The sequence below is a fragment of the Ursus americanus genome, chromosome 15 (genome assembly GCF_024610735.1).
Source record: "Ursus americanus isolate L20-20 chromosome 15, mUrsAme1.1.p, whole genome shotgun sequence".
NCBI classification, from domain to species: domain Eukaryota; kingdom Metazoa; phylum Chordata; class Mammalia; order Carnivora; family Ursidae; genus Ursus; species Ursus americanus.
The window spans coordinates 43,016,978-43,089,066 of NC_142141.1; the positions used below are offsets into that span (position 1 = coordinate 43,016,978).

Sequence of the window (72,089 nt, forward strand, 5' to 3'; positions counted from 1 at the left end):
CTATGAATCAGCATTGCATAGGAATTGGATATATAGAAATAAGCAAACATTACCCCCTTTAACAGATCTTTCAGTCTGGTGGAGAACTTGTTATGTTGGGAAAAGATTATAAACCAATATAGATAAGAGAAATGTCTGGGTGTGAAGAAGAAGTCAAGAATGATATGTGCAATGGTTTCTCGGTGAAGCCAACTAGTTCTGTAACAGTGTCATTAACCTAGATAAAAAGAATGTCACCAGAGAAGCAGTTATTGGTGGGGCATGATGGAAGAATAGCAGTGATGAATGTTGCTTTTAAGATATAGGATTTGCCATACGATGGAACGGCTAGGAGATGATGTCAGTGGGAACCAAAATCTTAGAGAAAATGATGCATAGTCAATATTCTAAGTCAGGTACACAGGACTATTGAAGGTTAAAGGGAAGATCGTGTTAGGTTGAGAAACCAGAGAAATCTTCCTGCAGTATATTCCAACTGATATATAACTTTGAGAATGGGTGCAATTTGGGCCGAAGTAAAGCATGTTAGGGAGAGAAAGTTCTTCAAATAGAGGTGAAAAGCATAGACACAATCAAGGAAATTTAAAGAGTGGAAGAGGGACTGTTTTAGAAACAAATGGTATACTTTTGCTTGTGCATAGATAATTACCATTATCTTACAAGTTTATTCATTCAACTAGGGGAATGTTTCTCATTCGTTCAATCAATAATTTTATATATTCATCTCGTCTGTATGGTGTCAGTGATAATGCAAGGGTAGATTGAGTTGGGGAGAAGCATGAGAGGAGTGAAAATCCTATTTCTAAGACTGAGGGCATGGAGATTGTGCTCATGTGTAAGATGAAGATTTGGTTGAAACATTATAGTCTGTCCGAGTAATCAAACATCCAGCTAAATAATTCTCTGACACAATGTACCCCATGGTTTTCCAGGATGCATCTGAACCCAACAGTTTTGCAGTAGCTCAGAAAGAGTAAGGATGCCAATAAAAAAACACACATTGACCCAAGAGTTGCGATGCCACCCAAGGGCCCAGCTAGACTGCAGTGCTGACATAACAATGTAGCTTCATAAACGACTAATGCATATCAATCTGTTTGGTCAAGGTTGAAGGAGTAGGCTTTCTAATTAGCCATTATTTTCTATGGTTAGTGTGGTGGATATCTTCTTAAACTGACAGACTGGGAGAGGGGTAGTGACCACCAGAAGAAAAGAAATATGCCCACAGAATACAAGGAACAATATGAGTCAATAACTGTGTAGTAGTTTATTGCTGGGTACAAGTAGGGGTGTGGTAATGTCACTAATCTGGATAAAGATTTTGGGAACAGAGGTTTTAGGAGGGCAAGGTGAGAAGAAGAAAGATCAATAATAAGGAACTTCTTATCCACACAGACTTTCCCATACCTAGGAGAGTGCTTATGAAACGTAAGTGAGACATTATAACTCAGAAAAATGGTCATATGGTAAACACTGACATTGATGTGTCTAGAAAACATTAATTTCATTTCTATCCTCGGAGGCAAAGAGCAGAAAATGCCTTTGAATTTACACTTCTCTCTGGCTGACCGCTGTGTCACAGTCAACATTTATATATAGCTTCATCCTCATTTAATTCTTATCTCTATTTATATGTCACTTCCACAAAGAGGTCTTCACCCACAAACCTATCTGAAATAATCACCAGTCATGACTTTTGCCCTGCCCTAATTTTCTTCATAATACACTTATCACTTCCTGGCATTATATTGTGATTTTTATTTGCCTGAGGCCGTTAATCTGAAATAATTTAGTAATAATTTTGGAAGCAGGGCAGATGGATTAGCTAACAGTTATGATCTCATCCTTGCCAGTGCTACAATTACAAAAATTGATTGTGATTAATTTTACACTATCTGGTTATTGTTAAGGATCAAACTATTTTTTTGCCTGCTTCGATAATCAGAAGGACAAAAATTCCTTAGTTCAATTGTAAATAATAAGATAATAATGTGAAATAATAATAGTAATAATTTTGGTGACTGTCAATGCAGTGGCTTACTCAATCTTTCCTTTTACTCTCTGATAGCAAATAATTAGAGTCTAGAAAATATCCGAAGACTGTAGGATGTGTAGGTATTGATCAGAGAAGCACAGATTTTCAGGCCAGGTGGCACTCTGTGTGGTTCATTCGATGTGACACCTTGGGTTAGATAAACCCAACCTTTTGACATTAAGCCATGACTGAGGGAAAAGGAGAGTATTGTTCTGATCTGAACTTCTGTTGGTCCAAAAAAATGTCTAATGCTTGTTTTTCTTTCTCTGCAAACCTACATTTGCCGCTGGATGTTACTTACATTTAGTAATTAGAGATATTTATAAGAAACCACATTTTATTTTTCAGGTTATTCTTGTCTTACTCAGAGCTTTCAATGAGCCCTGACATTGGGTTAACAAGCTTTTATAGTGAAAAGCTTTACAGGAGAAATTTAACTAGTGTCTCAGGTTTCCAGGGATAACACCCAGTAGCTAAACCGTTAAGGTAATCACAAGGAAACAGGAGTGAACTGAGGCAGTTTGTCAGAGCGAGATCGCAGATCTAACTTAATTGAATTCTCTGAATAATATTAAAAAAATGCATCACTTTAAACACAGAAAGGAATTCTAGGCTAAGTCCTGAGCCACTGGCAATATCTCATTATAATAGAAGTCACTAAGTAGAATGATTTAAATGTGCTGAATATAAAACATCTAGCATACATAAATAGTATGAGTTTTTAAAAGTCTTTATCATAATCTTGGAATATTTAAATACAAATAGAGATATTAGGCTTTGCTCTACTTATGCCAAATTTTAAAAGCTTAATTAAAGCAGATTTATTTTCCACCAATAAATGGGGTGATAGAGATGGGTGATTTAATCTGTTTTAAGTATATTGACTCAGGAAAATGATCCATGATAATTTAAAGGAGAATTTACTTTAATATTTGATACATACTAGGAAGAGAGAACAAATAGTTTCTCTATTTCATAGCAGTTTGAAGCTTATACCTAAGTAATTGTTTCATATTCCACTCACTGTAGCTCAAATGTACCCTGCTGTAAAATTTCTAAAACAAAATGTATTTTAATGATATTTTAGACACATAATAGCTTAGACATATTGTCTACAAAAATTGCCTGTCTCAATTTTCAAATGATCTTGGATATTTTTCAACCATTCATGTAGAAAATTTGCTGTTAAGTCATGAAATTTCTTGAACAAATCATCCCTCTCAACAGATTTGGAAATCAGAGATAATTAAAAGCTTTCAATTATTTGAATTTACTTGGTTTTGTATATTTCTAGTAATTGAAGGAATGCAGAAATACAATTTTAGTGTTTGTTTTATGTAGTATGTACTGTAGATTATTTCATTTTTATAAATAAATAATAGGAGAAGCGCAACACATAGGCTTCTTACCACAACATTAATTCATTCTATTAAATTTGCATCTGGTATCTTTGACCGCCAAGGCATTGATTGTTAGATTTATTGCAATGTTCAAGAAACTGTCAGCCAAATTGAAAGAATCTGACGGACCCCTTACTACAGAAAGGAGTGATTACTGGAAATGTAATCTCTAATGTTTCAAAGTGTATTGATTTGAATTTGCTTTCAGTAATTATTATTTTTCCTAAAACAGAATGCATGGACTTACTAAAATGAGTAATCAGGAAGATAATTTGAAGGCCTTCTACCAGATATAGGCAACATGTTCCGCTGGGAACACTGTCATTCATCCAACTTACCTTCAGGTAAAATTACCTAATGAATTCTTTAAATCTCAGAACAGAAAAGCCCCAGGGAATGAGAAAAGATCACTCAGCCTGTAGAAAAATCCTATTTTATCCTACCTTGCATGCAATGGGTGATTGAAAATAACAAAATTATTTTCATTAAGCTCTCACATAAATAGTTTGCCTCTTTCCTGTACCACCTCAATTCGCAGCTAGTTGCAGATTCTGCAGGTACAATCGCTGTATTTTTACAATAAAAAAATCTGTTCTGCCAAAATCAGATTAGAATTCTGGGGGATTTCAGATATTACTTTCCTGGATTTACACATATGAAATTATCTGGGTGTGCCTACAAAGCCAAAAAACAGGGTTTATGGCATAGGAAAGTTCCAGAGCTCACTTGAACCTGGCAATTCGACCTCATTTCAGTGATGAAAAATATAATATACTACTGGGTATATCAACTAGGCATGAAACAACAAATATAATATGATATAATCCCTTCTTGCATGATAGCTAATCAGTTTATATGGCATTGTCATCAAAATAATAATTAACTTACTTATATTGGTTAATCAAAAGGTAATGGTCTTGTACTTTATTTTATAGGTATTGCTTAAATGAGAAGTGAAAATGGACAGTTTAAAGAGTTATGGATCTTCCGGTTCAAGATGTTAAACCCAGCATACCAATGAGACTCATCTTACCAGCAAGATCTCATTTAAATTATATTAAATATTGGTGGATAATTTGTAAAATGGAAATAAAAATAGCAACATGGAATGAATGCAGAGAGAGCTTCAAGAGTAATAGGAGCCTATATATCAGCACCATTATGTATAGACTACAGACTTGCTACAACAAATAACTAGCTTAAGCAGTGGGCAAAAACTCAAGAATCAACTTAAGGTTTGTATATGAACAAGTGAATACCATTTACTCTTCTGTCCATTCCCCAATATGCATAAGGAGAAACAGAAAGGCATGTCCCAAGTTAAGAAAAAAATCATTTGGACCTTTCCTACATTATTTGATTGAGTATCTTAAGAACAATAAAGCACTTAATGTGGATGATGTTAGTCATTTGTAAAGACTAATATCACTTTTGCAAGTAGAATGACTCACGCAGGTTCACAGAGAGCCCAGTCAGATTTCCCAGTCTCACCTTTTAAAATCTTTGGAATGAAATATTTTGGCAAATAAGCCAACATAAACAAAGAGAAAACATAACTAGAGTTAAAATTGTGTCTCTTCAAAGTTCGTATGTTGAAACCTATCCAACAGCGTGATGGTATTTAGAATGGGTTTTAGGAGGTGATTAGATCACGAGGGTAGAGCCTTCATGAATAAGACTCTTGGGCTTATAAAAGAGGAGCCCAGAAAGCTCCCTCGCTTCTCCCACCACCTGAGTATGTAAAGAGAAGACAGTAGTCTACAAACCAGAAAGCACGTCCTCACCAGACAATCTACTGGCATCTTGATCTTGGATTTCCCAACTTCTAGAACTGTGAGAAATGTTTATAAGCCACTCAGTCTATGGTATTTTTGCTATAGCAGTCTGAAAGGACTAAGACGAGCAAAAAATTAAGATAAACAAAGAGAAAACATGACTGGAGTTGAAAGAACTAAGGCAGAGAAGATACCAAAACTACAAAAATAAGCATTCTCTCATTTTCTTTTCTTAAAGAGAATTTAGAAGGTCCTGAATCTAAAAACAGGACAAGATCCCATGAAACAAACAAACAAAAATTGTGAATAAGAATTTCTAGGAAATCAAGAGTATTACTCAAAGTATCAATAGAATGTGTCAAAGATAATGCAAAGCAAATTGACAAGGAAATTGATGATATGAGAGCAATAAGAGTAAAGATAAGAAGTGCTGTCCCTTGTGATGAGCACTGGGTGTTATATGCAACTAAAGAATTGTTGACACTATATCAAAAATTAATGATGTACTACTATATGTTGGCTAACTTAAATAAATAAATAAATAATAAATAAATAAATTGTTGCCCCCAAACTAACTCCAAAAAATAGTAATAACAAAGAGAATTAAGAGTTTTAAATTGCAATGAAATCAATAGATTATTTTCTAAGCTTTAAAGAGACATTAGGTCTTCAGAAAAAGGGCCAGCCAATATAAGATTGAGCTGTATACAACTGCTGCATAATAAATCACTCCTGAAACTTAATGGCAAACAATTTTTATATTTTGCTAATGGTCTCTGATAGTCAGTTGGTGCACAGGGTTTGATAATCTAGTCTGGGCCTTAGCTGGGAAACCTAAAGGGTGGGAATAACTCAAAGCCATGGGAGGGCAGAGTTTACAGAAGTCATCTATGCTCAGTGCCTAAGAATTGATACTAGGTAGGTAGGGACTAGAACTTTGGCCAGGCTATTGGCGGAATAACTGAATGTGGTCATTCCATGTGATATCTTTGATGGATTAGTTCTGACTTCCTCATAGCACAGTAGCTGGGTTTTAGGAGTAAGTGTCCCAAGAATATAAGTTTAAGTGTGTGAAATTACATTCATCTAGTCTTGGAATTCACATAACATACTATCTGCTGTCACTAGTGATCACACCAGCCACAAATTTTTGTAGCCATCTTAGAAAATACAGTCTGCCACAGCCATGTTGAGGGGAAAAAATCATTAAGAAATTACAGAGAAATAGAAAAAAAAATATATTGAAAGTATCATCTGCAAGGGACAAAAAGCATGCTAACATTTAACAGTGCTTTTAACTTTTGGGGAAAAAAAAGTGATTTCTAACTTAACCCATCTACTATTCTATGTGCCATGTACATGAAGAAAAAATGTAGCCATTTATTTTTGAGAATGCCTATGTGGACCAATAAATGGGTCTCCCCATTCAGTCTTCCTCAGGAAGCTACTTGAAAATATAGTCCAACAACAAAAGGACGACAATGAACAAAGAAACAGTTATAGAATTTAAGAAACAGTGAAGAACTAAAAGAGAGGTCTTATCTTACAAAATCATGTCAGTGGTCTCCATTAAGAACATCTATGTGGAATAAAATACGAACAATGAAAGAATTAATAATAAGCTGGCTGATATCAGTAACATTTTGGAGGAGGTGTATGCTTATTTTCCTAAGTAGAAATTAAAAGAAATATAAATGCTAAGAAACAAATCAAAACTATCATACAAAAATGGTAAGACCCAATGTGAAGCGAATGGAAGTGTGATATATTTAAAGAAATGGCTGTGTATAAGCAAGGTGACTCAATTTGACCTTCTTTTAAGGTATGTTATTCTATAAATTTTATAAGAGCTGGGACATTGGATAGAAGTGAGTCAATAATAACAGGTAATTTGGCTCTATAATAAATTATACTTACATAACTACAAAACATAAACACGCTATTGGATCTCTAAATATAAATTGACATGTGAAAAAAAAGGTGCATAGAATCACAAAGTAGAACCATGATTTTGTCAATGTGATGGGATGGCAGATGGGACCACATGGGGAATGGAAGAGGAAGCACGGAGGTAAAGAGAAGCACTTCTGTGACATAGGATGCAATGATCCTTGCTGTACCAGGGGAGAAACAAGAGATGGTGTCAAGATTAACTGATCCCAAAATGAATTTTAAATAAAGTAGTTACATACCCAAAGGTAATCAATAAGAGAAACAGCACTTAAAAAAGAAGGAAGAAAAGGAAAAAGAAAGGAAATAGAGCAAAGAGAAGAGACATGGCATAAGCTAAACTAAATCTTTGTGGAATTGCAAGGTTAAGAAATGAAGCAATAGAGGTATAAAATATTATCTAGAAATACAGCAATAATCACTAGAGGACTAAGCGAAAGAAATAATTGAAAGGAGTTGATTTGGGAAGTGGTAGGTGTGGGGCAGGGGGAGGGAGGAAACTATTCCTTCTCATTATAATTCCAACTGTGTAATTTCATTTTTTAACACGATGGATATATGCTACATTCATAAAGTTAACAATAATACAATTTCTGCTCACATTTATGGCCATTATATGAACCTAGTCATTACTAGCATCATTGGGTCAGTTAAATCCCATGGGGAAAATGAATGATGAATGATATTGAAAAATAGGTAAAAGTTAAAGGGGGCATAAAAATACTTTTAAGATGTTGTGACTCACAGGGATATTTCTTAATTGTTCGGGTCAGGAGACAACGACTTATGTTTGAAGTGTATTTCTCCATTTAAATGAGAACCATGAGGTATTACATAAGTGACCTACATGGGAAACAGAATGACTTGTGAAATAAGTTCGTTCTACACTCAAACATAAAAACAAAGCCTTAGTGAATAGATACCATATGGTTGATATACTTTTCAATAGATATTAACACACTTATAATCACATTGTGTACAGAGACAGATCGGTGAACAATTAAGTTTTCTGAGTGGGAATGAAAACTCAACAAATACAAAAATACTACATAAAAATAATTTTATTGGCAATACCTGCTGGGCAATTATAGGTGTGTTTCTGCAGCCCGGCAAAAAAATAAGTTTCAATACCAATTCAATTCTTGAAATAATCATTGCGGAAAAAATATAATCAAAACACTGCTTTCTTGGCTCACATCATTTTGGAGTGAGAACCTCAAAGCTGTCATCTGTGAATATAAAAGACAGTCATACTCATGAATATGAAACAAAGATTAATGTTACTCCTGATTGGAATGGAACGCATAACGTTTGCATTAGAAGGTGCAAGGTGTAGGAGCAGAAGGGGATAGTAGCATTCCGTGAGTAGGATAATAAAGAATGTCTGTTGCTCTAATGTTATAGATGATGGCTGACTTGCGCTGTTCTGGGCTGACTATCTGCCACCAGCTACAGCTGTATGAATCACCGCTGCCCGATCAGCACTTCCTGCGAGCAGCAGTACAATCAATATATCTGAATCTAATTCCAGGAAGTCTTTGTTTTTAAAGATTCTAAGAAACTATACCACACTTAGGATTATGTGCCAATCATACTGCTTTAGTGACTCGATTAAGGAAAGTAGAAATTTAAATGTCATGTGGTTTATTTTCGGTTTATTTGAAATAAATACAATAACCTTTCTCAAGAAGCTATAAACTAAAACTTAATCTAATCAATTGCTCTGATTACAACTTTAATGGACCTGCAATGCCAAAAGAAATGAAACGAAATGAAATGATTCAAACAGTGGTCACATATTCTGGAAGTTTTTATTTTACAGTTTGAACAAGCCATGACCGATTAATTCATGGTTTCAATACGTATTTCATTTCATTTTTTTTCTTTTTGACTAGAAGAATCTTATTTATTTAATTAAAGTTGTACAGCAGTTCTGTATTCAGATCTACTTAGATTTAAGAAGCATTCATATAGAACTTCCAGCTGTTCTGAATCCTCAAACATCTGGAAAGACCAAATAGCCTGCAGGTCCTATAACCAAATTAAGAAAAAGAAAAGTAGTAAAACATAATCAGTTTATTTGTGGACTCTCAGTTCTCTTCCTTGAGTACTCAAGCTTTGTGGTAAGTTTTGAATTTGAGAAGTATGAGTCTTCCGAATTTGTTCTTATTTTTAAAGAGTGATTTGGCCTAATTTTATCACATATGCTAACTGATTAGAATTTAAATAAAAACCATAAAAATAAGTAAATAAAATAAAGAGTGGTTTGGCTACACTTAGTCTTTCTATTTACACCTGAATTTTAGGATAAACTTGCCAGTTTCTGCAAACAAGGCACCTAATACTTTTTTTTTTCCTAAGATTTTATTTATTTATTTGACAGAGAGAGAGAGAGAGAACAAGCAGGGGGAGTGGCAGACAGAGGGAGAAGCAGGTTCCCTGCTAAACAGGGAGCCTGATGCAGAACTCGATCCCAGGACCCCAGGATCATGACCTGAAATGAAGGCAGACACTTAACCGACTGAGCCACCCAGTCGTCCTGCACCTAATACTTTCATAAAGATTGTATAGAATCTGTAGAACAATTTTTGGGAACATCTGATGTTGATTCATGTTGAAGAACATATCACAATCTCCACAAGACATCAGCAAACATTCCCGGTAAGGAGTAAGAACTCTTTCTAAAATGGCATGTGAGTAAAATGAGCAAATAAATTAGCCCCGCTGTTGTAAAGGTGTGACATAACTTCGGTTCCCAAACGGTAGATACACAAACAGGCAATGTCAGTTCCCAAACAGCAGATATGTAAGCGAGCATTTCCTGAGCACTAGGGGATTTTTTTTTTAACTTGTTCCTGTCTACCTACTGGCAGTTAGACGACAGTACATTTTATGTTGGTAAATAACAAAGGTCAAAAGTACTATGACTGCTTTCACTGTGATCCATATGTTACTCAGAAAAATCTGGCTTCCTGGACTCTTTCTCAGGAAATACAAGTCTTTCAACAATACATTTTTGGAGTCACTTTATGTGTTTTATGCTGAGCCCTAGTATAACCCTTGGAAATAATCCCACTGTTTTCCCCGTTACGTTGCTACATAGTGTTTAGTGCCACCGCGCTCAGTATTTTTTATTATTATTATTATTATAGCATTTTTTTCCTCCTAAAATACTGTCATGGCATTCGGACATCTTTACTCTCCACTTTTTGAAGATGGGAATTTTTTTTTTTTTTTTTGGACTCATTGTTCTGCGTTGCCCCCTTAAGCACCCAATTGACAATGGTCTCCTGCTAAGAAAATTTTCAGCCTGAGGTTGAAATTAAAACCTTTCTCATCACATGTTAAAATGTATGAGTCATTATAGTTTTAAAAACTATAATTTGGAGGGGAGCCTGGATGGCTCAGTCGGTTAAGAAACCGATTCTTGATTTTGGCTCAGGTCATGATCTCGGGGTTTTGAGATCAAGTCCCATGTTGGGCTCCAGGCTGGGTGTGGTGAACCTGGTTAAGATTCTCTCTCTCTCTCTCTCCCCCTCCGCCCTACCTCCCCCTCTCGCTTCCCAAAAACAAACAAAAAAACTATAATTTGGATAACCATCATTAAAATTGTTATTCTGATACATATTAAGCAAGTTGTAAAAAAAATCACATATTAAATAATATTTTTAAAACAGATACTTTTTATTGTGTATGTCTTGTGATTATATTCTATGGATCTACTGTTATATATCCACATGTGTACATGGACACACACATTTTCCCTTCCATAACTATTAGCCAGGACACATAGTATAGGAGCATTAGACTTTCTTTCCCCATAGAGAGTTGTTCGGCAAGAAAATCATGATAGAATAAATAAATAAATAAATAAATAAATAAATAAATATTTACTTACTTGCTTCTTTATTTATTTACTTACTAATTTTTGCTCCTGTCCTTGGGAAGAAATGAATGTCTTTTTCCTTTGTAGGGTGGTAATGATGTACTAGGTTAAAGGGTACTACTTATGTGTTTTCTATTTAACAGAATGGATAAAATAGATTCACTATGTCAATAGCTGCTTACAGGAGCCAGGGATGTATTGATTTCACCATTAAGGAGGCCACAGCTGCAAATGGAATCTTAACTTCATTAAGCTTAAGTAAACACATTTCCATTACCCCAGATCCATCTGTCTTTTTCCATTGGCTGACCAAGAGTATCAAATGGGGTGTAATAGAAATCACAGCACTTGTAGTACAGTATGAGAGCAAAGGTATCAGAGTCCAAGCGCCCAGGTACAAATTTAGTTTTCCGTGGCCTAGCCATGGAACTCAGTAGATTATTTAATGTCTCTGGGCTTTAGCCCAGAAAGTAATTGGGTCTGCTTCTTAGAGTTGTGATTTGAATGCAATGACTAATTATATGTAATATTATCTGGCATCAAATAAATATTAACATAATAGTTATAATTATTTTTGTTATTCATAATGGGTAGTTACATACATTTGGGTATATTTAAGAAGGGGAAATTAGAATGTTTGGCTTAGAATATCTTTGACATCATTACATTTTAAGTAGTGGATGTTTATTGTACATAAGGATACAAGTATGGCCATTTTCATGAAGGAAGCAGTCTGTAAATGTTATGGTATTAGGATTCTATGCCAAAGTACACAGAAGAGGTAACATACTAAAAGGGAGCAAGAAGGATGATAATTTATTTCAGATTTGAGCTACAGCTTAGACTGATAAATATAATCAAATTACCCTAATAATGGGTAGACATGGGTAGGATTCATTTGAAAATGAATTAATGTTTAGATAGACATTAGTTCATGGACTTATATTACTCAAAGGAGTCTATAAGAAAGATCTTAGATGAGGCTATTAGACAAACTACTGATTTTATCCGAAAGCAAACGGAATGTAAAAGGAGAAAAGGAAGGTCTTGGATCCATCAGAGAGTGCACACAGAATGAAATATACAAATAACTTAAGCTAACGTGTATTACCAGATACTACTTAGATCTCTTTGAAAGAAAAGGAGAAACAAATTATATATATAGATGATAGATAGATAGATAGATATAGATATAGATATAGATATATAATTATATACTATATATGTGTGTGTATTATATATACATATATATATATAGAAAGAAACAAATCTATAGACACATATATAGAGAGAGACAGAACAATATCCCAAAATAGAAGATAAAGCAGAAGGACTGTTAATGCTACCATTGAAATTGAATGAATTAACACAGAAAGAATTAAAAAATAATAAAAAATTAAGGTAGATAATATTTTCATGAAATCCAAATGTTTCTACTTAGTCCTCAAGGAGTAGTAGTTATGGGTAGGTAAATGACAATCTCAGTCCAAATATCTGCTGAGAGCAACTCCACAGCTGAAGTAAAGGTAGACATGATAGAACAACCTCTCTCAAGGAACAGACTCTCTTAAGGAGAAGGTTCTTAGTCAGCTTCTTGTACCCCAGAATAAGACACAACAGAAAACAACAAATACATACATTTGAAGAAGGAGAAAGAGGAGGTGGAAGAAAAACCTTATTATCTTAATGGGTATAAAAGAAATAAAAAAGAAGTGTTAAGAATGACTATGGAGGGGGTGCCTGAGTGGCTTAGTTGATTGAGACTCTAATGTCTATGGTTCATTCTGAAAGCCGATGAAATTTAAAGTATAAAAATTTAGAATAAAACCTTTATAGGCTCTACTAGACTCTCAATGATTCAGTGGCAGTCAAACCAACCTTGTCATTGAATTTTGGCTTGTTAAACAGGTGTATATGAGTAATAACCATCCCTGGGCTTAAAGAGATGTTTAGTTAGTTGTGAAATGTCATAAAAGTGAAATGAGTCTTCAGCAAGTCATACCAGAGGAATTGAAGGAAAAAATAGAGGCTGGGCATTTAAACAAGTTATATAAAATGGGCACTTTAAAACATATTTCTTATTTCTAACTAAATTATATAGGAAAGAGATTTCTGCTTCCAGATTATATATACTAGATTCTGGGAAGTCCAAACTTCTTCTGCACTAGCTAGACCTAGCCAATAAATTAATTTTTTATTAATATATGTATATATGTATAAATTTATTATTTAAATAATTCTATCAAATATTTTATTTGATATATGTATAAATTTATTAAATTTATTAATTAAAAATTATTAATTAATTATTAATTAAAAGTAATTATTAATTAAAATAAATTTATATATGTATAAATTTATTATTTAAATAATTCTATCAAATATTTTATTTGATCAAATAATTTAAATAAATAATTTAATTATTTTAATTAATATATTAACTAAATTAAATTAAATATATATATATATATATATATATATATATAGCAACAAAGCTGTGAAACAGTAAGAATATGATAAACTAAAACTTTAAGAAGAATGTGACTGTTGGGGCACCTGAGTTGCTCAGTCAGTTAAGCATTTGCCTTAGGCTCAGGTCATGATCACAGGGTTCTGGGATCGAGCCCTGCATGGGGCACACTGCTCAGTGGGGAGTCTGTTTCTCCCTCTCCACCTGCCCCTCTCCCTGCCCTGCTCATGCTCTCTCTCTCCTCTCAATAAAATAAATAAAATTTTTAAAAAAGGAATGTGACTGTCCATGGTGAGTTGAGGATCACTAGATGTTTTGTTTTGCAAGGTGTTATTGTCAATTCTGAAGATCCATAAGGAGCTGAATCGGAAATGAGCAAAACATGGGGACTTTTAGAAATGAAAGGAGCCCACCATTGCACAGTTAATTTTCCCTTTGGGATTTTGTGGGGCATACTGGAGGTTGTGGGTTTTATAACACATGCTTTTAAATGGTTATGTGAGTATGTCTTCAGTCTCAAAGTTAAGAATACATAAAGTCCTGCTGCAGGGAGCGAATTTGTAACTCAATAACTTTGCAGTGTTTGAAGCTCTTTCTACTGAGAGGCCTATGATTAAAGCTCACAATCTTTCACTACGGAACTAAATCCCCTGCTATCTTTCCTGTGTGAAGAAATGAAGTTCTACCAGTTGTTGATCAGAAGCTTGGGAAGAATATACCATTTAATAATGGACTCGAGAGAGAGTGAGTCTTATCCTTCATATTGAGAATAACTCATTTCTTTTTTTCCTTTTTAATGGAATAAAAGTGAACCTGACTATTTTGAAGAGGTCATCCAGATCCTCTATGATTCTTCTATACAAAATTCCCAGCACACAAAGTATGGAAAAAGTTACAAAAGTGTGACTAATAATGAAACAAAACAAAAATATAGATTAGATTCATAGATGAGGTGGATACTGGGATTTGGATAAAGTGCTTTAAAATAGCTACAAGAAAATAAAGAAAAACGTGAAGAAAATGGAAAATTTCAAAAAAAATTGCTTTATAGCAATCTATCAGAAAGATTCAATTATGTATTCAATAACTGAATATAAATATCCCAGAGTTGTGTTTTATAGTATATTGTACAAAATGGGAAAGAGAATGACTAAACTCAATGAAAGATCAATAGAACATATCCAAACTGAAGTATAAGACAAAAAGAAAACGAGCGGTGTAAGATCCATGTAGATTAGAGTCAACATGCCTAACATGTATGTAATTAGAGTCACAAAAGGAAAAGAGAAAGAGAATAGCAAAAGCAGCGTTTGACAAAATAGTCATTAAGAATTTCCCTAGGGATGCCTGGGTGGCTCAGTTGGTTAAGATTTTCCCTAAAGTGATGAAAAGCACTAAATCACATAGTCAATGATGACAACTAACACTACCTATAAAAATCAAACTTGTGCACGTGCACACAACACACATTCATACAGGCCAAAGCACATCATAGTCAAACTGCTGAACATTCAAGGCACAGAAAACACTTTTAAAAGCAGCCAGAGGAGAAAAATACTAATTTAAAAGTGAAATAATAAGATCAGAGGCTGACTTGTCAGTAGAAACGACTGGAAGTAGGGATGCCCGGATGGCTCCGTCATTAGGCGACTGCCTTCGACTCAGGTAGTGATCCCAGAGTCCTGGGATCAAGACCCACATTGGGCTCCCTGCTCTGAGGGGATACTGCTTCTCCTTCTCACTCTGCCTCTTCCCCTTGCTTGTGCTCTCTTTCTCAAATAAATAAATAAAATCCTAAAAAAAAAAAAAAGAAAGAAAGAAAAGAAAAAAAAAACCCACTGGAAATAAAATAACAAATTTGTGAAAAACAAAATTAATTTATATTTCTATGGCTAGAAACAAACATCAGATTGAAGAATAAATACCTTTTGGACAAATACAAACTGAGAAAAATCATCACCAGCACTAAAAAATAATAATAAATGAAGTTCTTTAGAATTAGTTGAGTTATTAAAGAGAGAAACATAGAAAGAACAAGTTCTTCCTTAAACTCCATGGGTTCTAGAGCCCCTGTGAGAATGAATCTTATCTTGTAAAAATAAAACTAGAGATGTTTGTATTCAGTTCAATTAAATTCACTTTACCTTTGCAAAATTCCTAAGTCTGAGAGTAACAGAATATGCTATGAAATGTCTTAAGCTACAACAGTCTTTAACTGTTTATTTCAAGACGTCAGTCATGTACATCTGTATATGTATATGTTGATACCAAATCAATGTGTCTGCAAACATACACATAAGCACATACACATAAGCACATACACACATATGCCACACTGCACAGTCACATAACGTGTTGCTAGCAATGTTGGTGTTACCTCTGGGAGTAGAAATTAAGAAGATAGAACTCAAATTTTCTTTAAATATGTTTTCTGTATCTTAAAGCAATTAAGACTGGATATTTTATATGTAAAGTAAGTGTTTGGAAATAGGTAGATGATCAAATAAAATTGCAATACGATTAATATTTTTTGTGAAGGGGCAAACACAGATCTAAAACACCAGCAACTGTGAAACCATTGCTAGTCTATTCCATGAGGACATAATGGCAGCAAAGACTGGGAAAGCAGAAGTGTTAACTGACTTAGCACTGTGGAAAAGTGAGATGTAAATACATCAGAGGACTCCCCAGAAGCTCAAAAATTGTTTCACCAGTTTCCCTGGGGAATAGAAAATGAAGTAGGGGAAAGAAAATGAAATAATTGCTTGAAATATTTCCAAGAAAAAACAATGTCCTTCAGCTTCCTAGTAGCCATGGGATCGTCCCTACCCCATCTCAATAGAAGTTTGAAAATCTATTTCCTAGAGAATATAAAACCATAGTCTCCATATAAAAGCCACCAGGCACCATTGAGAGTAGGGAGACAAAACTGAAAACACCATGATGTAAGAATTCCTGTATTAAATGTTTAGGCACTTGGCCTTATTCTGATCGTGATTCGCAAATCACTGGCAGCCATGCCGATAAGCCCAAGTCAATAGATGTCATTAACTTTCTCTTTGGAACATAACCATCGACAATCTTGAATTCCCTACTGAAAGAGAAACTTGTACACTCTGGAGCAAAGGCTTTAATTGGTTACCCCTGCCCACATACACAGAGCTTTCACTAATGATTTCAACATTTACCTCATAAATAACAGAAGGCCATGTTGGTACATCTTTATGAATGATCCAAACAGAGAAAAGTGTAACCTGTAAGAACATTGACTTTTTAGGTAGAATGAAATTTCAAAAACATATATTTCAAATTGTCAGGAGCCCAGCTGAGCTTGCATTCAGCTGTCAGATGCCTGTGTATCCAATTAAAGCACTAAGTCAAAAATGAGTGTTAAGCTTCTAATCATTTACTGTGTTGGTAAGAGCAAGAAATTAAAACTGGAGAAAGCTAATTTCCCGTATTCCTTTTCCCACATGCAATGGAGCACTGGCAGAGCACCAGCAGACCAGCACAGATGCAGGGGTCCTCTTACTATTGAGGACACCTAAACAAAAGGTTTCAGCAGTTTCATGGACCCAGAGGCTTGGGGGTTGGGTGAGGAGAGGGCTAGGAGTGGAAAAGCACTGGATACTGAATCAGAATGGGAAAAAGTGGTTCTCCCGACCTTCCTCCATTAGGATGTCTCAGCAGAGGTGCCAGAAGATGACCCCTGGCAAGGTCTCAGATAAAGAAACCCAGGAATGAAGGCACGTGTACCAGCTTGAACTAGCCTGGACTAGCAAAGAGCATGACCAGCTAGAGGGGCCTGGTCACTGCAAATCCCTTCAGAGACTGCGGTGCACTGCAGACCAAGTCTGGTTAGGGGAGGGCAGTTTGAGGCCTGCCAGGCAAAGCCTTAGTAATTGTCTGTTGTCAAACTTGAAAAAATCACATAGATTTTTAACAAGGAGCCAAACTCCTCACAAATATTCTCATTAAGAGGTATAAAAAGCTATTTAAATTTGGATGCCAAATAAAAGAATAATTTTTTGTAAAATAATTATTTGATAACCAAAATAACATACAGCCCATGTTGAAGAAGTTTGTTAATAAAAATATAAAAGAGATAGAAAATGAAAAGGAAAGATAAGAAATATATAGAACAAGCCTAAGTGGTCCAAAAAGCCTAACAAATGGAAATTTCAGAAAATAATAAAACCAAAATTAGATCAGAGGACATCACCAAAAATATAATTTAAGGACATACTAGCAATGCCAAGGACAGAAATCTACAAATTAAAAAGACACACCAAGTGTCTAGCTGGATGGATAAAAATAATTCTACAACAAGACATATGATCCTGACATTTCAGATCGGTTGATATCAAATTAGATCCCACAAGCTGCAAGAAAAAAAGTGGGCTTAGTCAAAGTTAAAGAATCAGAATATCTAAAAAGATTTCTCAAAACAAAAATGAAACTTAGAACATGGAGATATGTTTTTGAAATTTAATAGACAGCAGAATCTGTGGCAATTAGGGTGATCAACAAGTTATCAGATTCTAACAAGGTACGCTTACAGAAGTTTCATTACAGGCACAGGATACATAACATCACGGCCAAGGAAACATAAGTGAGCAGTAGAGAGGACTGGAACACCCAAGCAGTGCTTCTAGTGTTCTATCTCAGAGTTGCAAATGATTCAGATTCCAGGCCACTAAAATACGAATGAGATATCTCAGTTTTGGGGAAGCTCAGGCTGCATGATTTCATAATAACCAAACCCAGTTGAAGAACACCAAACAATGTATTGTCAATAAATAATGTAAATAAGCTGGTATTGAATGCCTGCAAGGGTGTTTTGTAACGTGACAATCATCAGTATGTCCTATTCCTATCTTGAGCAAACTGCAGTACAAGGACTCAGGTGATAAGCAGGTTATCACAAACCATTTGAAAGTTAACCCATTGCTTGCACATTATCTAACCTACAGATTCATGCTCTGCTCCACTTTGCTACACTTACATCTAAAGATAAGGCAAAGGAGTTAAGGTGTTTTTAGATATGTAAAATATCATAATTTTATCTTTCCATGGACCCATTGCAGGACTACTATTCAAAAACCAAAGAATATAAAGCAACAAGTCAGACACTGAATTCAGAAAACAGGAAACTCAACACAAGACAGAGATGAAGGCAAGTCCCTGGATGACCGAATTGAATTTCCAAGATGAGAGCAAGAATCTGCCCTAGAGAACCAACCGTCCAGATTGGACCGGGTCTGGAGTCTCTGAAAGACATTTGCTTAAAGCGATGAACTTGGTAAACTCCCTAATGTGCTGATACACATTTGATGTTGTAGTGGTTTCAACTGTGTCCCTCAAAGATGTGTCCGAGTCCTTACCCCTCATACCTGTGAATGTGACCCTATTTGGAAATAAAGTCTTTGCAGATGTAATCATGCCAGGTTCTTGAGATAAGATTGTCTTGGATTCGGAGTGGACCCTAAATCCAATATCTGCTGTACTTGTAAGACAAAGAAGAGAAAGATTTGAGACATGGAGGCAGATGGAAGAAGGTCATGTGCAGATGGAGGCAGAAATTAGAATCATGCTGCCATGAACTAAGGAATACCAAGAGTAACCAAGAGCTGGAAGAAGTAAAAAATGATTCTTTCTCCTTAGAGCCTTCAGAAGAGAGAGTGGCACAGCCAACAACTTGATTTCAGACTTCTGGCCTCAAGAAATCTGATATACTAAATTTCTGATTTTTTTAAAGACAAGTTTGTGGCAGTTGTGGCAACTCTAAGAAACTGGTACAGATGTATACAGAAACTAAGCAGACAAAGTCATGATGATTGTTAAGTCTGGGGCTATCGTGAATTTCTACTAAAAAGAAAATGATATTGTAGAGTACTCTGTGACCCAGATGAAGGCAAAATTTAGATTGCTATAATACCATAAATACTGAATCCTAATCTATAGTCTCACCAATATTGCAATCTGGCTATACTTGGGATGTGGGGAAAAAGGAAGTATTAGAGTAAAATGAGATGTATTAAAGGAAAACAAAGTGCTGTAGTCCAGACTTTCAATATTGGATTTGGGTGGTAACACCTGCAATGGCTAGAAGTAATTACTGAAGTATGCAATGGCTAAGATTAACAAAAATCCGTCATCATTTCTTTGTGGAACTTAGAATGAAACCAAATTATCAAAGATGGCTCTTACATTTCTGGTTGATTGGCCAGATGATGGCAATACTGTATACTTAGAAAATCTTTAATGCTAGATTGGAGGCCTTTGTTGGAATGTGGGTCTACTGACTGGAGTTTTGATTGATACTCTTGCATAAATATTAACCATATTTCATTATCCAAGATTTTGTTTTATTTTCTACAGTATAACAAATGAATTGCTTAACAAATAACTCAACTTTAAAATATTTTAAAGAATAAAAAAGAACATTTTTAGAGTAGTGTTTTTCAAACTTAAAAAAAATACATCGTCCCCTTAAGGATCTTTTGTAGACGTTTTCCCCTAATTTTGCCATGAAATTTTAATGCCAAAGATATACTATCGTATATCTATTTGGGTACTGTATGCATACTTGTGCTTTATACGTAAAAATCATAACTTTTTCACATCACCACAAGGACCAATACTGGTCTCTTTAAGAGTGATATTGCCTTCATTAAAAAGTCAGTCTTATTGTAGATTTCTCTATAATAATTATTTAAAATTTTAGTTATTCATCTTTATGGGGTGCGATCAATATGACTTTATATAAAAAACTGAACCCTACCTGGACTTTTAGTCATGTATAATGTTCAATTCATTATTTAAGAAATATATGTAAATTAATTTCATATTGATATTATCAAACACAACTGGCAGAAACTGTTTTAGAAGAAAAACAAATGATTTAGTAGGAATATGGAAACTAAATGAATGTTTAATATGCTGTGATAATCTATTATCACTTTCCCCACTGATTGGAGAACTTTGGTTAATTGGCTAATCTATTAATTAAATAGCAGTATTGGAAATTTTCACTGTACACTTGTTTATTTACTTTGGATTCATTATTGTGTGTGTATATTTGTGTATATATGCATATGAGACAGATGCTGATTTATTATGTAAATATAACATATTTGAGTGCCCCCAAATCAAAAGAATAGATCAAAAAATGGTATTTATTATTTTCGTTGATGGTATTTTCAATTAAGAAATTAACAAAAATAATTATATCAAAGGAATATTTGTATGCTGACCCACTTACTGGATTGGAGACATGAATTATAAGTAAAATTCTAGACAAATTCTTAATTCAATTTTTCGTAGACATCCCTTTTTTTCATTTTATTTAATTTAAATGCGATTAATTAACATATAATGTACCATTGGTTTCAGAGGTAGAGGTCAACGATTCGTCAGTCTTATATAATACCCAGTGCTCATTACATCACATAGACATCCCTTTTTAATATAAGTTTAATTTTCTAAAATAATTAAAAATAAATGTGATTTTAAAATTCTTTTTATTTCAAAAACACAGCTAAAATTATTCTGTAATAAAGAACAAATATTACCAGTTTCATTTGAATTTTCTGTCACAAAAGTTGTTAAACTTATGGCTTACACAGCTAACATACCATCCTCTTTTATGTAAATGAGCTACAAAATAACAGACATTTCACATATCATATTTGAGGATTTTATCCAATACTAAAATTTTATCCTATCTTTATTAGTTATTGAATTTAAATTGGACTTTTATCAACTTATTTTTCATTCTCCATATTAGTGCAGCAGAATCTAGACAGCTAAATATATCACAGCATTAGTGAAGACCTATATAGCTCTGTCATAAATGAATTCTGGCTGTCACAATGGAGCTGTAAATTCAACACACCTCAAGCTAGGGCTCTATGCTGTTAGACATATATTTGGGGTTCATACTTTGCAATGTATAGATAATTATTATATAACATTATCTTTTTTATATGACATTACCTTTGAAATATCTTTATAATATATATAAATTCACATATGCACAAAAAATAGTCACTGTTCTATAAAGAAAGAGTTCTCATACCGATGTTAAGAAAAGGAAAAAGTGTACGAGAAAAGCTTCTTTATTAATAGTAAATCGAGGAAGGGAACTTTATAGCTTTACATATAGGATTTGGAAAACATCCCAGATTCAGTTCAAAGAACACTGAACCCTGTCAAAGCAGGATGGTTTGTCTTCTCTAAGTGGTCTTCATTAACTGTGGGTTTCATTCCTTGTCCTTCTAATGACATATCAAAAAAGGTTACAGAAAGTTATTAGAGAGGTTACATAAGAAGCTTTCTAGATTATCCATTTTAAACAGGCAAAAGAAATAATAAAAGCAGAATACAGTCATGTCATTAGCTAAAAAGTCCAACAAAAATATAAAATGAGATTCCATGGTACTTTTCTAATATACAGTCACCTTTTTAGTAATTGGGGTTCTATGCCTCCCTTTGTTATATTTGTAATAAAAAGAGCCAATAATTCTCACCTCACTGGAAAAAAAAAAGAGTATGTTTTTTACTAACTTCTTTGCTAAGTCTTAGGTATATCTCTCTCTCTCTGTGTGTGTGTGTGTGTGTGTGTGTGTGTGTGTGTGTGTAGATTGTCTGCATGAAGATAGATAATTTAATTTTTGAAGTAGAATGCCACTGATTTTCTTCTACATTTTTTTAGAAACCCTAATCCACATGGTAACTAGCAGTATGTGAATTTCCTATTATTCTCCACAGTAAGCAAGGAATGTATATATGCCCTATCTGCTTTACACTTGTTTAAAAATGAAAAAAAAAAAAAAGGTAAGTTTTGATGGCCTCAGTTTCTTCCTCTATCAGACAGTAGGATATGTAAGTGAGGTGCCAAGGCTCTCTGCTACCAGTGGCAAGTTGTACAAGCAATACTGTTTGGTTGAGTAAAATATTTAGGCTATGAAAAATGGACAAGATACCTACACTTGCTTCCGTATGACTATATGCTAACGACCTTATGCTGCTATATCTATTTTATAGGGACTGAAATAAGTTTGTTCAGTCATACACATAAAAGTGAGTGTAAATGGTGAGAAAAAAGAGGAAGAATAAGGGTGTTGGCCAATATAAGCTGAAGGAACATATGCTAAGAAAAATATAGCCTGAAGGAAATTGTTTGTATCTGTCTTATAACCACCAACTATGAGTAGAAACCATTATCATTGACCAATAAAAATGATTTAAATTATTTTTTAAAAAGTAAGAACAAATAGTATCCAAAAGAGAAAGAAGGAAAAGAATAATGTGTCTCCTCCTCTAGACCTTCTTCTAATTTTTGCTTCTAGTATTTGCCTTTTTACCCAGTGAAGATCAACTACAAAGGTATCTAGTCCACGTGAACTGTTGTCTCTATTTTGTAGGTAAGCATGTAATATTATTATAGTTATAATATTCCTAAACATGTCTTAATAATTATTTAGCTTTTCCATTCATTGTTTGGTGTGTGTGTGTGTGTGTGTGTGTGTGTGTGTGTGTTAGAGAGAGAGAGAGGGAAAGAAGTGGGTGCATTAAGGGAAAGAGGGAGAAGAAGTGGGGTTTGTTGACTGCTATGTTCTAGAAACAGCATTTCACAAACATTATTTTATTTATTCTCATGAAATCTACAATTCCCAAGTTTCAGTTGAACAAATGAGTTTCAGATGGGTTAAGCAAGTTATTCAAAGATACTTGGCTTATGCTTGTCAAGTCAGTTCAAGTATTCTGGCCTTTAACAAACCATGTTTGTTAAACTATGTAAAGTAGCAATAAATTCTTTCTGTGGAACACAGGATTTAAAGTTCAAGTAGTTTAAAAATAGACTTACTTCTAAAAATACATGTTTTCTGCTAAAATATATCCTTTCTACTAAAACAGTTTTATGAAAAATATCATAATGAGAATTCTATTATCTAGGAATAGGATTTGAAAATCTCAAAACTACTAGTTACTAAAATTATTATAATGTGGTAAGAGAATCTTCTAATTGTAGCTACTAGAGATGCTGTTGTTCTCATAGCTGATCATAGCTACCATCACTCTGCCTTTCACAAATAATTCCCCCCACATCACTGTCTGACTAGAGACCCCAGATTTCTTTGTCTCGTCTTGCTCTTGATTTGTATCTGAGTTAATTTTCCCCCAATTCTTCAATAAGTTCTGGAAGCTGAATTTCATTCTCGTATGCACAAAGGTAAATTGCAGTAATATGCTACATGTCAGTTTCTTCAAAGGAATTCTAATAGGTTCCTGATGAAAGTTCATAAAAATCTCTTCTGATATTACACTGATATTCTTTTCATTATGCATTGTCACTAAATGATGATAAGATAATTCTTGGTCTCAACTAAAGACCTGACTTTTCCTAAAAAAAGAACCCATGAAACTAATTGCCAATCAAAAATTAGGTTATTAAGACTATACTCAGAAATAAAGGACTGTATAAGGAATAGGAGTCATAACTTTCTAATTCAGTACGTACTTATTTTTATGTCTGCTTAATATCATTCCTTAAAACAGGCAAAGACAGTTAACATATTAGAGATGATTACTAGAATTATATGTAAAATATAGTTAATTTAAAATATAATTTAAAATCATATATATTTTTACATAATTTGATGGGAATATATTTCTAAGAAATCTAAAACATACACACAATTTATACTACTTATATCTCTTCCTGCTTTTATGATTTAAATGTTGTTAAAGTATAGGTATATACATATATATTAAATAAATATATTTAGATACATATATATAAATTCTATTACCCTAAAGATATTATAATGTGATTTTCATTCTTTTCTATATTTCTAATGTCATTTATCATTTAAAAAATGTGCCATTTAAGAAGTCATTAAAACATATATATTTGACTCAGGACTAATATATATACATAGAAAATCACATGTCAAATATCCAAAACAGACTGTATTTGGGAAGGTCTGCCTTTCCTCTTTTTATTTAATGCCTAGAAAACAGATAACCTTTATTTAATTATTCAATTGTTTGTTTAATTGAAGTGTTTTGACATACAATACTATATTAATTTCAAGTGAACCATATAGCAATTCAATATTTATATACATTGTGCAGTGATCACTAGGATAAAACTAGATTTAAATAACCTCTCATAATCAAAACTCATAACTATATATATGAAGGCATTTGTGAGAAGTCTTGGAGATGGCAATTTCTCTGGAAGGGAAGAGTGAAAAAAAGAATCACCCATCTTAATGTTCTATGAAAATCTACAGCTGGTCCAGTTAAGTGAATATTCCAGCACCTGGAGGAAAATTGTCCCACTTGCCCACATGGCACTAACTGATGAAAGTCCAAGATATACTAGTTTCATTATTGCTCTTAATCTTTGTCCAATTGTACTTTGTAGAGTAATGGCTGTCTCTATTCAAGCAAATCCGATGGAGGCTCAGAAATAAGAGGCTCCTCACCGTCCTCAGCAGAGAGGTCTCTGACTGACAGACCAAGATTAGCCCTGAGTTCTCTAGAAAAGGAAATCACACTAAGGATCATAGCTTGCCAATTCTCCAACATAGATGTATAAGAAGTCCCAACTGTACGGCTGCTGAGGCATTCTATGCTTTCTGATTTGGGAAAGTCAAGAAAGATTAGAACTACTTTATGCAAACTCTGAAGAAGAAAAGCCTGTGGAGGGAAATCCTCTTGAGCTTGTAAAAAATCAAATAGTAAGAGCTCTTGGGCAGATATAAAAAGAAAGTGTTTGGAATTAACAGATAAAAATAGAAAGCAATTGTAAAAAATCATTTTTACATTAACATTCAAAGAAAGGAAAATAGAATGGGTACCTTGAAAATACAATTAAAGATGTTAAAATTTTGTTGCAGGAATTATATGACAGCATAGAACAATACACACTGAAATCATGATGGAAAAGAAAGAGATATATAATACAATACACTCTGGATAGCTATGTGCAAATGTTGTACAGCACATCTCTGGACCTTATCTATCTTGAATAGTTGACACTCTGTACTTGAACAGCAACTCCTGTTTCCCCTGCCTCCAGCACCTGGCAACAGCCATTCTACTCTCTGTTTTTATGAGTTTGATGATATTAGATTCCTCAGAGAAGTGGAATCATGCAGTCTTTGTCTTTCTGCAACTGGCTTATTTCACTTAACATGAGATCCTCAAGGTTCAACCATGTTATTGACTGAAAATAAACTGGATAATTTGCTAGAATAAATCACTATATCATACACCTGAAACTGATATAACACTGTATGTTAACTATACTAGAATTAAAGCAAAAAAATATTTGCTAGAATAATTTGCAGAAATCCAAGTCTACTAAAACTAAAATGAAGAACAAAATAAAAATTTTTAAAAACTGGTGTTAAAGTTTCATTGGTCTGGATCAGAAAACAACAGCAACAATAATAACAATGAATAAGGGTGCATATCAATGAAAAGGGATTGAATAACTACAGGATGGTATCAGTACAATATATCTTATATGTAGGTAAAGAATATGCAATTCTATATCAATAACTTTATTTTACACTGAAATGAGATGACATGAAACACTGTTTCAGGCATTCTGTTGGTGGCAAAATGTATTCATTCTACATATACATGTACATCTGCTCAGAGGCACGGAGAGAGGGAAAGAGAGGACAGACAAGGAACTGAGCATAATGGAATCATTAAGGTACCACTTACTGTGGATGTTGTCTCAGGTTTAGCCTCATTGGTCTGCTGTTGGCCAGAAGACCAATGCTTTTCAGATTTCCAAATCGGTTACAGGCTTTACTCCTGCTGAATTCAGATAAACTGCTTAAATCATTTAAAAATACCTTGAACATAAATTGTGGTAGGGGTAACTGAATAATAGCTTTTAAATACGTTCAACTTTATGTTGCACTTATAACTAGGAATATTTTTTTCTCACTCAAAATAATAGACAGTGATGATTAGGAAAATAGATGATAGTTCATTGTTTCATAAACATAAATATAAATTATTTATAATATTTTATTTAGTTTAAACAAAACAACTTAAGTTTTTAAAAAAGATTTCATTTATTTCTCTGAGAAAGAGAGAGAGAGTGGGGAAGGGGAGAGAAGCAGAGGGAGAGGGACAAGTGGACTCCCCAATGAGCACGGAGCCCATCTAGGGGCTCGATCCCAGGATTCTGAGATCACGACCTGAACCGAAACAAAGTTGGACGCTTTAACCGACTGTACCACCTAGGCATCCCAAAACCATTTAAATTTTTGATTTAATCTAATATACTTTTCTCCTACTTGAATGTCAGCTGCATGAGGGCAAGGGCTTTCAGGCATTGTCCACAGCACACAGAACGGATCCAGGTACACATTAGGCCCTCACTGCATACATAAAATTAATGAATATGTAAAAAGCAAATGACAGAATCAAATACTTACAACCCATAGAAATGACTGCTTATTTTTGGAAAGAAAGGGGATGGTACAGGGGAGCAAAAGAAAAGAGGATCAAGGGAGAGAGAGAAAGAGGGAGGAAGGGAAGGAAGGGAGGATGGAATGAAGGAAGGAAAGAAAGAAGGAAGAATGCAAATAGCCTTACGGAATGCATTTTGTCTTATTTGGCAAGGTGCTATATTACACAGAATTCATAAGCACCAAGCTGACTTTCTTTTTCCCAGTTGGAACAAAAAGAATTCTTATGTCAATTTCAAATTGAAAATCTCTTTCAATTCTTCAAACAGTTGGTAACCTGAATGTTTGTAATTTGAATAAAAAGTAGGATGATTTCCAAGGAGGAATTGAGATTTTAAAATTCAGGTCTCTCAAATGGGAATAGGAGAGCAGTTCTCTGTTTGTGAAAAGCATTGCCTGCTGTTTTCATTAAACAGTAACTGTGCTGTTTTTGAACCTTTGCCCCATAAAAATAGAAAGAAAAAAAAAAAGAAGATCAAAGGAATTCAAGTCAAACAGTTGGAGTTTTTGGTATAGCTGTCATATTTTACCAAAATGTCAAGTACTTAAATGCAGATGGTTTATGTTCACTGCTATTTTAAGAGCGACATTCCTTGGATTGAAGCCGGTATTGATGAAAGAGATGCGCATTCCCACCTCCTCAGGAGCTGGAGGAACTCACCCGTAGGAGAAGTATAAAAGCAATGAAAGCACCTGCTCGGAGCCGGAGAGGATGCTGTCTGGCAATCTATAAGCTGTTTGCTTCCTTAGCTGTGCCTCCGAACTACTTAATAAAGAGCGTATAGGAAAACAGATCATGTTAGATCTCAACGAACAGCAAAAACAAGCAATTCAACAAGCATTTACGTTGAAGGTGTGTTTATTAATATATTTGCAATGAAATTTGTAAACATTCTACTTAACCACAAATGTACTATTTATTTTTTCAGTTAGTTTAGATGTTCCATTTAACTCCTATAAATTATGCAATGATAATAAGGTAGTTAGCAAGAGCTGATCACAAAATGTTAAATGAGATCCTAATTTGCAAACACGGTTTTGTATTTATTAAAAATTACTAACAAAATCCCACCTTGCATTTTATGGTACTTAAATTATGGCGACAAATTCTAATCTAGAGATCTGAATAAAATATGTGGAATCAAACACTTCGGTTTTTTTATGATTTTTTTTAAAGATTTATTTATTTATTTGAGAGAGAGAGAAAGAGAGAGCTCACACACATGGGGGGGGGGACGCCGACTCCCCACTGAGCAGGAAGTCAGATGTGGGGCTCCATCCCAGGACCCTGGGATCATGACCTGAGCCGAAGGCAGATGCTTAGATAACGGAGCCACCCAGGCACCCCAAATACTTTGTTAAAAGTAAAGAAATTGATTTCTGGTTGATGTTGAAAGGCAGAGTGGATAAGAGGAGAGACATGGAGCCCAAGCATCTAGTTTCCATCCCAGGGTTCTTGTGTGTTAAAGGACACACATGCTTATAACAGCAACTTGCAGATAAGCAATATATAGTCTTTCTTTGTTATTCACTGATTTTCTCCAAAACGTGCATGGAAATCCCACATCGATGCTCACAGGGTTTTCATGATCATTGGCAGACATGTGCAGAGTAGGAAAAAAATTAGAATCACCTGACATGCACATCTTCATCTCAGGTCCAACAAGGTGACATTTTGCCTTCTGGTATCAGCTCTCATGCTATACAAGTATCCTCTTTGCAGTCTATTTAACATCACATTCTTTTGTCTCTTTGTACTTTTTGTGGGTCATTTCACTGTTTAAAATGACCCCAAGTGTAGTCGTGAATTGCTGTCTAATGTTCCTAAGCACAAGATGTGGTGTAAAGAGAAGTACATATAAAACAAGGTTATATATTAAATGTTTGCCTAAAATGTTCTGACTAGAGGTGAGAAACTAAACTTTTTATTTTCCTTAGGAGCAATGGCAATACTCACCAATTCATTGTTTGCATTGACATCCTAGAACACAGCTACTGTAAATAACAAGAACTCACTATATATATATATCAAACATCGAATATACTATGAATTATATAGTAACACTATGAAATACATTATAAACTCTATATAAGTATCTGTTACTTGTAATGGTTATTTTATTTTATTTTATTTTACGTGTCAATGTGACTGAGCCATGAGGAGGCAGGGTGTTTGACCAAACATTATTCTGGGTGTGTCTGTGAAGAAGTTTCTGGATGAGATTAATATTTGAATTGGAAGACTGAATAAAGCAGATTTCCCTTCCTATTGTGAGTGGGTCTCATCCAGTCAGTTGAAAACCTAAATAGGACAAAAAGCCTGAGTGAGAGGAACTCCTGCCTGACTGCTATGAGCCAGTGCATTGGTCTTTTTTGGCCTTCAGATTCCAACTGAAACATTGATTCTTTTTGGGTCTTAGGTCTACCAGCTTTCAGACTGAAACAGCATCAGCTCTCCTGCATCTCAGGCCTTTGGATTCAGACTGGAACTATAGATTGGCTCTTCTGGGGTCTCTAGTTTGGAGACTGCAGATCCTGGGACTTGTCAACTTTCATAATTGTATGAGTCAATTTCTTATAATAAAACTCTACATCTATCTTATCTATGTATCTACCCATCTATCTATCCATTCATCCTATTGATTCTATTTCTCTGAAAAGTCCTGACTAATACACTAGTGTGTGTGTGTGTCTGTGTATAAATACATCTGTTGTACATGAGAAGTGTAGCCAGTTGTTTCTTCAGTGCTTTAGACCTGGTGGATTTGTGGGCGGGTGGCTTTGTAGGAGCCATGCTGTAGAGACCTCTTTACTTATCACCCTTTTCCTTCAGCTGGAGCTCAGGCAGCTAGAGATGGCCCTGGCATTAGCCAGCCACCCTGGCATAGCTGGGGCTGGGAACCCCCTATTCCTCTCTTCTAATTACTTACCATCCAATGACCACCATGCTAAGGTGTTTGATGTGAATCCATTTGTTTTGTGTGTTTTTTAATAAACATGAGTATGATTTATATATATTTTTAATTTAAACATTTTAAATTTTCATAAGTATTATGTTATATATTTTACCTTCTCCCCCTCCCCAGAACACTCCAGAGCTGGCTGACTTAAATTCAGGAACCGCTTTTGGCTATAGACATTCATGTTTAAGGAATGCTCCAAATTACACTAATTACCCTTTCTCTTGGTTTTTCATGGAAGAAGAAATAGATGACTTTCTGACCTCTTTATTTTTCTTTTCTTTCCTAAAAAGGGGTGACTATGGCAATAACAAAGCACATAACACATTCTCACCAAATGCAAAGATTACCCTTAAAGGTCTTCCCTTTTCTCACCCCTTGAGGACATAGTTCTCCCACACCCAATTTCTCTCACCCAAAATGTGTTTGCAGCAAAGAGACTTGTATGCATCTGTCTAGCAATGACATATATATATATATATGTATATACACAAATAAATGTCTCCAAATAAAATATAAAATTACATGACTAAAATAAAGCCAAGTATCTCAGCCACAAGCAACGGGGAGTGATTGCATGAGTCAGTAAACAAAACATCTACTTCAGCAGCAAGAGGCTGTGAGGTGAGGGGAGGAAAAGGCATCTTGAGAGAATTCGTCCTTCAGCACCAGTACCACAGAGAATCAGGAGGGGAGCAGGAGGAGAGAGCCATGGCTCCATGGATGGTCTCCGCTGGAACACTTCAGGGGCTCTTCTGTGGATTTGTTAGAATCAGATAGACATTCTTTTGGCCTTTTCTTGGTCTGGTTGTTGCCAGCAGGTGAACAGAAGTGAGTCACTAGTCACTGCTTAGTCATTGCCACCACAGATCTTCAGCAGAATCTTCCAGCAATCCCCTGGTCAATTCTTTGTTCCTGCTCCTCTCATGGCCTTGTTGAACCTTTTGGCAAAAAAGGTTGAGGTATGCTTGAAACATTTCACCACCAGCAGCATTGCCTGCTCCAGGTCACCAGACATCTCCCAGCAGATGTTCTTCTCAATGTCTTCACCTGTCTTCTCTGATACTCATTGAAAACCGCCACCAGGTCAGTCTGACTCTGCAAGCACAGAACTGTGTTCAACTTGGACTCCCATATTCCCAGGAAGTCCTCCCCAGCCATAGTTAGCGCCTCCACATGTCTCTGGATGAGTGGCAAATCCGCTTTTGTGCTCTCACCTGGTTTTCCAGAGAGAGAGTGATGAAAAGCTTCTGGAGGTGTTCTCACTTGTTGTCTTGAATAGCCTCCTCTAGGGTCTTTTAGAATTCTGTTTTGTGGGCTCTCCTCGATTCCTGGATGCGCTCATTGCTGTGGGGGGTGAGGATTTCAATCAGGCAGGCTTCATCGGTGCAGGCCTCCTTGAAGACATCCCTCCTCTCACAAACATCAGAGAGGATGAGGTCTTCATCACAGTCAAGATGTCTTCTCAGAGTTTCTTGACAATCCAGATTTCAGATCTTTGATCGAATCCTGGAGCCGTCCTGAAGGACTGGAGGATCTGCTGACACCACTTGGAGCAACTCTCCAGGCAGCTGCTGAAGGCCTGCGCCTCAGCCCTGAAGCCTTTCTGAGCCTTCCACAGGACCTTGCCATCTCTCGGGGGGTCAAAAGCAGGAATATATGTTATGGTGTCTTGTAAAGATTGAGGAAACCCATTCTTAGCAAAGTTTATGTTTCATTTTTCTGGAAAGTAGGATGTACAGTGGAATGACAGGTGGAATACTGAGAGTAAATTCTGTTGGTAGTGTATTTTATATTTAATGTAGTATATGTGCTAGGATTTCCATATGTCTGTTCTTGAGGAAAAGTTATAGTGAAGGCAATGGGCTTATAGGCTATGAATAATGTCACATGTGTACATACGTTAATTAGCAATTGGTGCAGGTAGGGTAGAGTTAAGGGCCTCAGTGCTAGATAAAGAACAGCTATGAATTATGAATAAGATGAAACTATTCATTAGTTGAAATGGTTCACTGAATTATTATATATCACTCTTATTGCACATATGTGAAGTTGGCACTTAAAAAAAATATCCCTGTATTTATAAAGTGTACCAACTTGTTTTCCTCTGGAGCTTCAGGTGTTACCTGATGTAAAACATGGTTTAGAGTTAATAAAAACAAGAAAGAAAAAGCTTTCATTTTCTTCCCACCAGATGAATAAACCCTTAGTCTGAACAATTCATGTTTCAGCATGACTTTTATTAACACATCACAGTTTAGTTCAGTTTTGTCTTAGATTAATCACATGGTAGTATTGATGACTCTTAATGGGACAAAACTAAAGAAACAAAAACTTTAAAAATCCAATAGTATTTTGTAATCAGGTAATAGGAAACATACAATGATTTGACAGAGACTTATAAAAATTTTCTTTTATTTCTGGGGCTCCCGGGTGGCTCAGTCAGTTAGACATCTGTCTTCGGCTTAGGTCATGATCCCAGGGTCTTGGGACGGAGCCCCGATTCGGGCTCCCTGCTCGGGAGGGAAGCCTGCTTCTCCCTCTCACACTCCTCTTGCTTGTGTTCTCTCTCTCGTTGTCTCTCTCTGTCAAATAAATAAATAAAATTTTTAATTTTTTTTTCTTTTATTTCTAAATGCCTTAGAGAATTTATATGAAGGAAAAGTTACCAAAAGTTACAAAAAAATTCTTTTTAACCTCAGAAGTTATTGATCACGTAATCTTATTTTCTATAATCAAGATGGGGAGTGTGAAGGCAAATTTAAAGCACACATTCCTAAGAGTCCTCTCTAAAAGATAATGAGATTTTTTTTGAGAACATCACAATTAAGCAACATATTTTATTTTTTTCCTGCTGTGGGATTTTTTAAGTGGAATTAAAGGAATGTATTAGAATATATTCAATATTCTTATTTCTATCTTTAAATTGTGCTTTTAAATTTGTATCAGACATCATTTTTATTTTTAATATTAACATGTTTAAAATTGGCATTTTCTCTAGGGATCTAATGCACAACATATGGTTATAGTTAATAGCACTATATTATATACTTGAAAGTTGCTAAGAAAGTAGATCTTAAATGTTCTCAACACACACACACAAAAGAAGGTAATTATGCCATGTGATGCAGGTGTTAGCTAATGCTTTGGTGTTAATCATTTTGCAACACATAAGTATATCAAATCAGCATATTGTACATCAAAAACTTGCACAATGTTGTATATCAATTATACCTCAATGAATTGGGGAAAAAAATTGAAATGAACATTTCCATAAAAATAACTGGAAAAGTCTAAGGCAAAGCAAGTGATCAACTTTACCATTTAAAAAAAAAATACCCACGTAAGACTTCTTCCAATTTCTGCACATATGTAAAAAATGGCATAGCACAAAGGCACTAGAAGTATCTAAATAACATAAATAGAATATATTTCAATATTTAGGACTATCTGTATCACAACCTATTCATCTAAAGAACCAATCTCATGATGTGGTATTTTTAGTAAGTAGAATATTGCTACCCAACACCCCACCAAATGCCCACACCTTAATCTTTGAAACATATGAATATACTCCTTTACATGGCTAAAGGGACATTGCATATATGATTAAATCAAGACATGCAATGAGGCGATTATTCTGAATTATTGGAGTAGGCCTGATACAATCCCAAGTGGAAGTCAGGAGGGTAAAGCGTGAGAGAAAAGGAAGAAGCAGAGGTCAGAGTGATATGGAGCCATAATCCAAGAAATGTGGGCAGCTTCTAGAAACTGGAGAAAACAAGGCAATTGATTCTTCCCTAGAGCACCTAGAAGGAACATAACTTTGCCAATACCTTGATCCTAAAAGTTCTAAACTTGAGAATTATAACACATTCATGTTATTTTGAAACCACTAATTTTGTGATAATTTATTAAAGTAATAATATAAAGCAAATAGGATATTCAAGAATAAGAAGGTAATATGAATGAATATTAGAGCCATATATAAAGGACTGGAAACGATTAACATTTTTTAAGACTTTATTTACTTGAGAGAGAGAGTGAGCAAGAGAGAGAGAAAGCAGGAGCAGGGGGAGGGGCAGAGGGAGAAGGAGAAGCAGACTCCCTGCTCAGCAGGGAGCCCAATGTGGGGTTTATCCTGGGAGTCTGGGATCATAATCTGAGCCAAAGACAGATGCTTAACTGACTGAGACACCCAGGTGCCCCACAATTAGCATTCTTAATTCTATCATATTATGTTAGTCACCATACACTACATCCCCGGTTTCCGATGTAAGGCTCGATGATTCATTAGTTGTGTATAACACCCAGTAGCATTCTTAATTCTAAAAGATATTCATTTAGGAAATTCTATCAGCTATGGTGGGAATCAGAATTTTCCCCATTTATTTTCTGTTTCAAGTAATATCTATTTTTGCTCCCAGTTAGGGTCTTTGGAAAGTGTTTACGATGTGGCTTTTCCGTTTTTTCAGTCAGTAGATGGTGCTTACTTCCTCATTCACTGAATGTTTCTTTGGTAATAGAAGTACGGTAGATTTGGTTTTGCAATAGAAATATGCTCAGGTCAGCCTAGTAGAGGCATGAGCAGGGGAGAAGAATTGTAGTTGAGATCAACATAAACAAGCTATCCCCTCGTCAACCTACCCAATAGACTGTAGATGCCTGAGGACTCTCAGCTGAGATCAGCAGAGACCAGAAGAATAGATTCAGCCAATCTCAGACTAAATTGCCAAGGAACAGAATCCTGGGCAAAATAATTATTGTTTTAACCCACGTATTCGTGTAGTTTGTTACAAAGCAGTAACTAACCAATAGATGTTTCTCCATGAAAACCATGAAATGTAAACAAGATTCCAAGATGACTGAGAAAAGAATACAGCTTCTAAGGATGGCATATTTTCAATGCCTACCATAAATATGGCCTACAAATGTCTGGATGTAAAACAGATTTTTGTGAGGAAATCGACTTCAGCGTGCTAAGCCTCTGATATGTCAGGTATATTTGTCATAGCACAGCCTATTCACTTTCACTTTTAAAGGTGTAAATGTAGTTAAAGATTGAATTTGTCATAAATATACTCCAACACGGATGGCCAACATATATTGAAATATTATTGTTTGTCAGGCATTGTTCTGAAGGCTTCCTTCACAAGTTTAAATGTTTTTAGTGCCCTAAAAATCTATATGAGTTATGTGTCATGATTATTTTCATTTTGAAGACACGAACACTGAAGTATAAGAGAGTTAGTAAACTGCCTAAGATTGCACGACTTATAGTTTCTAGGGCCAATAATTGATGAGTAAAATATAAATGTATTTCTAATCAATCTACCACAACATTTGTCTCAAAAACAAAATGAACAAACAAAACCTAATTGGGTTCTAATCTGTTTGTTTCCTGTCAGTTCCACACACAATAACCACATTCAAAATTCTGTATTAGATATCATGAGTTTAATTTACTCATATTTTTAACTCATATTTCTTTTTCTCAACTTCATGGCAATTAATTGGAGACCATTAGCTTACAATGTGAAGACATATTTGTTGTGGATTGAATCTTGTTCACCAAAATATATGCCCAGTTCATAACTATCAGTGAGTGATTTTATTTGGAAATAGGGTCACTGCAGTTATAATTAAGATGTAAGTCAAGAAGTCTTAAGATTCAGGATTGACCCTAAATCCAATCACTGGTGGCCTTACAAGAAGAGACAAAGATATACAGAGACACATAGGGATAATAGCATGTGAAAAAAAGAGGCAAAAATGGAGTTAGGCATCTACTGGATAAGGACTGTCATCAAACTGGGAGCTGGGAGAGAGGCATGGAACATCTTATCCCTCAGAGCTTCCAGAAGGAGTGAATCTTGTTGATGCTTTGTTGATTTTGGACTTCTAGCCTCTAGAACTGTAGGAGAATAAATTTTTGTTTTAAGCCACTTTGTGGTACTTTGTCATGGCAGCCTTAGGAAACTAATATAATACAGCTGACCTAAACTTTGCCAGGAGTATTTTTATTCATCAAGCAATTTCATTTGGCACCAGTCCTTGAACTAATAATCTTTGCAATTCAGGCATATACTAGACTGGACTGAAATATTTTTCATTCAGATTTCACTTAAAACCCTTATGTTCTGGGGACTAAAATTAGTCAGCTGTTCTAACCTTGTAAGCCTCTAAATGTGTAACCTGTCTTTATTTACTTTTGTTTCTCCTTGCAAATTGGACTTTTTTCTCCCCCGAGCTCATCTCTTGTAATATTTTGTCAGATGCAGCCTGTAGTAACCAACATTTTTCCCATCTAAATTTCTGTGTTCCAACATTTATCTCTAAAGTTCTAGTTTCGGTAGGGCTATACGATTCTTGAAAATTTATCAGACAACAAAATGACTACACATTTTTTCAACAGCATTACATTAAAACACTTTCCCAGCCTCAATGATCACTTTCCTTACTCTTTATCTCTTAAAGGATGCATAGGGAGAGTTCCCTGGAGGCTCTCTTATAAGGACATTAATCCTACTCATAAGAGTTCCACCCTAATGACCTTGTTACTACCCAAAGGCTCCACTACCTAATAACTATCATATTGAAGGGCAGGATTTCAACATATGAATTTTGGAGGGACGCAAACATTCTATCCATAACGATGGATATAAAACTTAAAACTTAAAACAGTGCTGGGAATAAGGACATCCATATGTCATCCCAAGTTGAAAGGGAACATGATATAAGAAAACAGTAGTAATGTCTATCAAAGTATATCTATGTAAGGGGATATTTAATTGATATTTCTGACTGACCGATGAAGCTTTATAAAATTTAAAGGAAAAAAGCAAGAAACAATATTTCAAGTATCTAAAAAATAGCAAAAACTATTCTGGTCATTCTGTGAATTAATGAGGTTTGATAAATAGTTTTTTCAAAATTCTAAACATTTGCTAACATGGCTCATACCTTAGAATTCCACCATATATATTTTACTTTATTTATGAACACTATCTGAACAGGAAATTATATAAAACAGAAAAGTAGTGTCATATCTAAACTATACATATATGTGCAATAATTGTACCAAATAAAAGTATATCACCATATGTTAAAAATGTATATGTATATATAGGTTTGTTTATTACATATAATATGATATAATATAATACGTAATATATATATAATATTATAATATAAGATATTCCTTATTCCAGCTCTGTGTGTTTGTGTGCGTGTATTGCTATTCTGAATTTCTTGGAATACATAGCAATTTTAAGGTGAAATCTAGGAGAAAGATTAGTCAAATACAATGGCATGTACTTCCAGATGTCTTGTCCCAGGGGCTGTTCGATCTGACTGCGGCACATAAGGAACACAGCTAGGGACTCTACGCATCATCGATGCTGGATTATATTTACAAAGACCAGACTGAACTTCTGAATGATCATATTGAATAGAATTTCACTACTTTCTCAACATCTGCTCAAGGAAATTTGCATAGATACCACATGTGCAAACTAGCAGATAAAGCTTCAGACACGTCAGACATTTTAAACTGAGTTTTGTACAAATTTCCTTAACTGAACCAGTAGGCCTACTTTGATATTCTTTTGGTCTTGAGAGAAATTCTACCTCTTCTATTACTTAGAGAAATCCTGTAATTGAAAAATATAGTTAAGTTGCTTGAAAGAGAAAGTAAGTTTGATAACAGCAACTCAACGGTGTAAAAAGTGTAAACAGTGTAAATAAAACAATAAAGAGTGTAAATAAAAAAGAAACAAACAAAAACTTTACATATGAGATGTTTTAATGAGGCTGAGCAAAAAAGTCCTTTTGCTTTTTGGTATTTTAGTGACTAAGAGAGGTATTCTAGGCAATCATTAAATTAAATGCGCCCAGGGGTGCCAGGGTGTCTCAGCCGTTAGACGTCTGCCTTCAGCTCAGGTCATGATCCCAGGGTCCTGGGATCGAGCCCTGTATTGGGCTCCCTGCTCTTCTGGGAGCCTGCTTCTTCCTCTCCCACTCCCCCTGCTTGTGTTCCCTCTCTCGCGCTCTCTCTCTGTCAAATAAATAAATAAAATCTAAAAAGAAAAAAAATTAAACGTGCCCATTTAAAAACTAGAATCATATTGTTTAAAGTAATTTAAAAAGGCGACTTTGATTGGCATAGCTTGAATTTGATATTGCTGTTTGCCTATCAGTGAATTGACATGTCTCATTTTGTGAAGACATGATCTCACATTTTCCATTTTTATGGCCTCATCATTTTACATTGTGGAATTTGGCAAGGCAGATGGAGGGGTGGAGTCCTTGTTTCTGATTAAAAGAATCAGTTGCTTTCTTTAGTGATTTTCCTACCACTTTGAAATGTTTAATTATACAATAGAAACATTCTTAATTTCCAAGGCTTAAAATATATCTTTGCAGAACATTTTGTAAAATAGTCACACACCCTACATTCATTAACCCCCAAATGTGAATCATCTGTTTTCACAGAAGATAAAATAGAGGGCTCTTTATTATGATTCATTCAAATTATTTCCTAAATTTACAAAAATTCAATGTTTTACTTATTTATACACATATATTTTTATAAAGTGAAAAATAGCAGGTCAGCAACAATGGAAGCAGTTCATATTTCAACATAAGAAGTTGTGATATAAATCTTTGTTAGTAACCATTTTTTTCTATTCTATATAGATTATCCCAATGGCATATAACAATAAAAGATAACAGAAATATTTTTCTTAATGCTTTGATTTTTAAAAATATTAGAAGTATAGTAATAGCTAATGTCTACATAAAATTCAACATTTTAGTGAGGTACTTTCTTGTAAAAAGGACAATCATATGAACATTTAAAAAATTGATTCTCCATATGCACTATTACAGTTTTATACATTGCAGTAATGCTACATAAAATTATGAAGAAAAAAGAACTTACATTCTGTCAATACTTTGTGTCTTTAAAATGAAAATGTGTGACTATGAATACCTGTAAATCATACTGTATTTTTAAAAATTTAAATATAATTTAATTATTTTTTGTTTGGTTTACTTTTTCTAAAGGTATCACCCTTTCTAGGCTACTGTCTTTATATAGGGAGCACAATTCAATATGCCCAAAATGTTTCCTATCCCATTGGGCATTTAAACCCTAAAATCAGCAGTCACGGTTTTATGCCTATTCAATACTGTAGGTTCCACATATAGTTCCTTCTCTCTTTCTCTGTTTCTTTCCTTTCCTTTCTTTCCTTTCCTTTCCTTTCTTTCCTTTCCTTTCCTTTCCTTTCCTTTCCTTTCCTTTCCTTTCCTTCTTTCCTTTCCTTCCCTTTCCTTTTCTTCTTTCTTTCCCTTCTTTCCTTCCTTCCTTCCCTTCTTTTTCTTTCTTTCTTTTCCTTCCTTCTCTGTCTTTCTCTTTTAAATATTGGTAAAACAAATATAACATAAAACTTACTATCTTAATCATTTTTAATTGTTCAGCTCAGTAGTGTTATATATTCACATTGTTGTGAAACCAATATATAGAAATTTGCCATCCTGTAAAACTGACATTCTATACTCATTGAACAACTCCCATCCCCACCCCACACCCCAAAGGAAATGTCTCAATGAGCTCGAATACTCTAAGTATCTCATATAAGTGGAATCATACAATATTTGTTCTTTTTTGACAGACGTATTTCACTAAACATAATTTCCTCAAGATTCACTCATGTTGTAGCATGTGTTAGAACAGCCTTCCTTTTTAGGGCTGAATAATATTCCATTGTATGTATATACCACTTTTTTTTTATTCACTGATCCATTAAAGGACATTTGTGTTGGCTTTATATTTTGGCTATTATAAATAATGCTGCTACGAACAGTGGTGTGTAAATATCTCTTTGAGAGTCTGCTTTCGATTCTTTTGGAAATAAGCCCAGAAGTAGAATTGCTGGATTATATACTTGTATTTTTTTAATTTTTTGAGGTAATGTCATACTGTTTTTGCATAATGGCGATACCATTTTATATTCCCACCAAGAGTGCATAAGGCTTACAGTTTTTCCATATCTTTAACAACACATTATTTTCTGTTTTTCTTCTTTTTTTTTTTAAGATTTATTTATTTGACAGAGAGAGAGACAGCCAGCGAGAGAGGGAACACAAGCAGGGGGAGTGGGAGAGGAAGAAGCAGGCTCCCAGAAAAGCATGCAGCCCAATGTGGGGCTCAATCCCAGAACCCTGGGATCATGCCCTGAACCAAAGGCAGACGCTTAACGACTGGGCCACCCAGGCACCCCTCTGTTCTTATTTTTGATAGTAGCCATCCTAATGGCTATGTGATGATATATCATTTGATTTTTATTTTCATTTCCCTAATGATTTGTGATGTTGAACATCTTCCATTTGCTTGTTGACTTCCATACATTCCTTGTATCTAGAAATGTCTCATTCCTGCTTTTGATCCCAGAGATTCATTAGAAATGTATTTTCCTATATATGTGTGTTATGTAGGTCCCAGCCTATTGAGATTGATATTCTTGCCTAAGAATACCTGAGTGCATTCACCTAGACCCTTTTTTATCACAGAGGGCCCCACAGACCTTCTTCCAACCCCACGGGGCCAATGTTGTGGCCGGCCAGTCCTTGTGGTTCTTGGTATGATTTAATGATGCACTTTAGTAAAATCATCAGGTAATTTTGAAGAACAAGATTTAGTGCTCACAAGTTCTAGAGGGTACACAGCACACCCTAGGACTACACAGTAGATAGAGAGGGAGGGAACAAGAACTGGTGTTCTGCCTTTACTAGGGTCAGAGAGTGGCATGTCTATGGTTTCATAAGTTCACTCCTTATCGGCAAATTTAAAGCATAAGAGCCAGAATTGAAGTTAAGGAACAGGAAGAAAAAAACAAAGTCATTTAAGGGGTCAACTATGTAGGTTATACAGGGTTTTTTAAAATGGAACTTCATGGGCAATGGTGGCCTTGTTCCTTATATAGTTTTTTGTGAGTGGCTGTGTCAGACAGCTGGCAATAGGTTTATTCAAGATGGATGCTTCTGCGATCAAACCCTTAATGTCAGACACATTCCCAGTTATGTGTGTGTGTGTGTGTGTGTGTGTGTGTGTGTGTATGTGAGAGAGAGAGAACTTGTTGGTCGGTAAAATACTTTCTTATGAGCTCATGAGGAAACAGAGTTCACATCATTTATATATAATTATACGTGTGTGTGTATGTGTATTGAGGTTTTGCCCAGATTAGACTTACATCATCATGCTGATGCTAAAATATACTTATTTGTATGTCTATAACATAAAGAATAATAAACATAAGTAAAATTCATAAAACTATACATCTCAGTTTGAAAACATTACTCATTTTTGTTGTATATGTGTTTGTGTATTTATACATATTTCTGTGTATTTGTGTAAATAATCAAGAATATGATTTCCTTCACAATGGTAGGCATTAGGACCAGTATAGAAGACATTTTTTTAAATTAAATTTTATCTGCTAAATACGATTAAGGGAGCAAATAAAATAGAAAAAAGTCACCTACTGGGGATCGGAAGTCATTAAAGTTAGAGTCACTAATATATTCCCATGAGTACAATTAAAGGTAAAACAAGCCAGTTGTATACATACGTAGCCAGAGAATGGTTGATAGGTGAAGCCTTGTTTAGTAAAATAATGAGAAAGCTGGTCCTTTTAAAAATGCTATAGAAACCAACTTGCGTAATTCCCCATCTATCTCAAACTGTTTTAGCAGATAGAGTAAGACAAAATTCATCTAGAAACCCCCTTCTGTATTTCTAGCTGGAAATTAATTTAAAAAAAAAGAACCAAATCTATAACTATCACAAAATAAGTTTTATAAACTAATAATCTTAGTACTATGCTGAATGGAAATAGTGTATAGGATTCGTATTCAATGTAACTTTAGAATTTGCATAAGTTTATGGTTTATTACATTAAAAATGTTGACATAGTAATGTCACACATTATCAGATGATCTTGACTTTTAATTTATACCAATAGTTCTCTATGAAAAAGATGATTATAAAAAACACCAAACCATTGTTATAAAATAATTATCTATACTGCAAAGTACCATGAGGGTTAGGAATGAAACAATAGTCCCATTAAATGTATTAGAATATGATATCTGTTGGTCTCACTCTTGGTCTATTTATTGGTCAACCTTTTTGCTGCTATTCCTCAATTCTTTCAAATAACACTTTTGTTGTAAAACAAATAAAATTCAACTAAATAATCAGATTCCATGTAATTGTTTTTTTCTAACATTATAACATATTAAAATTAATTTACTTACAGTTCAATATTAAATGCATTTTATGCATTTAATAGTATGTTATGTAAAGCATCAAGCTAAGGTTCAAAAAGAATTAAACCTGTACTTTAAAAAATGGGTGGAAATGAAGGCAATTTTCTCAACTCTAGAAAAAAATAATGAAGGATTCCTCATAAATAGTAATTTTATTTATATTATAAACTGACCCCAAAATATAAGCATAAATATATCATCTATAAAAGAATAATGTTAAATAGTTTTCAAAAATTGATCTCTTGAAAGTGGAGCTATATCTATATATTAGCTTCTTATAAAAAATACAGTAAAATAACTAAATTTGGAGGCTGTATTCATATTTGGCTCTTTTGAACATGGCTTGCAATTCATTTGCTCTTCTAATTGCAGCTTAATTTATTGGGCCCTTCTGATTCGTAAGTTTTACCTGGAAATTTTCTCTGCTTCACCTAATATTATACGCCATTCAACTTCCTCTTCTCTCTCACACCTTCTCAAAAATTTTGCAGTCCAACTTTTGTTCTTCCTCTCTCTCAAAATATCTCTTGGCAAAATCATCCATGACATTCATAAAGCAAAATGTAAAGTCCCAAGTTCTAACTCTACAACTTGCTTGACCTGTTGCCAGTACTTCACATAGTTGATCACTTCATCCTTCCTGAAAAACTGCCCTTCCCTTAATTTTCAGGACGCTATTTCCTTTTTCAATTTCTAACTTATTTCGCTGGTTGATACTTCCCAGAATTCCTTGTGGATTCTGTTAATTTTCCCAACTTCTAAATTTTGTTGGTGTTCTGGGCATAGCTTTTATTTTCCACCAAAGTTCTCTCGCTAGCCTCTTTCATTAGCACATACATGCTGATAACTGATAAAGTTTGTAGCTTCAGCCAGAACCTCTGGTAGGAATTCCAGATACAATTACCACTTCTAAACTCAATTTTCATATAAATGTTTAATAGCATCAAATAGAGTATAAACATCAGTAATTGTTTTGATACTTCCAATTCCATACTACTCCATTGCCAAATCTGACCACTGTTCACCATATCTGCCACAACCACTCTGGTCAAAGCCATCACCATCTCTTTCCTAGAATACTGGAGTCTAGTTTTCACAGATTACTAGAGGGATCATTTTTATACATGCCAGATTTGGTCACCTCTCAGTTCAGAATCATCCAATGGCTTCTTTTACATTTAGAATAAAGTTCAAAATCATTATCATTCCTACAAAGTCATGTGCAACCTTAACCTTTCCCTCCCTGTCATCATCTTTCACAACTACCCCTATTTCTCAATTTGCATCATCTACACTGGCATTCCCCTGGTTTACAGCCTCAAACAACGTTTTCCTTAATATTTTTGCAGTGAGTACCAAGGGTCAATCTGCAAATGCACTATGTTGATGTGGGGAACTAGTTCAAATCCATACTAAGCTGTGTGACAGGGTAAGGATGACAAGGAAAGAGATGTCCTTACCCTTAGAATAGTTTCAATCTTTCAATTTATACAAAAAAATGAAAAGTGAAACAAACAGAAGTTAAATTTGCACAGAAAGACTTGTTGAGTATTAACATCCTCTCATATACTTATAATCATATACACACGTATCAACACACACAGATACACCCACTCACACACACACACATGCACCATTAAGAAAGTGCTCATCAATTCCTATTTTTCCAAGTCTTTGTATTATACACATACATACATCTATGTATTTAATTTTACCAAATAAGGTTTTCGAGAAGTGGTAGATACCTTTTGTGATCCCTTCTAGGTCTTTCAACTGTGTTCTGTGCCCTATGACAAAAAACAATGTTGGTCACAGGGTGGCAATGAGATACAGATATAGTCCTCCGCCAGGGAAGAGATGATCCCTTCCTCACGGCTCTCTGTGTCTAGGTTTTTCTAGCGCAATTGTTCCAGACAATTGCTCCACCCTTTTTTACTCCTCAAGCTAAATATTAGATATGATTTACAACTGTTAATATCTTCAAGTTATTATATAAGCTGCTGTATTCTCTTGTGGGATTTCTACTACCAGCTCATATCTTTGTAAATAACCCCTGTAAATTGTCCTCAATTTACCCCAAATTCGCAATTTGAGTGTTTCATTTGATTTTGCTCAGAACCTTGAATAAATGCAGCTGTTAAAATGGGTAAGTACAGCGAAGGGTAGTGGCCTAGGAGGGGCAAGAAGCAGCAAGAAGAATACCCACTCCCACCCCTAGCCATGGGGTCGGTGGGGTCTGCAAGGAAGAAGAGCCCTCACTTAGTGGCACTGCTAAGGAAGCAGCACCCTCAGGCGAGGACCAAGTGTCAGTGAAAATTCTGCCTGGACCGTGTCATCCAAATCACAGACTTAATGTTCGCCAAGACAATTTCACTGCTATAAAAACAGGGATTGTTATACTTCCACCTGTAGAGCTGGCTTTATTTAGCTACTTTGAAAGATAACATTATAAAATGTCAGTCTTCATTTACCTTCCTGTTGTAATTGAACCAAGAAAAGTACAAGGTATGTGTCTGATGTTAATTCTGGACCCATCAAGAGAGAATTCAAGTTGAACCACCGGAAAAAAATTGTAAATATTTAAGTTAATGTCCATTGTAAGTAATAAGGAAGTTCCAAATGTTAAGAATAAATATAGCCCATCTTCACTTATTAAGACTATCTAAATACCAAAAACATTGTCAAACCAAGATTTTTAAAAAGTGATTAAATAATGTGACTTTTTAAGAACAATAAATAAATAAATAAAATGGGTAAATACATGAATCCATTATGTATATTTACTCATATTTTACTTTTGAATTTTGCACATTTTCATAAAGAACATTATCAGCATCCACTTTAGAGCTGCAGAGCAGACACTCAATTTACTGCTTTCAAGAGCTTCTCATTTGGGCAACCCAGAAAGCTGGACCATTTATTAGACTTAGAGTCTATTTTTTTTTTTTAATGTGTGTTTGTGGATATGTAATTTTGACCAGACAGAGGATGGTTAAATGAGAGGTAGGGGGTCTTTGTATTTGTATTTTCCTCAGCTTATTATTGACATGAGTAAGAACCAGGCTACAGGTGACGTCAAAGCCACATGCCAACCGTTTAGCGTGGTAGTCAACAGCTGTTACGTGTACCTGCCGGAGCATCCCCTACTCATGCGTTCTCTTACTTTGGATTCAAAAGTAAAACACTAAGCATCTGTGCAGTTGATGCCACTTCATATTCTTAAACAATGATGCATCTCTAGTCACTCAAATTATGGAAGTTCTGGGCTGAGGAATGCGTATGATTAAATATAAAACTTGTGTTCCCTTATGTTTCTAAATATTAATTGCTGAATCACGTAGATACATTTTTGTTTAAATGACCATATGAGATTTCTCCTTCAATCAATAATGTGGTAAATTATACTAGTATATTTTCTAATAATGAACCAACCTATGCCTACAATATACTCAACTTGATTGTTTTATTTTTTGAAAATTTTTCTTTAGATTGTATTTGATGATGTATTGTTTAGGATTTTTGCAAATATACGTAAGAATTGAGACTAGGTTATAATTTTGGCATTAATGTTATAAAAGCCTTGTAAATAAGTTTCAAAGCAAGACTGTCTTTTATATTCTTTCAGAAATTTTAACGAGATTTGAATTATCTTTTTCTCAAATATTTTACAGGACATACCCATAAAATCTTCAGTTTGCTTTGTGTATGTATTTTGGGCAGGAGGAAGGTTTCAACTGATTCAATGTCAATAATTAAGTGTATAGAAATAGACTATTTCTTCCTGAGTCAGTTTTAATATTTTGTATTTTTAGGTATTTGTGCATTTCCAAATTCATTAATCGGTATACACATATTTATGTTTTCATTTTAGTATCTGTCACATTTATAATTATATACCCCTTTTTAGGGGCGCCTGGGTAGCGTAGTCGTTAAGCATCTGCCTTCGGCTCAGGGCGTGATCCCGGCGTTCTGGGATCGAGTCCCACATCGGGCTCCTCTGCTGTGAGCCTGCTTCTTCCTCTCCCACTCCCCTGCTGTGTTCCCTCTCTCGCTGGCTGTCTCTCTGTCACATAAATAAATAAAATCTTTAAAAAAAATTATATACCCCTTTTTATTTCTTAAAAAATGAGTGCATTTCCCTGTTATGTAATCAATAACTAATGGCAAGTTCTGAAATATGAACATATGAGTATTTATCTGGAAAAGATGAAGTAAAATATCATAGGTTTCTGGGAGGTCAGATAATGGGGTATTGGGACAATTAAACCAGGTGCAATAGTGAACCACAAGCTGCTAAATGTTTTGATGAGTGGGGGAGTTGTAAAAGTGAGTTCACATAAGAATGAAAGTAGGAAACATGGTAGGTAGTACAATTTGATTTCAGGCATTTCAAATAAAAGTGATATTGTTTCAGGGGCGCCTGGGTGGCGCAGCGGTTAAGCGTCTGCCTTCGGCTCAGGGCGTGATCCCGGCGTTATGGGATCGAGCCCCACATCAGGCTCCTCCGCTATGAGCCTGCTTCTTCCTCTCCCACTCCCCTGCTTGTGTTCCCTCTCTCGCTGGCTGTCTCTATCTCTGTCAAATAAATAAATAAAATCTTTAAAAAAAAAAAAAGTGATATTGTTTCAAAATATCAGGAAAGAGTGATGTAGACATATTTCCTACTTTCAAACTCTAAGGTCAAAATGTCTGACACTAACATTTACACATAAATAAATAAACATAAATTGATATATTAATAAAAGTTTTATGTATTTTTCATACACACACATACGTATATATAATATCTTTAACCACTAGAAAGCATCAAGATGTCAGGAAATTGATTATACAGTATTATCTTTTGAAAACTTAAGTGCTAAGTATATTTTTGCAGGGGTCATTACTTAGCCTGCTACTATTAAACATTTTTTAAATTAATGATTGGGGTGATGAACCAGAGTGTCTTTATTAAATTTGCTGATGACACCAATTTGGTAGGACAATTAGCACATTTAAAAACTGGATTAAAATTCAAAATGACCTTGATGAGTTGGAGAGGAGCCTGGATATAAACAAGATGAAGTTGATTAAGTTCATGTGCAGTAATTCATTTAGCCTTTTTCACATTTACAGTGGCCAAACCATTATGCAACTCTGATCGGAACTTTTAATAAAAATAGTTTGAACCATCTATCTTCATTGCAGTACAGTCACTGAAAATGTGAAGTCAAGATTTGGTGCATCCAACTGGCATAAAATGAACTGCCTAGTCTAATGGAGGTGATGTTGCTTCCAGGATTCTTCAAGGCACAGATACCTAGGTTGAGATGGAAATTTATCTATCAGAAATCGCTTAGAACAGGTCAATGTTTCTAAGCTGAGAAAAAATAAAGCACAACAAAGATTCTTGCAGAAGTAAAAAATGTCTTGTAAGCTGACAGTGGTGTTAAAAAAAGAAAACAGTAGTAAATACATGACTATGTGAAATTTGGATGAGGTTTTCACTTTTTTTTCTGTATTAGTTACTTAATGTTTTGGAGGGAGTTTCTATAATTGAATTATGGTACCAACATTGTGAAAAAGGAATTATCTGTGAATAAAGTATTTTACATATGAGTAAACTAGCTAAAGAAATATATAGATTTAAGAAAATAATTATAGGCTTCAGAATTAACATTAATATTCACATTTTTGTCTTTAATGTGAGTTTTAAAATTAGGGGGTCAATGTCTATAATGAGAATCTCATACGAATTTTAAATTATAAGGACATGAAATTTTCACACAGATCCAGAAATGCTGTCAATATTCTAAAATTCATTCATGATACACATTTGCTAGTCAGAAGATCTAAGGTTAGGAAACTTAAGAAATGTCATCTCAATATATATGGTTTCAGGACATTTACATTTTTTCCTTCTAATCAACCGACTCAATTACTTGGAGCGGTTATAGACTTACAGAACTATTGAAAACAAATACAGAGAATTCCTATATACTCCTCCTATCCACAGTTTCCCCTACAATTAAGATTTTGTATTAGTGTAGTGCATTTGTTATAGTTAATGAGCCAGTATTGATATGCTATTATTAACTAAAGTTTCTATAGTTTACATTAAGGTTTACTCTGTCTTGGACAGTTTTATGGGTTTCTCCAAATGTGTAATGTCATGTATCCGCTATTACGGTATGAAGAGAAGAATTTTACTGCCCTTAAATTCTTCTGTACTTGAGTTATTCATTGCTTTCTTACCCACAGTCCCTGGCGTTAACTAATCCTCTTGCTGTCTTTACAGTTTTGTCTTTTCCAGAATGTCATGTCATTGGAATCATGCAGTATATTTTCTTCTCAGACTGCCTTCTTTCACTCAGCAACATGCATTTAAGTTTCCTCTATGTCTTTTCACGTCTTGAGAGCTCACGTCTCTGTATTAATATACAGTATTCCACTGTGTGAATGATCCACAATTTATTTATCCATTCACCCAATATCTTAGCTGCCTCTAGCTTTCAGCAATTATGAATAAAGTTACTCTAAAATCTGTGTGCCCGTTTTTGTTTGGACAAAGCGTTCAACTCTTTTTTTTCTAAATATTGCAGCAGTAGTAATGGGAAAGCTCACTACAACGGCGTTGGGAGGTTTTGGCTGGGGGAGCTCTCACACGCTACCTCCTCAGTCAGTTGCAGAGCTGGACTTCATCTTGCATGCAGAGGATACTCTACTACTTCAGCCAGAAGAGACATTCTCTTCATCCCCACCGGCAACAGCTCTGCCAATAAAAAGCCACCACACTTTGAACTCCCAGTTTACTCCAATGGGTTTTTAGTTCATAACAACCTTTCCCAGGTTACCCCTTTTCTCCTTAAAAAAGTGTGCCTCCCCTTAGGTCCCCTCACTTGCATATGGTTTTGCCATAGCTTGTTTGTCCCAGATTGTAATTCTCCTTTATTCTTGAATAAATCCATAGTTGCTGGTAAAATAACTAGCAGTTTTACTTTTAAGGTTAACAATACCAAGAAGTGCAATTGAAGGGACATATGGATAAGACTATGTTCAGCTTTGTAAGAAACTTCCACACTGTCTTTCAAAGTGGCTGTACCATTTTTCATTTCTATTAGCAATGAATGAGAGTTCTTTTTGCTCCACGTCTTCTCCAGCATTTGGTGTTGTCATGTTTTTGGAATTTAGCCATACTAACAGGTGTCTAGAGGTATCTTGTTTTAACCTACAATTCCCTAACAACATGTGATGTTGAGCATATTTTCATATACTTATTTGCCATCTGCATATCTTTATCAATGAGGTTTCTTTTCAGATCTTCTGTCCACTTTCTACTTGGGTTGTTTACTTACTGTGGAATTTTAAGAGGTATTTGCATTTTTCAGACACAAATCCTTTATCAGATGTATCTTTTGCAAATATTTGCTCCAAGTCAGTAGCTTGTGTTTTCATTCTCTTAATGGTGTCTTTAACAGAACAGTATTTTTTTTTATTTTAATTCAATCTAATATCAGTTCTTTTTTTTTCTTTCATGCATTATGCTTTTGAGGTTGTATCTAAAAACTCATTGCCAATCCCAAGGTCACCTAAGTTTCTCCTGTGCCATCATCCGTATGTTCTATAATTTTGTGTTTTACATTTGTTTCTAGTTTCTGGTCTGACTGTAAAGAGCTTGGAGATTTTCATTCCTGGGCTCAAAATAAGACCAAAACTGCAGAAACTGAAAATCAAATGTATTTCCTAGATTCATCAGAGAATTGAGGTAACAGAACAAACTGCTCTCCTAAGAAATGGACAGACAGGCAGATACAGAGAATGACAGCTTGTGGGGAACAGAGCCCAGGACAGAAGCCCACAGGTGGGGCTACCACCTGTAGAGATTTTAAATCGTAATTGATGGATTGCTGGAGGCTAAGTGTAGACTAGCTTGAGATTTAAAACCACAAGCGGGTCAAAGGAGAAGGAAAAAACCACAAACACAAAACACAAAACAAAACCCTAACTTACAAAGGTACGAGGATAAGAATTCTATTCCACTGATCTTTAGAAACCAAGCAATCAAGAGAGTAAAATGAAATATTTAAAGTGCTAAAAGAAACATTATCCCCAAATTAGAATTTTGTAGCCAGGGAAATTATCCTTCAAATGTGAAGCAGCAATAAAGAATCTCTAAGACAAATAAAAATTGAAGGACTTTCTTACCAGTAGGACTGCCTTGCAGGAAATGTCAAAATAAGTTCTTCAGAGAGAAGGAAAATGATAGAAGTCAGAAACTCTGCTCTACATACTGAAAGAAAGGTTAGAGAAAGAATAAATAGAAGTAAAATATTTTATTTTCCTTATTTGTGCACTGGGGTTTACAAAATGGAGATATTTTAAACATTTATATTTATTTATCAATTGGAGTTATTTTTATAAAAAGATACTTTTGCTAATATACTATTTGATTACCCAGTGCTATAGTCCATACAGTGGTAAAGGATAAATGCTGAATCCCTTTCCAGTAACCTGCTTTTAGTATCATTGAAATCTCATGAATTTTTTTAAAAGATTTTATTTATTTACTTGTCAGAGAGAGGGTGCACAAGCAGGGGGAGTGGCAGGCAGAGGGAGATGTGGGGCTTAATTCCAGGACCCTGGGATCATGACCTGTGCCGAAGGCAGACGCTGAGCCACTCACACATCTCAAAATCTCACGAATTTGGTAAACTTCTATAGTAATTAATGGTATAAATCTCTACAAACTAGGAAGAGAAAGAAACTTTCTCATCCTGATAAAGGCATACTGTAAAATACTACAGCTAACGTTATACCTAATGGTGAAAGACTGGAACGAACTATCTGAACAACATGTATTTGATAAAGTGTTTGTACCCAGAATATACAAAAACCTCTACGAGATTTTAATAAAGAGAAAAATGTTTCAGTAAAACTTGCTAAAATATTTGAAGTTACACTTCACCAAACAAGGTATTTGAATGATAATTAAGCACATAACAAGGTACTCAGTGTTATTAGTCATTTAGAAAATGCATATTAATAGTAAGATATCTCTACATCCCTACTAGAATAATTACATTTTAAAAGACTATTATCAAATATCGGTGAAGAACTCTTGTGTATTGCAACGCAAAATGGGCTAGCCACTTTCAAAACTAATTTGACAATTTCCTATAAAGTTAAATTAATGATTATCATAGACTCAGCAATTTCACTCATAGATAATTACCAAAGTAAATTAAAGCATGTGTACTCTAAAGACAAGAATTCATTTATAGTAGCTTTTTTCATAGTATCTGAAAATTTGATAAATAGTGTGTTTATATCCATACAATGGAATCCAAATCAATACCAAATATGAATTGACTTCTGATATACACAATAGCACAGTGTTATATTATGATTTATACTAGAAAATATATATCTGGTTTTTGTCCCCATTTATGGCATAGATCTCCTAAAAGCCTTGGAATTTCCTAAATAAGGAAACCACCAAGGTTTTTACATATCTTTTGTTATATTAATAAGGAGACTTTTGGACACCACCTAAGGATGGAGGCCCAGTTGCTAGGAGAACAATCTTGTGACCAATGATTTAATCGGTCCTGCTTATGTAAGAAGCCTCCATAAAAACCCAAAAGGACAGGGTTCAGATAGGCTTCCAGATTGGTGAGCATGTGGAGGTTTGGGGTGAGTGGCTCACCTGGACAGGGCAAGGAACCTCTGCAACCTTTCCCCATACCCTGCCCTACGCATCACTTCATCTGGTGGTTTCTGAATTATATCTTTTTGTAATAAACCAGTGATCTAGTAAGTAAAATCTTTCTCTCAGCTCTGTAAGCCACTCTTGCTATTAACCAAACTCTAGGAGGCTGTCGTGGGAAACTTATTTATAGCTAGTTGGTTGGAAATAGAGGTAACTACCTGGACTTGTGACTGGCATTGTAATTGGGCAGGCAGGCAGGCAGTCTTGCAGAACTGAGCAGTCAGCTTCTGGAATCTGACCCGATCTCTGTGTAGTTGGTCTGAATTGAGTTAAATTGTAGGACACCCAGCTGGTGTCTGAGAATTTCTTGTTTGTGTGGGGAAGTCCACCCATGCCCCCCCACACACACATACACATTGGAATTGGGTCCAGGAATCCAAAAAGACATGGATAATTCTCAAAAAAAGAAGCTAGCCCCCAAAGACTACATATTATATGACTTTGTTTAATATAGTGATAGGAAGCAGCTTTATGATTGCTGATAGCTAGAGGACAGCAGGAGGAGATTGACTGCACAGGGATATGAGGGAATATTTCAGGTGACAGAAATGGTCTCTATCACGATGTCATAGTAATGATCGCATACATTTAAGAAAATTATCAAATTGTATATTGAAAACTAATTAATATGAGTATTTTAAAATCATATTTCAATAAATCCCAGCTAAAAATAAATACATAAAAGGGCAAATTATCCAAGGTCACTTAATTCTAAGGGTAAAATTTTTCTTTTAAAGATTTTATTTATTTATTCGACAGAGATAGAGACAGCCAGCGAGAGAGGGAACACAAGCAGGGGGAGTGGGAGAGGAAGAAGCAGGCTCCCAACAGAGGAGCCTGATTTGGGGCTTGATCCCATAACGCCCGGGATCACGCCCTGAGCTGAAGGCAGACGCTTAACCGCTGTGCCACCCAGGCGCCCCAAAAGGTAAAATGTTTTGCATCATTCTACATTTCCTTCCTTGGCAAACACTACAATGTATAATCATAATCATCATCATGTGTCTAAGAAGGGTCTAATTCTTTAATGTGCTTATTGGAAATGCAATCTCTATCATAAACAGGACTCCATTCTTTCAGGCGACAGTCTCTTCAAGAGTTTCTAGTTCAGTGTCACACATACGTTGTTTTATTTCAGTGTGTTCTATGTGTGACTCCAGACTCCAATTTTAATTTTATTTTGAGCCATATTTTACAGTCATGTTTTATCACATCTGTAGGCTCCATATAATTTTTCCATCCTGTTCTAGAGCCCTCTGACGCATTGCCTACAACACAGGCATACATATATATATATAGGCATATATCTTCCACAGGATGTCCACCTTCAAAATCTTATCCTACTCGCTAGTGTGTTGAATGCAGGAAAATGGGAATTTATAATACAATCCAAAGGTAATCAGCATTTAATAAATTGTGCGAGTGTGTGTGTGTGTATGTGTGTGTGAAGGTTAGAAATTCTGCATTCTGAAAATAGCAAATTATATCTATTTAAAACTGAACAGAAGATAAGCATTATTTCATTTATAAATTCTAAAACAAGAAATTGAAGTATACAAAATGTTAATTTTTAATATAGAGAAAGTGTATTTAAAATAAGTCTTTTGCCATTATTTTAAGTAACAGTGAATGACTTCTGTCTCCCTGTCTCTATCTTTTCTTTCTCTCATTCCTGGAAAAGACCCACATAAAAATAACTAAGTGGCATTAACTAAAAAAAAAAAAAAAAAAAAAGACTATTCAATATGGAACAATATTGCCAAAAGGAATGTTTAAAGTTCTAGAGAGAAAGAAACATTGTACTGAGTATCATGGAAAAAAATGATGTTTTCTTATCTTCTAATAATCAGTTGTCTTGACTTCCTGAAAGTGGCAAAAATTCTTTCTGCTTTTGAGATGATAACTCAGAAGAACTGTCAAAAAGATCAAATCTCCTTCAAAGTATTAGATTTTGTCACAAAATTTGGAAGTACCAGTTCTCCTGGGGCAAATGTAAATACACTGTCAGTTTTTTGTGTTTGTTTGTTCCAACACAGTGGGATGTACTATCTCTTGGGAAATAGATTTGCTTCACTTACTTCTCAAAAGATTTACTTCAGACTAATAAATATTATTTAGAAAATTCAAAGTAAGATGATTCTTAATCAACAATTGATGATGAATTTTTTAGGCTTCAAAATTCTTAATGTTTCAGATATCAACTAAGATTATTTAACTAATTAACACGATAAGCGTGATATTATAAATCTTTGTCAATAAGGAAAATTTTACTCAGTTTAAAACACAGTAGTCATTACATAGTTAACCATTTAAAATACATAAAAACTATTTTATCCTCAACTAAATTATAATGGTAAAAATAAATAAACTCAAAGTTATTTGATGACAATAAAATGGTGATAAATTCTCTAATATTTATATTTTGAATAAGCCAAAACATTACCTTAATTGTCAAAAGCAAGAATAACAAAACTCAGACAATAAGCTATGAAAATAGTCATTAGTATCTAAATTTGAAGAATTAAACTTCAGAATAATATCTAAATTTTCAATAAATTTTTAGGCAATTAGATATCTTAATTAAGAAATTTAAATTGAAAATATAAAACATATAAGTACTTTATATTGCATGTATGCACATTCCTACACAACCACACCCACATTTGCAAAGTTCAACCTTCATTAAATGCCAAAGATCTGTCATGGGGAGATTGTCTAAGTACTTGCCATTTACTTTCACCCTCACAATATTGCAGTGTATACACTCTTATTTTTCTTTTTTTCAAAAATTTTAATTGAGGCATAATTGACATTCAATATTCTATTAGTTTCAGGTGTACAACATAGAGATTCAATATTTGTGTACATAGTGAAGTAATCACCACAAGAAGTCTAGCTACCATCTGTCACCATACAAAGTCAATATTATGCTATTGATTGTATTTTCCATGCTGTACATTCCATTCCATGACTTATTTTATAACTGTAAGTTTGTACTTGATCCGCTTCACCCATTTTGTCCCCCAAACTCCCTTCCCTCTGGCAACCACCAATCTGCTCTCTGTATCTATGTGTCTGGTTTTGCCCTGTATGCACTCTTTTACCCGTTTAACAAATGAGGACGCTGAGATTCACTGGTTAAACATCTTGCACAATCTTGTAAGTGGCAAAGGTTGTATTTCACTCCAGATCTGCCTTTCTCTAAAGCTCATGATATACTTACCCTGCTGCAGATGTTTGTGGTTTGCTGTATGACAACACAGATGCATAAATAAACTAACTGTGAAATGAAAATACACTACTAGGAACTAATGTGGTTAGCAAAGTCTTTCATTCACTTGTATCTCCCTGATAAAGGGAGACAAAAATATTTATCTCAAAAGAGAAATGTTTGCTGACTTTTCTTTCTCTGTAAATCGTCTTCGGTATGATTTATAATGATTTTTTGGAACAGCATACAATCGTACAATCTAAGCATAACTGCCATAACCACTGAGATTTCACAGTTTTCCAGTTGTCCTTTCTGGGACTCATCTAAGTATTTTCCAGTAAATTATTTCATGACCGATCTGATTTTAATAAACATGCAAATTAAACTGAGATTGGTATGTAAACAGGTAGAAAAATAATCAAAACTCAAATCTAACAGAAAGGATGAATACTCCATAGGGAAATTGATAAAATAATTTAATTTAAAAGATCAGTACAACAAATTCAATTGAATTATTTAACATATTTAGAGAGATATAATTTAAATGCCATGAAATATACCCATTTAAAATGTATAACTCAGTGCGTTTTTTTAAATATATACACAGAGCTGTGGAGCGATCAAGACAATTTAAATTTAAAACATTTTTATCATTCTAAGAAGAAACCCCATGTCCATCAGCAGTCACTGCTGTTTATCCCACATTCCTCCAGATCCAGGGGATCTTTCTGTCTCTACAGATTTGCCTATTCTGGACATTTCATATGAATGGAATCATACAATAGGTAGTCTTCAGTATGTATCAATATTTCATTCACATTATATGGATAAATATTCCATTGGATGTAAAAACCACATTATATTTATCTATTTATCAGTTGATATACATTCAAGATTCCCCCCCATATTTCAGCTAAAATGAATAATGCTGCTATGAACATTTGTGTGCAACTTTTTTCATGGATATATGTTTTTATTTCTCTTAGGTATATAACTAGAAGTGGAAAAACTTCATCGTATGTGAATACAATGCTTAAATTTTGAGGAAATATCAAGTAGTTTTCCAAAGTACACCATTTTACATACCCACAAGAAAAGTATGACCGTTCAAATTCTTTACAGCCTTATCAACTCTTGTTGTTGTGTCCTTGGAAATATAGCCATCCTATTGGATATGAAGTGGCATCCCATAGCTTTATTTGTATTTCTTTAATGACTTGATGTTGAACGTCTTTGCATATGCTTATTGATCATTTGTATATCTTCAGTGAAGACATGTCTGTGTAATTCTTTGCCCATTTTTTCAATGAGGTGATTTTTTTTTATTTTTGAGTTGAATAAATGTATATTCTGATAAATGTAAGTATAAAACTCCAGATTATAAATTTCAGAAGTCATTGCATATATTTTCTTCCCTTCTGGGGATGTCTTTTCCCTTCTGAGATGATATTGTGTGCAACACAAAAGTTTTGAATTTTCATGGAGGCCACTTTTTGTTAATTTTGTCACTTGTACTTTTTTGGGGTTATATATGAGTAAAGCATATCTAACCAGATAAAGATTTATTTCTTTGTTTTTTTCTTATGAGTTTTATGATTTCAGTACTTATATTTACTTCTGTAATCCCTTTGAGATTTTTTGTGTATGAATTGTGGAAAGGGTCTGACTTCATTATTTTGCATCTGGATATCCTGTGTTTCCTGTAATATTTGGCAAAAAAGCTATTCTTTTCTCATTAAATGATCTTGTACCTTTGCTGGCAATCAATGACTATATATGTAAGGGTTTGTTTTTGGACTCTCAATTCTCTTTCATTGATCTGTGTGTCCACCATATGGCAAAACCACACTAGCTTAATTACTGTAGCTTTGTAGTAAGTCTTGAAGTCAGGAGATGTGGGCCCTTGTTGTCTTCTATTTTAAGATTGTTTGGACGACTCTGGGTTCCTTGCATTTACATGTGAAATTGAAGGTCACTTTTAATAGTTTTTGCAAGAAATCCAGAAGGGATTTCTATAAGGATTAGTCTTAAATCTGTATGTACATCAGTTAGGAAAGTGGAGGCATCTGAATAATAAAGTCTTTTGACCCATGAACATATGATTTCCCATATATTTAAGTCTTCTTTAATTCCTTCACAATGTTTTACAGTTTTCACTATACAAGTCTTGCATTACTTTTGTTGAAAACATTCCTAAATATTTTATTCTTTTTGATTCTACTTTTGGAATTTTTTTTTACTTAATTTTATAGTTGAATTTTTTATTGGGAGTATATTAAAATGCAAATGATTATTTTATATGAATCTTCTTGAACTTCTTTGTTTTAATAGTTTTTGGAGGTTTTTTAATAAATGAATCCTTTAATAAATGAATCTGAACATGCCATTTGAAAATAAAGATCATTTTACTTCTTCCTTTCAATCTGGATGTCTTTATTTTTAATATCTAGTTTCCCTGTCTATAAAATACCAGTAAATTTTTGGGTTTAGTTGGCTCTAATGATCTTTTTAATTTCTTAAGTTTGGAAGATTAAGTTATTGATTTGAGAGATTATTTTTTTAAACAGCGTATTGCAGTTGTAAATTTTCCTCTGCGTACTGCTTTAGCTGCAACCTAGAAGATTTGATGTTTTATTTTCAGTTATATTAAAGCTATCTATAATTTGTCCTGTGATTTCTTCTTTTATCTATAAGTTTCTTAGCAATGTAATCTAAATTTCACATATTTATGAATTTTTAAATTTTTCTTCTGTTTCTGTTTCTAATTTTGACCCATTATACTGAGATAATATTTGTATGACTCAATTTTTTATTCATAGTGTGGTGTATAAGATAGACATTATCATTTCAAGAGGGAGCAATTAGAATCTTAAAAGAAGTCTTGGCAGATACTATATAATTTCATTTATAGGTGGAATCTAAAAAACGAATAAGCAAATGAACAAAAAGCAGAACCAGAGTTATAAATATAGAGAACAAATTGATATTGCCAGAGAGGAGGGGCGTGGGAGGACAGGAAAAATCAGTGAAGTGGAGTTAAAAATACAGGTTTCCAGTTATGGAATCAATAAGCTATGGGAATAAAAGGTAGAGCATAGGGAATATGGTCAATGATATTGTAATAGTGTTGAATGGTGACAGACGGTAGATACACTTGTGGGGAGCAGAGCATCACATATAGAGAATTTGAATCATCATATTATATACTGGAAACTAATGTAATATTGTGTGTCAACTACACTCAAATAAAAAAAAAATTAAATAGGCCTTGGGTCCCAACAAATCTGAAACTCAGTAAGACAAATTTCATGGATTCTAAAACCTGAGAATAATTCACTATGGCCCTCTACTCTACCTTCTGGATCCACCAGACTGGTTGCCCAGTTCTCTTGGCTTGGGGAGGCTCCATTGGACACCCCAGACACTGGACCAATAATATTGCCTTCTTTGGCCTCTGTCATTTTCTTTTATCTCATTTTTGTCCTTGGAAGTCCTGGCTGACAGTGTTTCTGCTGGTGTAAAATTTTCATTACTCTTGTTGTTCTTAATTACAATTTATGGGGATACATGCCACTAGACATAGAGTTCCCTACAGATACTTTCTGCATAACCCAGTCTCTGTTTCTGGCTTCTGCTGAGATACTGATTGGATCTATAAATCACATGCCTAATCTCTTTTGTAAACTTAGCAAATGGTTTTCCAATGACGCATTTAATGTTCCCTCTACAAACCATGCCTTCTCATCTTTTGCGACTATGTAGATAGGCTGAGAATTTTCCAGATCATCGAGTGCTGGTTCCATTTTGTTTACCAATTCCTTCCTCATTGGGTCTCATTCCTCTCACATTTACTATAAGCATCAAGGGAAAACTAGGATACACCTCTATACCCTCTTTGGAAACCTTCTCAACTCAATACACAAATCCATTGCTTACAAGTTTTACTTTCCACCCAACAGTGGAACTTAATTCAGTCAAGTTCTCTGCTATTTAAAAACAAAACAAAGATCACCTTTCCGGGGGTTACTCTTCCCATAACATGCTCCTCATTTCCGTCTTAGGCTACACCAGAGGCACCTTAAACATATTTTACCAACATTTTGTTCATGATTACATACGTAAAAAACAGAAGCTTTCACTACCATATTACTCACTTCCCTCTGCACACTCACCATAATTGCCTTGAAAATTCATATATTTTTTTAAGATTTTATTTATTTATTTGACAGAGAGAGACAGCAAGAACACAAGCAGGGGGAGTGGGAGAGGAAGAAGCAGGCTCCCAGCAGAGGAGCCCGATATGGGGCTCTATCCCAGGACTCCAGGATTACACCCTGAAGGCAGACGCTTAATGACTGAGCCACCCAGGTGCCCCAAAAATTCACATTTCTAACGAACTTTCTCTTTGTGGATTTCTAGGGTTTTTTTCTATCAAGTGCTTCAAAATTCTCTGGTCTCTACCCATTACCCAATTCCAAAACCACTTTGATAATTTAAGTATTTGTGATAGCAGCACCCCACTTCCTGGTACCAAAAATCTGTATTGGTTTCCAAGGACTGTCATAACAGAACCACAAACTGGGCAACCAACACAGCTGGAATTCATTCTTTCACAGTTCTGGAGGCTGGAAGTCTGAAATCATGGTATCAGTAGGTTCCTACTTGAAGATCTGAGGGAGAATCTCTTCTGTGTTTCTCTCATAGTTTCTGATGGTTGCCAGTATTCCTTGACATTATTTGGCTTGTAGAAATATTTCTACAATATTTCTCCAACTTCTACCTCTGTTCTAATCACATTCTCCTCTGCAACTGTTTCTTCACATTGCTTTCTTCCCTCTCTATTCCTGTGTGCCCAAATTGCCTCACCTTATAAGGACACCAGGCATTGGATCAGGGGCCACTCTACTATTGTGACTTCATCATATTTCCTTCATAACCAATTTCCAAATAAGGTCACAGTTACAAATACTGGGAGTTAGGACCTGGACATATTTTTGGGGGCACAAAATTGAACCTACGACAATGCCCTTAATATGCTCCCATAAATGCATAGTGTTCAAATTTTTTGTAAGCACTTTTTTACCTTTTGTCAATACATATTATTCCGGGTTTGTCCTGTATCTTTATTGCTCAAGTCCTAGAATCAGTTATGTCTCCACAAAGATCTAATTCCTTTTATTTCATATGGTATTGGAAACCAAGACCTGGATACTAAATATGCTCTTTGCCATTAGAATGTCATTTCTTTTAAGTCCCTTCAGTTGGCAGAATAAAGAAATATATGTGTGTATACACACAACACACACACACAATTATAAATATTTCTATATGTAAACATGTGTATTTATTTTACACTAATCTTTCATTCTTCCTGATGTCTCCATCTTTAACCATGACCATGGGAATCATTCTACCTTCCTCCATTGCTTATCTACAAATACTCACTCCAACAGTGAGAAACCTGGCTCCCACATTGTTACCCTTTTACTAAGCATTTGATTTCAGTATACATGTATAGCAAAGTGTCAATGGTTATCACATACTCTAGTGTGATATAATGTTATCTATGAAAGGACAGTTTTTTTATGCGGTTCTTTTTTGTTTTTACTCTTGTAGACTCCTATGGTATCTAAAGTTTAACAACTTTTCCCTACAACACTGTCAGTGTAATTGTTTCATGTATTTGTAATACATTTAGATTCTCATGTTACAAACTACAGTCCATCTTGGGATCCCCTGACATTGTGAACATATTTTTAAATTTGCATACATTAGGGCTGTATTTTGTAACTGTAAAGTTGTAATATTGGATTTGATAAATGTATAATAAATAATATCATCTATCCACCACTACAATATCATACAGAATAGTTTTGCCATCCAAAAATAAAAAAGGAACAAACAAAACAAAAAACACCTGTGCTTCACTTTTTAGGTCCTCCTACCATAATGCCAAATCCCTGGCAACCACTAATCCTTTTGCTATCTCTATTGTTTTGCTTTTCTAGAATAGCAAAAAACTGAAATTATTCAGTACAGTCCTTTCACTATGACTTTTTTCACTTTTCAATATGTGCTTAAGATTCCCAATGATTTTTCTTGGCTTAATGGATTATTTTTTTAAAATTAAATAATATACTGATATACATATCTACTGTAATTTGTTTATCCATATGCTTATCGAAAAATGTCTCAGTTGTTTCCAGTTTGGACAATTACGAATAAAGTCGCTATAAAAATTGGTGTGCAGGTTTTTATGTATACATATTTTTCAACTATGAGTTGAAAAGTTTTCAACATTGAGTAAATAACTAGTTTCGTAATTGCTGTATCTTATGATAACATTTTGTTAAGCTTTGTAAGATACTGCCAAACTATCTTTCAAAAACAGTGTGCCATTTCTCATATCTACCGCCAATGAGTGAGAGTCTCTGTTTTTCTGCATTCTCATCAGCATTTGATATGGTTAACTTTTTTTTTACTTGTTATAATAGGTATTTGTTAATATATATATTATTTGTTATGTATTGATAGCTCATATTGTTTTGTTTTGATTTGTTTTGTCTTTAATTAATAGATGTTATTTTTGGAGAATTTTTAAGTTTACAGAAAAATTGAGGGACAAGTACAAAGAGGGGGTATCTGGATGGCTCAGTTGGTTAAGCATTAGGCTCTTGATTTTGGCTCAGGTCATGGTCTCCAGGTCATGAGATTCAGCCCCACATCCAGCTCCACGCTCAGCATTGAGTCTGCTTACCCTTCTCCCTCTGCTTCTCTCCCTGCTCACTCTTTCTCTCTCTTTCTCTCCTTCTCTCTCTCAAATAAACACATAAAATCTTTAAAAAAAATAAGTACAGAGAATTCCTATGCACCCTCTCACCTATTTCCTCTACCTCAATTTCTCCAAAATTGCATTAGTGTGCTATCTTCATTACAATTGATGAGCCAATATTGGTAGATTATTGTTAACAAAAGTCCACACTTGGGTTCATTTCTTACAATGGTATTGACAGATGTATAATGACATAAGCCCACAATTACTGGATAATAAAAAAATAATTTCACTGATTTCAATTTTTTCCTTATTTTAATTCATATTTTTAGTGATGGTGTTTTATTTTCTAATAGTCCCCTTCTCCAGTTAGGGATCACGGAGTCTACATTTCATGAACTATTGAATGTTGAACATTTGTGTCTAAATAGACTTCATACTTAAAAGGAATCTGAGTAAGTATAACATCTTTTGCTCTGTTTCTATGACTCAGAATTTTGCAGATATTTTTCCTTTATGTATCTTTAAGACTTTCTCATTAATTATGACAAAACCTTTCTTGATCACTTTTTCTTTGTTTACTTAAAAAGTATTTAAATTCTATGAAAACTGTGTTTGGAATATTGTAACTTCCACTTATTCTCCTATCTTAAATTCTGCATCGTCTGAGACTTGCCTGACAGCTATACACACTGTAGCAGAATAAATTGTATTTGATCACACCACATTATGTATTCTGGTGTACATCAGAATTTGGCCCCATTCCTGTACGAGCACATGATCTCTCTTACATTGCCGTTCATCCTGCCACGGTAGCTCCTTTTTCTGCTCACTATCGGAAAGCAAGCATATTCTGGTAAAATAGCCCTTGCATTCATCTCTACCACTTCCAATGTGGTTAAATCAATTGGTTTTATGACTGCCTCGCTGCTTCCCAGAATACTTTAGGGGGAAAAAAGGATATTTATGTAATAGCAAAATACTTTGTGATGTGTAGTTTCTTGGTTTTGAACCTGGAGTTTCTGTCCATGTTCTCTTATGGAGTTACATTTTTGAGTCTTTAATTCATTTATTGTTCTCTCCATATATTTATTTATTTTGATATCGGGAATAGAGCAGGAGATTTGAAAAGACTGCCAAAACCTTTTATCTTTTTATTTTTCTAAAGACTTTTTATTTATTTATTTGAGAGAAAGAGAGAGAGCAGAGTAAGTGAGAAGACAAGTAAGGAGGAGAAGCAGAGGAAGAGGGAGAAGCAGGCTCCCTGCTGAACAGGGAACCCAATGCAGGGTTCCGTCTTAGGACCCTAGGATCGACCTGAGCTGAACACAGCCACTTAACTAAGCTACCCAGGCACCCCATCATTTTCAAGGTCTAGTTATATTTGCTTAATGTTGTGGAAACTTATATAAAACTTTAAAATATTAATTTACATTATTTTACATAGCTTGACGGATAAAAAATTGTGAATAAGCATTGCATGGCAAAAGTCATAAAATAAAGATGAAAGTAACATATTGTGACACTGAGAATGAATAGGATTGTGTTAGAGACTGCCATTTATCTGCCTGCTTATCTATTTATGCTAGGAACACAGCTAACCTTACACTTTGAAAAGTTAGTTTGGAATAATCTAAGTTTCCACTGTGGGAAACTAGAAAAAGAAGAGCAAATTAAATCCGAAGTAAGAAGAAAAGAAATAATAATTAAAGCAAAAAAATCAGTGACATCAAAAATAGGAAATCAAAAGAGAAAATCAATAAGATAAAAAAACTGATTCTTTCCTATATCAATAAAATTGGTAAGCTTCTGACCAAGAGGCTAAGTAAAAAAGGAAAGAGGAAGGACACAAACCAGTAATATTAGGAATGAAAGAGGGGAAATCACTATTGCACCAATAGACATGGAAAGGGTAATAAACAAACACAATAAATAATCACAATGAACAATTCTATGCCCATAAATTTGATAATCTAGATGAAATTGACCAATTCCTTGAAAGACACAATTTGTTGAAACTCACATAAGGGGAAATGTACAATCTGAAAAGCCTATATCTATTAAAGAAACTTAATCAATAATTAACAGCCTTCCAAAATAAAATATAGCAGACTCAGATGGGTTCACTGGTGAATTCTACCAAATATTAAAGGGAGAAATTATACCAATCCTCTACAATCTCTTTAAGAGTATAGAAGTACAGTAAACACTTTCTAATTCATTCTGTAAGGCCAGCATTATTCTAATACCAACATCAAACAAAGACATTACAAGAAAAAAAAATGCAGACGAACATCCCTCACAAATAGGATGCAAAATTCTCAACAAATACGGGCAGATTGAGTACAGCAATGCGTAGAAAGAATTACACCACACCTAAGTGGGATTTAGTCCAGTTATGCCAGGCTGGTACGAGATTTGGAAATCAATTAATGTAATCCATCACAGCAACAGACGAAAAAAGAAAAATCACATGATTATCTCAATCGTTGCAGAAAAGACATTTGACAAAATCCAACACCCATTCATGATAAAAACAAGCAAACAAACAAACAACAATAACAACAACAAAACATCTGGGGGGAACTCTCTTAACTGTGGTAAATGCTATCTGCAAAATTTCACAGCTAACATCATACTTAATGGTGAGAAACTCAAAGCTTTCTCAATAAAATCAGGTACAATAAAATCAAGATGTCTCCTTTCACTCCTTTTCAACATCACACTCAACTTCTAACTAGTGCAATTATAAGGAAAGGAAATAAAAGTTACACAGATTGGGAAGGAAGATATAAAACTGTCTGTTTGCAGATGTCATCTTTGTCTAAGTAGAAAATTTAAAAAACTAAAAAGACCAAAAAAAAAAAAAAGTCCCAGAACTAATAAGCAATTATAGCAAGGTTTTTAGTACAAAAGTCAATCCCTTTCCTATATACTACCAACAAGCAAGTGGAATTTCAAATTAAAAACAGAATGCCACTTACATTAGCACCCCAAAATCAAACACTTAAGGATAAATTTAACAAAAGATGCACAAGATACTACATAACTCTGTGGAATGGAATCAAAGAACCAAATAAATGGAGAAAGATTCTATGTTCATGGATAGAAATACTCAAAATATTTCCAAGATGTCCCTTCTTTCCAACTTGGTCTATATATTCAATGCAATCCCAATGAAAATCCCTGCAAATTATTTTATGGATATTGACAAACTGATTCTAAAGTTTATATAAAGAGGCAAAAGACCCAGAATAGCCAACGTAATATTGAAGGACAACAAGTTGGAGGTCTGACACTATCTTACTTTAAGACTAGCTATAAAGCTGGGATGCCTGGGTGGCTCAGTCAGTTGAGGGTCTGCCTTTGCTCAGATCATGATCCCAGGGTCCTGGGATTGGGCTGCTTGATCGGCGGGGAGCCTGCTTCACCCTCTTCCTGCTTCTCCCCCTGCTTGTGCTCACTGTCTCTCTCTCTAACAAATAAATAAATAAAATCTTTATTAATAAAAAGATTTGCTAAAAAGCTCTGATAATCAAGATGGTGTGGCATTGATGAAAGATCAAAGGAATAGACACCTTAAGTATAGATCCCCATGAGACGTGGAACTTCTTTTAACAGGATTCTAGAGACCATGACATGTTTTATAATATCTTTAGCTTGAATTTAAGAAGCATATAATAAACTATTAGGACGGCAACAACAACAACAAGAGGGGTTCCTCACTCAAGAGACTGATTCCTAAGCAGCTTATCTCCTTATTCTCTAAATGAGTCCCTGGAATGGTTTTAATTAGCCTATTTTAAGACAGTATATTATATCAGGATTATTGTACCCACTAAAATAATGTGATTGGCTTTGTGGAAGAGCCATGCCTAAAATACACAGTGTGGTACACAGAAAAAGGCAAGTATGATAGACAGAAAAAGCAATTATTTTCTGTAGTGATGAACTACTTCAATTTTTGGACATAGAATGTACTCTCTGGACCAGGTGTGTTCCGATCATCACCTACTATGCTTGCCAGCATCTCATTTTTGTTATTTTATTTAAAATAGACCAACTTCTCTGCAGTGAATTATTTCTGCCCACTTGAGGTAGTGGATATTTCAGATCAGACAGCCCTTAGCTCCGGACAGGGATAGTCCAAATTGCGCTACTCAGAACATGTCCTCCTTCTTCCAAAAACGACTGATTAAAAATGGGCCCATGTCCCAGGCTGGTCTATTAGACAGTCTTGAAATTTTATTTTATTTTTTTTAAGATTTATTTATTCATTTGAGAGAGAGAGAGAGCACAAACAAGGGCAGAGGCAGAGGGAGAGGGAGAAGCAGACTCTCCACTGAGCTGGGAGCCTGACATGGGGCTCAACCTCAAGACGTGGAGATCATGACCTGAGCCGAAGGCAGATGCTAAACCATCTGAGCCACCCATGCGCCCCTCATTTATTTATTTTTAAATATTTTATTTATTTATTTGAGAGAGAGAGAGAGTATGCGGGGGGGTGGGGGAGCAGAAGGAGAGGGAGAAGCAGACTTCCCACCAAGCAGGATGCCTAATACAGGGCTTGATCCCAGGACTCTGGGATCATGGCCTGAACCAAAGGCAGATGCTTAACAGACTGAACCACCCAGGTCCCCCTAGTCCTGAAATTTTAAATAAATGTATTAAGAAAGAGGAATATTCATTTTACTAGCAAATAGAATAAAAATCTGAACCTGCTGGTGGTCACCTATGCTTCCACTTAGAAAGCAACTGACTGAAAATTAAGCAAACCAAAGCACAGTATGACATTGAGAGTTGCAAAAAGAGATTCCTGATAATCATTTTCAAGCATTTAAACCAGTCCTACTTAGGTCTGACTTTTCCTTTGATTCTTTTTTTTTTTCCCTTTTGAACCAATAATTTTATGTTTTCACCTAAGGTACTTTGAATTTAATGTTTTATCACTTGAAACTGAGTGTTGACGAACACGGGGGAAAGTGAGGGAGGTTGTGGTCAAATTTTCAAATCAATTTAGAAACTTTAATTCACTGCCTGATTTTCATTTCACTGAGCAAGTGAAGTAGGGAAACCCAGTGCAGTTAAGTCATAGTCCATAAAAACTCACAATAGAATGGTGAAATTGGATATGATAACAGAATTGTTTTAGGACCCAGACTCAGAAAGGCTCCTTGGGGTGGAGGAATGGAAGCAACCAGAGGTTGGTGCAAACCTCTTCTTTCTTTGGACATGACACTCCTATCATTAAACCAGTTTTTAAGAGCCTAGAAGGACCTCCACTTGGTATACATTTGTAGCTATTCCTTCCTTATTTTAAGTCCTCTGGCTTAAATTTCCCTCCAGTGCTATCCAAACTAACACTATCTGTGACACTAGATTTCTGTGACAAATTGTTAAGCATAGATTTTATCATACCTCTTACACACTTTTTCTAAAGATTCAAAGTGATTATACTGATTAACACACGCCATGTCCCACTATGTAAAATGTTTGTTTACTATCATTTCTTATACATCTGTTAACCTTTCAGGTAATTGATCTTTCTGTAATTTATATTTCACAATGATACATGTGAAATATTGTTTAATTTTACTATTGAGTGTGGAGGACTTTACCAATCCCTGATATAGGCATGATATAAAATTAGAACAAATGGCTTTGCATTTGCTTTCCTGTTCTATGAACTGCCTAAACCATTGCTCTCACTGTGTCTCGTATTGGAACATACTGGTCTCAAAAGAATCCCTAATTCAAAGGAAAAAATCAACTATGAGATGTCTGAAGAAAATAGGAATATTGAAGTGCTCAGCGAGTTGCTAATGCAACGGAGATTAATACCGGCTCTAGAGATGCTCAGTCTAATCTAACGCTGCAGCCTTCTGCCCGAAGTGCGTCATTGCAGGAACTGCCCTGCCAAATATTTCCAGTTCTCACTCACACCGAGCAAGACTGATCAAAATGCCCCTTACAGTATTACCCAGAATGCACGTATGTGCATATTGGAAAGTTTGACTTTAAAGCAAATGGCATTTTCAACGGCAACTCACTTGGCAAACTGAGAATTCTGAAAAATATCAATAAATAGGTTGGTTAAAGTATGTATTTTAACTATACATTTGCTTAGTTTGATGCCAAATACTTTAAAATGGACAGGTTCATTCCCATGTACTTAGCCTGTTCAATTCACTGCCTCCAAAATAAGGACAGAAACTATCTTCATGCCAATAAATTATGCAGCCTTTTGATTGCTCATGTCTGGGTTCTTGTCAGAAAAACATTCTCTAGCTGGAGGAGATTCCTCTGCTTAGATTCCTATGCAACATCTACTTTCTGGTCTAAAAAGAATATTATTCATTAGGCAATCAACTAGAATACATTAACAAAATCATTTTTTAAATGATTACAGTTTAAGTTGAATCTTTATGACTTTATTGATGCAACCCCTACTGTAGTCCTCTAAACTATTCACTAAATCATAAGCTAACTCGTACTCCCAACAGTGTTGCCTGTTTCTTTAATCTGAGTACTATTATGCAATTAAGTCGGGTGCGATGCATTTGGAATCATGTTAGACATTCTATTGCACAAAAGGCAACTGGATGACTTCTTCACAGAACACACTAGGATTGCTTCGTTAAAGCATTACTGACTCACACCAAACTTGCACTTGCTGTACCATCAAGCTTCTTGTCATTTAACTTGTCGGATTGTCTGAGACATGGAACTGAGGAGCCATTCCCTAGCCTTTATTCTAGCTTTCAGTTCTTCCATCAGAGAATCTTCTCAGAACGTGGAGTTTCCAGGGTGCCTGGGTGGCTCAGTCGGTTAAGTGTAGGACTCCTGGTTTCCGCTCAGGTCATGATCTCGGAGTCCTGAGACAGAGCCCTGCTCGAGCTCCACCCTGAGCCCAGCATTGGACTCCCAACTTCGCAGGGCATGGAGCCTGCTTATGATTCTCTTTCTCCCTTTGTCCCCTGCCTTACGCATTCTCTCTGTCTCAAATAATAATAATAATAATAATAATAATAATAATAATAATAATAGTAATAATGAACAAAAAAGAACATGGAATTTCTAGGCCATGCATATATTTTTAAACCTTTCCAAATGTTCCATTATTCTTATTTTTAAGCTTGGCAAAAGCCTTTCCCTACGCCTGGAAATAGAAGACCTCCTTACATCACACATGGTTTGATATATTTTTCACTTTAATAATCTGAGCGTGTCTTTTGTTCAGTAGCCATTTTCTTTTATTTCTCATATCAAATTAAACTTGCAAATGAATAAGGCATATACCTAAAATAATAGAAGTTTGTTTTTTATCACAGGTATGCTCTTTTTTTAGAGATTCTTATTTGAACTTTCAAAGACACAAATTGCCAAGGATGTTAAACAGTACTAATAGAATTCTAGTCATTTAAATAAGACATATCTTCTTTGTTTTCACGCCACTGTCTATTGAGCATCCACTGAACAAGGGCACCATAACAAGAACTTAGATAGTAACTAAAGAAATAGCCATTGTATTCTTTTGTGTAACAAATAAAATGAAGCTTTAACGCCCTGTATTTATAAACCCGTGTTAGATGATACTGAGAAAAATAACAAAGTAATGCCTTCTGTAGTAAGAGGAAAATGAAAATTTAATTAAAGCAAAAATGGTAAAAATGTGTGATGAAATTCAGAGAACTGAGGTAGAAAGTTACCTATAAATTCAAGTCCTTTAATATATAAAGTATCAGAAGATTGTCTGACCCTTAAGAATAGTACAATGAATGTTAGCCATTATTATTACCATTAATATTATTAATACTATTCTTAGCATGAATATCAAGTGTTAAAAAGTTCAAAATTCATCTCACCATCTGCCTTACATTCATGATTTTGTTTAATTATGCATGCATTCATTCAGACAGTGAAGAAAGAGTTTTAAGTCAACTACCTGCAAAATATTCTACAAGTTATTAATGTGGTAAACAAGCCAGAAATGACCGTAAAGTCTAATCAGGAAGATTGACAATACTTAAAATTATTTAGACAATTATAATATAGTTAGATTATTATAATATGATTTTCTCTACAGAAGTAGAAAGTGCTATGGAAATAAATTAAAGACACACTGGTTGAAATAGACAAAGCCACATTTGAATTGGACCATGAATTAAAAAATGTCCCTGGTAAAAGGAGAAGCAAGCATGAAGGCCCCGAAGTAGAAAGAAAGGACGTGGTGCATTTCAGGGGATGAAAATATGTCCGAGTCGTAGTAGCCTTTTCCAGAATCCTACGAATAGAGCAGAAAAGCCTGAAAAGTAAGCATGAGTCAGGACCTCACGGACCAGGTTAATAATTTCAGACTTGACTCTAGAAACACAGGAAATTGTGCCAGTCTGAATTTGGAAGTGACATAATCTGGGCAACTTTTAAGTTCAAGTTTAAGTTTAAGACCCTATGGATCTCTGTAGAAATTCAACTGACTTAAAGTTAGCATAATTGCAGAAAGTCTATCTAGGAAGATCCTGCTGTCATGCAGGTAAGATCTGATGTCTCATTTGAGGAAATGGCTGTATTGACAAAGAGAAGTGGACATTTTTGAGGAATACTTAGCAAGTAATATAGACAGGGACGTTGAATGGTTAGATTTGCCATCAGAGAGAAATTGTAAAGGTTATGGTAGCAAACTAACGACATGATAAATTAGGTGTTTGTGGTACTATTTACCAAGCTCAGGAACACTAGAGAATTTGGACAACACAAAATATGAGCACAGATTTGCTCAATTTCAAATTCAGATGTCTATTAAATATCATCATAGAATTTTTTGTTAATTGTAGGAATTAGGACAAAAGTCTACCCTAGAAATTAATTTCATAATAAGGTACGGATAAAGTACATGCAAAATCATGAGCATAGGGGGCGCCTGGGTGGCTCAGTTGTTAAGCGTCTGCCTTCGGCTCAGGGCGTGATCCCAGCGTTCTGGGATCGAGCCCCGCATCAGGCTCCTCCACTGGGAGCCTGCTTCTTCCTCTCCCACTCCCCCTGCTTGTGTTCCCTCTCTCACTGGCTGTCTCTCTCTCTCTGTCAAATAAATAAATAAAATCTTTAAAAAAAAAAATCATGAGCATAGATCAGATTAACTAAAGAGATGGTGTAGAGTAGAATAAGGAAAGAAAAAAGTCTTACAGTATTTATTATGTGAAAATTGGATAATGGAAAGGCTTCCATAGCAGACTGAGACCCAAAGCCCTGTCATTTGGTATGAAAAGAAATAAAGCTGAAAACAGATGAGGGAATGGAAGAGTTATGGAGAAGAGAGAAGTGACAACTTTGGGAGATGTTAATGAGTGCTCAAGCAGGGTGGCGCTGAAAGTGTCCGATAATTTCAGCCTTGTAGAGGTTATTTATGAGCTCAACAAAACATGGTACTGGAATGCTGTGAAGTATTAAAAGCCAGGTGGAAGTCCATGGGGCGGAATTAGGCAGAAAGAAAATTAAGAGTGCATGAGGGCAATTGTTCCTAGAGGTTTGTATTTGAAGGGTGATAATGAGTGAAAATGATTTCTAAGACTTTATTCCCGATTATGATTTTTGGCAACTAGAAAAACAAAAAAGATGAACAACTGCCAACATAACTCTTCTCTTCCTAATACTTTTGTCTTGTCCATTTTGCCTTCTAAGTTTCTCTAGTCCCCTAGTTCTCTCTCAATTAGTTCTGTCATCAGCTTATTTAATACTGTTAACATTTCTTCCCAGAATAATTGAGCAATCTCTTTCATGACTTATTTCCTTCTCCTGTATCCCAACTCCAAACTGTCGTCACCCTGCTATTGAAACAATCTCTTCCTAAGAGCAATTGTACCTACCTATTTTCTACTTTTAACTTCATTGGCTGTATAAACCTCAAACTCATTAATTCCTATATTCATATTCATATTTATATTTATTACAGAGCCCCTGGTTATCTTCATTCCACCTCAACTTCAGCCATGCCTCAGCATGAAAATCTTAAACTAACCCCTGTTATTGTTTACTGTCCCTTAAATA

The 72,089-nt window shown here is 34.8% G+C and overlaps 1 pseudogene; it reads right to left on the reverse strand.

The window, feature by feature from the left end:
- Positions 1-30,885: 30,885 nt before the first annotated feature.
- On the reverse strand, positions 30,886-58,734 carry LOC123785408 (annexin A11 pseudogene; annotated as a pseudogene).
- Between the last annotated feature and the right edge of the window lie 13,355 nt (positions 58,735-72,089).